This window comes from Bactrocera tryoni, chromosome 3 (genome assembly GCF_016617805.1).
Source record: "Bactrocera tryoni isolate S06 chromosome 3, CSIRO_BtryS06_freeze2, whole genome shotgun sequence".
In the NCBI taxonomy this organism is placed as follows: domain Eukaryota; kingdom Metazoa; phylum Arthropoda; class Insecta; order Diptera; family Tephritidae; genus Bactrocera; species Bactrocera tryoni.
Genome location: NC_052501.1, coordinates 39181466 through 39253554, shown reverse-complemented (window position 1 = coordinate 39253554; position 72089 = coordinate 39181466). Strand labels below are relative to the sequence as shown.

Below are 72089 nucleotides of genomic sequence, written 5' to 3'. Positions count from 1 at the left end.
TGACCGGAAATCATTTTTTGTTTGTTATACAAATAATGCATTTTTTATTACATTACCTACTCGTACACAGTACCGTTACCAATACAATAAGCTTAATGTTGCATAAGCGAAGTACTGCAGGAAATGCAACGAAAAAGTTGCGTGCGAGGGCGCCGTTCTGCGCCGATATGAAACGGGAAATGAAATAAAAATAAAGTAAAGCCGCTTTAAGCCACAGAAATGTTGAATTAATTTTATAATAAAGTAAGTGAGCGAGCAACAAAAACAAAGCACGCGCTCCTGTATGCTACTCACATCCCGGCCACTTCATTGTGGGGCAACAGTTGTCGGCGGTTGCCGATGGTTTGCTGCCATATGCTCCATTTAAATATTGCTAGGCAACTACTATGGCTTTGTGGGCGCTTTTACGGTATTTATTTTTTAAGTTCTACTTTTTATGTTCGCTTTTTTTGATTTGGTTTTGCAAATTCTCATCTCGTTCATTTGTACAGCGTTCGGTTTAAGCAAATTTTTTCGAGAGTCGTCAAAAATTTGGAATGTAAATTGGCAATGTTGGCAATGAATGCAGCTTTACGCTCTTCGTTTTTATTACGATTGTGTAAACAAAGGGAATTAAGTAAATTAAAAAATGCACTCAGCCGTTTGCTGGACTTAACTACGACGCTTCCCAGAACATAAATATGTGCCAAGAGCATATACTAGGTACATTAATACATGCTACGTTCTTCCTCTCTGTGCTACGGTTGCGACTAGCAAATTTATGCAATGTTTGACCTTGAGATTTCAAATGGATAGGTCTGAACTACTCACTTCCGTTGCAAAACTTCAAGCATCGTTCGCTCATAGAAATGATTCGTGCATAACGGTGTAGAATGTTTGTCGAATCTAGAATCTAGAAGATTAAATCATAGTTTTCGGTGGGGGTAGATTAAAGACGTGAAGTTCTAAACTGTTGATGTAATTTAGTTTAAATTTGTTTTATTAGTTGAATACAAGTATTGATTTGGTTATAAGAGTTCTAGGGACGTTTCAAAGGTATCTCCTTCTTTCTTCATTATTGACGTAAGCAGCGGTAACGCGATTATAGCCGAGTTGACAACAGCAAGCGAGCCGTTCTTCCTGTTTGCTTTTTGGCGCCAATTGGAGTTTTCAAATGTAGTCAGGTCCTTTTCGACCTGTTCTTTCCAACGGAGTGGAGTTTTCCTTCTTCTTCCTCTGCAGCAGAACCTTTCTCTCGAAAAGTCGTAACATCGACTCATCAGATATTGTCGTCGTCCATGACTCAGCACCATCTAGCAGAACGGGAATTATGAGAGACTTGTTCGGTCTTTGTTCGTCGGGAGAGGAGTTTACTTCTCTATTGCCTACTCAGTTCGAAGTAGCGCCTGTTGGCAAGAGTTATTCTGTGTTGGATTTCTAGGCTGACATTGTTGTTTGTGATAATATTGGTTCTAAGATAAACAGAATTATCTACGACTTCAAAGTTATGACTGTCAACAGTATCTGAAGTGTAGGTCAAGCAATATCAAAGTTACATACTCTCACTGTTCTAAAACGGATCAGTACCCAATATATCCACAAAGTCCACTGTTTATGTAGAATCATAAAATATCTCTTATAGGAACTTGGTTTGATAGGTTAGTTTGTGCGGCAGGGACATGCTATAATGACACGATATAAACAATTCTTGTGGAGATTGCCTTGCAAAATAACCTATACAAAGTTTTTTTCGGAGATTTGACTTATGCCTTAGACAAACCATAACAAATTTCTTGAAGAAATCTCGTCAAAAGAGAAAGTTTTTTTACACGCACTTGTTTCAGATCGTTCGCTTTGTATGACAGCCATATGCTACAGCGGTCCAATATCTGCGACTCTCTTTCTAAAATAACTCAACTCGTCATACTGATCATGTATACTTCGGAGCGACGAAGCAGTCGAGGCACGTTTAATTTCGAAACATAACCTCACAATTGATTTTGCTTAAACCAACGCAAAGACACTAGGTATTCTAGAAAAATGTTCGATTTTTCGTTCAGCGAACCGCAGCTTAGAGAAAATTTATTGGAGTTGTTAAATTTTTAAGGCGCATTGTTGGAACAGTTATTTAAAAAACACCGGTTTAAACTTTTGAGTCTACTTGACAAAAGTTCACAAACTCGCATCTATAGATCATTGAAGATCCGCGAGATAGCTGAGATATCAGATGTCTGCTAAAACCGCGTCTGTCATACCCCTTCATATATTATGTGACAAAGCTTTCGACTCAATATGTGGAACACCTATTCCCTCCATTCAACAAGTGAAGATCTCTTCACAGGAGTGTTTGATGTATATTAAGGGCAATGAGTAGGAATTTATGAATCGTTTTTAGACTGTCGCAGAAGCTAAGATCCACTGGCACTGGTACCAAAGTCCAGGGAACAGGCTTTCAACCAGCGATCCTACTTCAAAGAGAGCAAAGAATATCCTAACGGACTCTTGCGCAACGAATGAGCGTATTGCTATGTGAAGAAGTGCGTAAAACAGCTTAATAGCATATCTATCAGTAACCGAGCTTACCCCATTTAAATACCGGGGCACAAAGCTGTAACTGGAAATGTAACGAATGATAAGCTTGCCCGTTATACCGAATGGCCTCTCCACCATCACATTGCAACGACTTACCTATTCAAATTGACTTACATACAAATTGGTCGAACAAAGTTGAGTCGAGAATCCGCTCTCTATACTTCCTTTTGTTTCAAATCTTGGTAAAGGCGCTCGTCGAGCTGAAATTTGAGTTGAATATGTAGACGCCACGAAGCCATTTATACTAAGGACTAAGTACTAAGACCAGATCATGTGACATCGCTGGAGCAGTGGTATTGAGCTACAAAGATTTTAAGAAATAAATGCCATTTTCCAAAACAACCGTCACCTTTCATATAGTAATATTATATTGAGTAATTATTACATGGCACCGCCCTTGTTTATAAACATATACTATATAAGTTAAGAATTTTTGAAAATTTATATTCAAAATTATAGACTCCCACCCCATTAAGCTTTTAATTACACATGCAGATGCCGGATAATACGATTATGGTTGACTCAACTCTGTATGATTATCCTCATCCCTCAGTTATCCTGACTCAAACAAACCTCGTTCGTTTCGCTTCGAAACCGGCACCCAAAACAGACACTCGTAATCGCAAAAAACGTCAGAAAAAGCTCCATCTAGCACATCGTAAATACTAAGTGCGTAAATTTGCTCGCTCGCATGCATCCATAAATTTAATGGAAATGCATTTACAGAATTTATGCTATTTAATTACTGCAGCCCACCCTTAAAATCAACAACAGTAACAACAATAATAACGGCATTGAGCAACATGTGCTCACGCATAAATTTTCTTCGACCGATCAGCAAACACAATCTAATCGATAGCAACACACATCGAACGCCCATTTAAAGGACTCGAAAAATGCAGCTTGGACACCTCGATGACGGTTGGCGGTTTTTGCGCACCGACCAGCTACTGTGCACCTTTTTACGATGCACTTGAATGCGCGCCATGCATCGGCCCAGCCCTGGCATAATGTATGGCCAGAGAACTGTTCGGTGAGTGGTCACGAATTGGCAATAACTGTCTGTTGCACTATCAGTCGGGGTACAGATACTGCTTACACAGACATGCGTATATGTTTGCGGGTAGATATAGATGCCTGATAGTTGTTGCTGCAGCCTGATAGCTGTTACACGCGAGCTGACTCCTTCTGACCGGCTGTACTAGCTTCGCAGGATATTAACTAATTTCCAGTTGTAGTCTCATTAGCGGCAAAACAGCCATTCTCCCCAATACAAACATGTGCGTGCCTGTGTGTGTGTATGCGCTTCGATGAAGCCGTTTAATTGCAGCTGCCTGCCAAACTCTCCGGACACACACGTCTGCACAGTCAAAGGGTTAAGTCATAGTCGAAACGCACCGAAGCGAAGTCAAGTCAATGAAATGACGGGCCGAGGCTCCGCGGCTATAAACAATTGCAAATGGCTGAAGATGATTAGCCGTCCGTTTTTGATGAGGGGTTCGATATCGTGCGTGTAAATTATGCAAATTTGCATGTATAAAAATTAAATGTTGCAAGGCGTGGCGCAGCGTCATTAGTTTAGCGTGCTGAGGAGGGAAATTTGGTGGCATAAACACATAGGTCTCCATACAATGTCTTTGCGGTGTGGCATGCAAATTCATATGGGCTCACGAAAAAGGGATGCAACTGGCCACAAAGTGCACCTGTTTGTCACGAAAGGGGCACAACGCTCTATTGACTGCTAATGAAATAATGAAATGCAAATTAATTCTGGAATAAGAGTTGAGTTTGAAGAAAACACTATTTGCATACCACATATTTATAAGGTTGCCTATTTATTTTGTAACGTATTTTCTTAGAAAATAATAAATATAATACCATAAAAGTTATAAAAGCCCGGCTTGTGTGTACGAGTACAATAGGAACCTATATGAATAGAGGGATATAACGGGTGATTCAAGTAGAGGTACTTTTTAATTAGCGTTTTTTTTTTGACAGATCACACGTGAGCCGTGTCAAGATGTCATGTTATTTTGTTCTACTTGTTGTCTGGAATTGAAGCTCGTGATCTCGGTAACATTTAGTTTCAAAAAGAAGGCGCCACTTCAAACACATCGCATCAACCAAAGGCTTTATTGAGAGACATTTCGGTGAGTAGATAATATCACGATTGGGGCCGGTCGATTGGCAAACAAGATCTTGTCACACCGTTAGACTTTTTGCGGTAGGGATATGTAAAGCCTATACGAACAAACCCGCTTTTATTCAAGTCTTGAAGCAAAACATCACGTGTATCATTCGCTTGTTATCAGTCGAAATGCTCGAACGATTCATCGAAAATTGGACTCAACGATTGGACTATCTGAGTCTTAGCGGCGGCCAACATTTGAAAGATATAATCTTCAAAAAATAAATGCCAAAAAATGTTCTTTCTAATAATAATATTCATTCCTCACTAAGATGGAAGTTTCTATGTTGTTTCTTTAGAAAAGTAGGGAACCTCGAAATGGATCACCCTTTGCAAAGTGCATAAGGCTTATTGAGAATGTCGCTTCAGGCGCAATGTTCGCATTGTTTAGCATATTACCGTATACCAGTTAGAGCAGTTGTTTGGAAGAAGAAGAAATATTATTCTCAAGTTTTTTTCTTGACCGCCCCGTGTTTGCAACATGAATGCGAAAACATGGCGGATCTCGTATCTTCAGGCATTCACTACCTTGGGAATATAAATAAAATGCCTTATCATGAGTCTAATGACAGGAGGTTTCTGGTTTCTCAAAGGTTAGTCTTTAGCAGATCCAGTGTGGTCCCTGCCTTTTGGGTAAACTATGTATATATAACAATTAATAGAAAGATTAAATATTTGCGGGTAGCGCAGCGAACAACTTTCGTAGAATTGAGAAGTAATTTCTTTCTTATAATTTAGACCGGAGTTTTGGAAGAAAAGTATACTGTTTGCTATAGCAACGTACACAACAATCCGACTTGCAAGATGGAGATTGAAAGCAGTTGAAAATGTAGAGCAGGAGCGCCAAACCGCAAGTGGCTGCACTTAGACCATAATCGGGCCTATCGAGCCACAGAGTGGTAATCAAATAAGTCTTATCTAGCAAATAAATGCATAAGATAAAACAGTTTTTCCACCACAGTTATCTTAAGTTGCAGAATTGGGAGCATTGGAACAGATCCCGTCTCATTCGACTGAAGCCTATGCATTCGGAATAATAATGTTCCAGGGTTTCATGATCTCCACGAATGCTCATCATTCCACCGAATCCACTTTTCCAATTTTGTGAAACTAGGATCTTAAGGGGGGTGCCCTGTTATGACCCCTACAATATTAAAAAGTTTCATATTGCCAAGAAGTAGAAGCTTGATACTATCTGTTATCTGTCATTGTAATTATGTAGTTTGAAGCTACGTTCTGCGATGAATTATTACAGGTGAAGTCCGCTCCAATCTATGTTTTACTATTTGATTCGTCTGTAGATTTTGCCGTTAGAACTGTCGGTTACAGAACTATTGGTCCATTCTTCCCCACTGGAGAATGATACTTCAAATTAAACGTTGTGTTTAATTCCTCTTGGATTTAATTTTCTCGGCCTCATTGCAAATTTAGCCCGAGTCCATTAAGAAGATCGAGTGTACGAAGTGACACCAAGTCTGGTTCCAAAGGTCTAAAATCATAAGCAATGTATCATGCTTCACTTCAATAAGCAATGGCCGGATATCGAGGAAAACCTATAGAGCTTGTGTTGATTATTTTCATTGCGCTTGTAATACCGTTGTTTCAGATAACTAATGCCGCACTTTTACGATAATGCTATCCACCATACCATATGTTAGAATGGAATGGATGAGACTTGTATAGAGCCAATAAGCCGGGCGGGGTCGTAAAGTCCAATTTTGCGAAGTTTTCTCCTGCAAAAGTTCCAGATTCGAAAGGCTTTGGAAGCCCTGCTATCGAAGTATTCACTTTAGCTCAGTTTTTTGATCTAAGTTAGTTTCGAAATATTTGACAGAGCTCGAGAGCACAATAGTTCTTGTCCTTCTTGTGAAAAGACAGTTGGTCTCCGTGTTGGCGGAGATGTCAAGGGCCTTCCTATGAGCCGAGATGGACGATGAATAAGACTAAGTAAAAAATGGTACAAACAACGTGACTCAATATATAACAATATTTCAAAAATAGTGAAAAATTGGCGGCCGCAGTTCGAAAATGAATGAGCCATAGTTAACCACCGTTCTGTGGAAGTGCGGGAAACTTACCATCTATACCGGTTGCTTGTAAAGGTTTGAAACTACTCAAATCTACAAGGTGTGTTCAAAAAGTATCGCGACAGTTTGCTGACAGTTTTCTTCGATTGCAGGGGCGTGGTACATCATGAGTTCTTGCCACAGGGAAGAACGGTCAATAAGGAATATTACCTGCAAGTAATGCGCAATTTGCGCGAAGTAATCCGCCAGAAACGCCCGGATATGTGGAAGAACAAAAATTGGCTTTTGCACCACGATAACGCCCCTGCTCACACAGTTGCTTGTGCGCGACTTTTTGGCCAAAAAAAAACACACTAATGATGCCGCAGCCACCGTACTCCCCAGATCTGGCCCCCTGTGACTTCTTCTTGTTCCGTAAACTGAAGAGGCCCATGAAAGGACGACGTTACGCTTCTCTTAACGAAATAAAGACGGCATCGAAGGAGGAGCTGAAGAAGATAAAAAAAAATGATTTTTTGAAGTTCTTCGAAGATTGGAAAAACCGTTGGCAGAAGTGTATAATATCTCATGGGGATTACTTTGAAGGGGACGAAATAGATATTCATCAGTAAATAAATAATTTTTGAAAAAACACAAAATTCGCGATACTTTTTGAACACACTTCGTATATAAACTACCGCTTTTTCTCAAACACACACTTTTTTAAACTGGCGGACATGATTCCGGTCGAACTACTCTAACGATTTGCTTAATTTTTTTTTAATGTTCGCAAAACGCCTGGCTATCGTCCCTACTAGATTCAAAATTTTTTTATAATTTATTGACAATGTTCTGACAAAATTTATGCAAAAAATATGGGGAAAAATTTAAAAAAAAAGTTAATTACTTTTATATTCATTAACAATTTTTCATGATTCTAGTAGGGACAATAACCATTCACGTACGTTTTAAGAATAAATTGGGTTTTTGTGTTTCAGATGATCCAAACATGAGAAATCGTGTCCGCCAGTGAAACAACGCATCTCATTCACCCAGCCATTTCTCCAACAGATGTCATCAAAAAATTCCGAAAAAAACTTGTTTACACACTCCACGATATACCTCATGATATACATATGAAAAAAGTTATATTGCAGATTAAAAATTTTTATGAAAAAAATGTCAAAAACCAGGCCAGATTACCGGGTTCAGTAAAGGGTTATATGCAGTTAGAAGCACGAAAAAGAAGAATTTTCTAGATTTTTTCTCGAAAAACGTTTAAATTTATTGATCAAAAATGTATACACATATTATGGTATCTTTTAACTGTATTTTAAGAGCAAAACAATTTATTTGGAAAGGAACTACAGCTGATCTCCGGGAGCACCTATGAAAAAAGACGTTTTGCGGTGATATATATATCTCTGAACTGAATCCTCAGAAATTAAAATCCAAATATATTTCGTTAAAATAATGTTAAATCTACTAATTAATGGAAGGAATAAGCAAAACAAAATTTTTTGACAAAATAGCGGTTTCTCAAGAAATAATGGATTTTTGATCAAACTTTCGGCCTTAAATTGTTTATAAAAAAAATACTTATTTGAAAAAATCTTCGTTTAATTACTAAAAAATATATTTAGGAAGCTCTTGTTAAAATGTGGTACTAATCGGTTTAGCCAATATTGAGTAATGGTGCTCACCAACTTTGAAAAAACCATTTTGAGAAAAAAGCGTTTAAAGTTTTACCTTGCTAAAATTTGAGTGTAACTTCGAAAATGTTCACCTGAACGATATTAAATTTTCTGTGTGTTAAGAAAATACAATAAAAAAATCGGTTGTTTTAAAATTTTAACTGTATATAACTGCTTAAGCGTTTACAAGATATTAATCGTTAAACATCAATGCCCATCAAAATGGGAGGACCTCCCCGTTACAATTTAGAGCTCACACTTGAAGAGTGCCTTCTTTGCAGGCGTCTGTCAACCAATTTTTCAGTGTACTAAGCAAAAAAAATTCGATTTTTAAGACCCATCCTAATATATTGTATACTATATATACATAGATGGGCTAATATTTCCCCTAACTTATTTCTGCATCCTATCAAGAGTAGTCTGTGGGCTTATGTGCCACACACTTCATACAAAATTCCGTCCAATAAATATAACACACCGTTGTACAAGAACTGGGCGGTCGCCATACTCAAAACAAAATAAATTACATATATTTTAATATACATATGTATATGTATTCATGTAAAACTGTCACAGTGAAAGTTCTCAGAAAGGCATATTTGTTTTCATCACACGCTAATTGAGCCAGATTTTTTCGCATAATAATGCTTACAACAATGCAACTTGATACTCGTTGCAAATTCAGGTGTGTAATTGAGCGTGAGAGTTTTAAAAACTGGAATGTCGCAGTGATTTTTACAACATGGTGAAATATGAGATCCGTTACAATAAAAAAGGCACATAATTTTGGCTGCGTTGAAAGAATTTTCACATGCTTCACTGTGAATGCTACGCACGCTCATATTACATTCACATATATGTATGTATGTATATGTACTCTATATTGATGAGTATTTTATTCTCCTGCTGGGCGAATCAACTCAACTTAGCTACAATAATTTATTAAATTGTATTTGTTACTGATATTCATATAAAATTGATACTTGCTCTTAATTACTTTCTATGTAAATCTTGCAATATTCAAAACTGGCGATTGCATTGAAGTTTTAGAATTAAAAGCCATTTAAAATAATTAGTTATTCTATTACTGGAAAATTGGAATATAGGTCATCATAAAAAAATAATATATGTACTTTTTTTTATTTTTTTATTATTTTGTTTCTCCAAAATCGCGTATGCGTGAAATGTTCGACGGATCATTCTGAACAAACTTGCCTAAGAGACTATAGATATAAAACCGGTTTTGAGCCAGCAAATTTTAAGGCGAAGTTTTAAAAAACCTGAAAAATCGGTTGTATGGAGGGTATGTGATATAGTTGTGCGATCTGTCTGATTCCGGCTAATGATCAATAGAACATTAGAATACCCCAACGTATTACATTTTATTCGATATCTCAAAAACTGACGAAAAAATTTTTATAATCCCTAAAAAATTCGCCTTGAAAACCGCTGAGCATTCAAGTAGGGGCTTCAACGAGTGTGACCGATGATAACGTTGAAAGAGATTGCCGATAAATTGTAGATGGCACACGAGAGCGTACGTACGATTATGCATGAAAAATTGGGCATGCAACGCGTTGCTGCAAGACTTGGTCCTATAGAGCTGAATTTCCTTCAAAAAAGGTATCGAGAGCAGGTAGTTGCAGATATGCTGGATTGAGCCAACTTCATGGAACGCATAATTACTGGTGACGAGACATGGGTCTATGAATGTGACACACTTAAGAACCAGCAATCATCCGAATGGCGGCCCAAAAGAGCGCCAAAGGCGAAAACACCACGCCAAAGCCGATCGAAAATGAAGGTAATTCTCATTGTTTTCTTCGATATTCGTGGTGTCGTCCACTATGAACTCCAACTGGTTCCGACTGGAGTATTATCTTGGTGCTATGAAGCGCTTAACTGAAATATCTACTACGGAACACACTTCGACTCAATTGAAGATATCAAAACAAATTCGACGCGAGAGCTGAAAGCCATCCCGGAAAGTGTTTATAAAAAATGTTTTGACGATTGAAAGAAGCGTTGGCATCGCTTCAAATGGATATTACTTTGAAGGCGATAAAATATACTTGGATGATGATTGAAAAATTTTCGTTTTATTTATAAATTCCCGATACTTTCTTAATAGGGTGTATTAACTTTGTCTAGAAATGTGTAGCAGCCAGAAGAAAACGTCGGATACCCCAGCGTGACCAGCTGAGTTGGTTTAGCTATGTCTGTTGGTCTGTACGTTAGTATATATTCTAACTAGTCCCTTAGTTTTCGAGATATCAGTCTAAACTTTTGCACATGCCCTTTCCTTTTCAAGAAACTGATAACTTGTCAGAACCTCTGATATCGAAAATCTGTAGCTTATAGCTATCATCCTAAAGGATAACTTCTCCTCATGGGCTAAGAACCAGACTGACATAACCTAGCCTTCAACGGGTAACAGCCATTCAACAGAACAACCATTGAACTCTGGATTTTTCATTTGTAAAGACTCGTCTTACTTCTTTCATTGAGAAGACAATGATTTTGAATAACTCCCCAATTCTTTTTTATGATTATTATCTGACACATTGATTATCTTTGGAATATCCTCAAGAAAATGTCATAAAAATTATCTTAAGAAGTATAAAATAGAAATTTAACATCGTCTTACCTAAAGGAGTTGAGTTAACTATTAAGAAGCGTACCAAGTATATGGGAATAATTGTGGATGTGTGGCAAAGTGATGTCAACAACCAATGGGGAGATGCTTCATATAATAGTTTTTAAGACTATCAGTAAATTTGTTGGAACTGGACCAATTTCAATGGTTTAATAGGGGAACCTCGTTAAAATGTGATGAGGTTTTCAACGAAGTCGGTAAATAAGATACTGAAATTAGTGTTTGATTACCCGACTAGAAGATAGTTGAACTGAGTACGGATGCCAAGAAGCGATAAAAGGAAGAAGTAAAGACTTTGCGCATCGAACCAAAACTAAAGCTGACTGAGGATATCACTGAGATTCTCCCAAAACCAGTAGAAATATTTGTTCCAGTACAAATTCTGGATGCCTGCCTAGATAGCTTTCAAAGCTTTGGCATAGTTTGCTTGGTCATGTCGTGGAATCGGTTCCACATTGTTGAGACCAGGAACTTATGGTACCGGTAGTAAGTTGAGAATGGACTTGCGCTTACTCATGATTCGATGCCAACTCTCGAAACGAAGAGATGACGGATGTTAAATGGTAGTTCAACCGTGAAGAATTTGTTTCTAAAGAACCTCCCTAACATTACAGATACTCCATATAAAAATACATATTCAGGTATCCTCTTGCTTTCATCTACATATACGTTCCACCTTTGTGACGATGTCTGTGCTGATTTGCGGCTTTGCCGTCATTTGGCGTTCCACTTACCAGTTTCATATGACTGTGTTCGGGGAAAGTGGCGAAGCGTTACAACGCTGATGTTTTTCTCTTTGTACGCTCTCCGCCGCCCAACAACACTTTGCCACACTTGGTTCGCTGGCATAGTTGCTGTGTTGATCTGGTTATTTGCTTGGTTTGCTCTCGGTTAACCGGTTGGTTAGTTAACTTATTGGCGGGACGTCTGGTTTACCGGTTCTCTAGGGCACCCTTTCTTGTCTCAGATGTTTATTCGTGGTATTTTATGCCTTTTCTGTCTCTGCAACAACTGGCGTCAGCTGCCGTAAAGTGTGCCGCCTTAATTCATATGCGAATTGGTGTTAAATAACCTGGGAAACTATCAAATAACCTCATATTGCAAGCTCAATACTTGACATTTTTCCTTAAATAAGTAAGCTCGTAAGTGCGTGTGTTTGTAAGGCCTGCAATAAATAGTTAATAAATGCGACACAATCATTGAAACTTTAATGCGCACAAATACCCGAAGTCAATTAAAGCGGTCGCCAATAAAAATGTAATGTCCTAAGCGATAACAGTTAAACGCGTCTGGTGTCCTAGTCCGTTATATTTTATCCGATAATAAGCTTTAATTATTTGAGCAAGCATAATTACATAGCAACGCATCGGCATGCGGCATGCGGCAGGGCGCAGGAATTCCAATATTTCAATTAAAACAACACGAAATCCGCCATAATTATTGAATGATTAATATTCGCCCGAAACGGGGTCATTTGCGTGCGATTTATTCAATAATGTTTGTTATTGCATTTCAGCGACATGAAATATTCATTAATATTTCAGTCAGCGCGCACAACCGAACATCTGGGTCGTGAAATTAAAGCGAATACGCGGAAATTAGAAAATTAAATTTTATATGGGGATAGAAAATTTCACAGAAGTCAGTAGGCTAATATGAGCTCTATTTTAATAACGTGATATGAAGATAAAAATGCAAAAATAAAAGCTAAAGAGCGTATAAATAAAAATAAATTCCTAAATGTGCTGTAAAAGATAACTCAATAATAATAAAAATAATTAGTAAAACAAAAAATTCGGATTATCTTATCAATACGATTGAAATAAAGTTTTTAAAGAGTTAGTAATCCCCTGCCCGCTGACACTGCTATCAGGACCAGGAGAAATATAACATCGCTTGTCCTCGTTAGAGATCTCATGTTCATGGCAAAATTTCTACCGTATTGAACTGGTACTTTGATTTGACCGCGTGTGCCCTGGAATTGAGAAACTTGGAAAATAGTAATATCTATCAATGATTCGATTCATGATTTTGGAAGGGGACTCGCGCAGTAAATCAAAGAGCGCTTACATGTAAATTATATGTATGAGGATTCTTCTCCTTCGATGGCATTCAAGAATAAACAGTTTAAAAAGTTTTAATGTGGTTGCATGTCGGTTTTTTATGAGCCATGCTTATGTACTGCCAAAACGGATCTAAACATGAGGAAACTGTCAGCACGTTTGTTGCCGGTTTTGCACAATCCGGACAACCAGCACAACCGTGATACGTATTTGACCCGGTTAAAATGCAATCCGAAGGAGTTTTTACGGAGCTTCGATCACTTAGTTGACACCAAATACCAAGAAACAGTCAAAACAGTTTCGAATAAGGCGATGATTATATTTTCGGCCAGAAATTTGAAATCTGCTGACAAGTTGTGACAACATGGAAAATAAATTCGCAAGGCTCCACCAATTAATATGAACATCGATGCCGAATTTTAAGTGTCTGGAGCTTTATTAGTATTTTTTCACAAGCCATATTTCCATGTAATCTCGTTAGTTTTTTGGTACTACTTTATACGGATAGTAGGTCCTAGTTTTAGTTAGGATTGATTATGGGATCGCAAGCATGTTACTTTCACAACTGTGACTCTACTGACTTTTTGAATTTCGCTGGTTCGGCATATTATGGTAATTGATAATAGGTTAGTTTATCTGGCAGACTTTTAGACAGTTCAAAACGTCTGTGCATTGCGATGATCAGAACTACAACTACAAATCGACAAAACACATTAAGGATATCGAGTTATTGAGATAGTCAATATAAATAACTTCGTAGAAGATATGACAACTGAGATGCTTCACTATACTAATAAATTCTAAGTGGTTTAACTGTGAAGTTATAGTTATCTGCCATGTTGCTTATTGTTAGTGAGGACAAAAGCTTGGAGGAAATTTTCGAGGTTTTAAATATTATAATTTTTGTGCAATATTGATCAGTCAGTCAGTTCTTTCTGAACTTGAAAAATTTTATTTATTATAACCAAGTACTAGTTCACTTATGGATATAATATCCACATCTGATAAAGTCGTAAATATTATATGACTTTATATATGTATGTACGTTGGTTGCCTTTTATATTTCGGAATTTGGCAAAATTAGTATTGCATTTTGGAAATTCACCATTTTATCATAAAGTTTGACATTTTTCATGATATGCATACTCAGAAAGTTTTGACATACTAGCGCTATTTGTTAGTTTACAGTAACTTAAAATATTTTTCTCGACCAAAAAATGGAATTTAATCGTCAACATTTTCATGCGAATATTCCTTGCAACTTTTGACGTGGATAACTCATCAATAGTGCATAGATGAACTTAATTCTATTCTTGAAGCTCCATTAAGAACCAGTGTTTATCGATGGTATGGTTTAATGGGCATAATTGAGACTAGCATGCATTCAATATGCCATGAACATTTGACTGTAAACGTGTTTAAGTTTGTGATTCCAATAATATTAATATTGCCCGATTGTAATATATGATATAAGTAAGAAAGGTTTGATGTTAAATCTGCTCTCATAAAAGATCTTCAGCTGAACCGTCTAATTCTTATAAGCACTATAAATTCCCTTTGCCCGACTAAGCTGTGAACAAATAACATTATTTGAGCGTTATGCATCGTTTGAGAGCGACTTCTGGCTACTCAGCAAATTCAAAAAAGGATATAAAACCAAACAGTATAGGCCTTGAAGACCACTTCTGTATCAAATAATAATGCTAATGCTTTTTACACAATTTGACCATCTTTCTGACAATTTGTGAATGATTCGTCTTTTGAAACAAACTAATCAGACCCAGTTTTGGAATTCTGCATAGGAATCAAAGTGCTCCTCAGCCAATGCGTGTCCCATAGCTGAAAACAAATGATAAAGTCTGCTGAAAACAGCGTGTGGGGTAGCAGCACCCAGCTAATTACTTCGATTGTAACCTAAACTGATTTTGCTTTGTGTGCAGGTGCATTGTCGTGTAACAAAATTACTTTAGCGTGTCTTCTGGCCCATTCTGGTCGTTTATCGATCAAAACATTATACACATTTATCACTTTCAGTCTATAGCGGTTAATTTTAATAGTTTCATCAGGTTCTGGAAGCTCACGATATACCACACAGGCCTGATCCCACCAAACACAGCATTGCCTTCTTACCGAATCGATCGGTTTTTGTACATCAATTTTCCCGTATTAATCCATGGTTTTCACCGTCAAAAATTCTTAAATTAAATCCATTTTTTATTTAAAATTCGACATTAGTTGAGGTTTAACTCAAGCTTTTATTTCTCTTATGCCCTGTTTATGTTCTACATAGCACTTTAGAGACAGCAAGATACCATTATAGCTGGAGATAGCGGGAGCATGAGTGTAATAATAATAGACATTGTAAAGGATACAGCAATGTTATCAAGTGGCGCGGACTGCATTGAGCAAATATTTTGGCAACCAATTAACGCAAACACATCTAGACGCGTCAATGGCAGCCAACCAGTCAACTGCACACAAACAGTGTCAATAAGCAAACAAGGTGGCTAACCAAAGCAATCAAACAGACTGCTTACGGCGGCTGTCCGACAGACAGGTCGAAAATCGTTCAGATGTGGTTGAGCAAGCTGAAATTTGGTTCGCATTCACCTTTTTGGTCAGCATTTATTTTTAATAATTTGATCTTTTCCATTCATTTATCAAAACATAAAAGACTAAGGCCACAGCTGAGGCGAGTTGTGGTTGTTGCCATCAACGTTACGCATTGTTGGGTCTTTCGACGTCTGTTTTTCGGCAGCTTTTTGAATAACCAGCTTTTTTGTTGAACTTGTCTCTTTAGTTTGGCTTTTTCATTCTTTTTCGCGCTTGTTGCTTTTGAGGCAAATAATTTCCAAAACAGCAGCTGTTTTAGCTGTATAATATCTGCAGTACAAAAATGAATTGACGCGTCTCGAGCTTATAATAATACGCACAAAAATAATGAAGAACTTATAAATATTGCCATTTATAAAGGTCTGACCTTCTTATTCAAAGAAGGTGTCGTACTGCCTTTTTTCAAAGTTATTTCAAATAATTCAAAAACGTATAGGCTAAGAATGAAATTTGGCTTTATGCCGTCAATATCCTCGAGTGCTATGTGTAGAGTGGCATACAGTGCTTTTGCAGTGCACCGCAGTTGTCGAAGAGAGCTTTTTGACACGTTCAAGCTTCTTAGCGAGTGTAGTTTTTGCGATTCTCCTCCACCAGACAAATACACCAATGAACGTTGTTTACTAGAACTAACCTCTAACCACTACTTTTCGTCTATACCAGTATAAGACAGCCGATGCCTTCTTATTAAATTATAAGTCATACTGGCTTTTTAAATATACAAACAGTAATGACTCTCATTGTCGACTTTATCTGATCGTTTTCTCTCACTTAGTCTTTGACTATAAGCCTTACTGGCATATTTCAGGTAATTTTTAAGGTCATCTTGCCGGTTGGCCTCTCAAAGGCTTAGTATACGAATCGTTATTATTGTAGAGGTTATCCAAACATTGTCTGCGAGAATTGTAGGTGTTCTGTTTCGACGTCGTCTGACCAAAGGATTTTGGATGAGTAGGCTAGGGGGCTCATTGTCAAAGCACCTTTCTTGCCAAGGAACCGTCGACCGATAGTTGCGATTCTTTTCTTAAATAAAGCCTTTCATTATCTATCCATAATCTACTTCACAGTGGAGAAGAATGTTATTATGTCTTATCACTTTATCGTGAAATGAGATGTTAAAACCACTAAGAGATCAATGCACTCTTTCATTATCTTCGGTGAAACACTAAGGTACTTTAATGCTTTCAAAGTCGTTTGCCTATCTGAATATTTAAATATACTTTCACAATACTTCAGAACAAGAATGTTTTCTTTAATTTCTGTAATCTTCGTTATTAGACACTGAAGTGGTCTGATAGTCGGAAGTTGATTCTGGTACCTAGTTTTGCAGAAAAGATGCCATCCTCCTTTCGATTATATAGCTTGCACCCAACTGTATATATACTTATCTCTGTGTTCCTTTCTAGCTCATCCTATTCCGCTCGTTTCTGGAAGCGAAGGCGAAATTGGTACTCAATTCCAACTTTATTTCTAAATGATTCCGAAAATCTGTGTTATTAGGTAGAAATAGGAACTTTATGAGTATCTATGAATGCCCTTTATTATAGACGAAAAATATGGTGGAGTCCCTCAATGTATGAGCCGATTTCACTGCCAGTTACATACTTACAGCACAAGTATGCGAGAGTAAATACAAAATAGTGAGAGGTGTTATCAGTTTATACGTTGCAGACATTCGATCGCAGCAACTGATTTGAAGTGTTCCATAAATCTTCGTAAAAAAAGAAATAATTTCACCGTTAATCATCGCTGAGCCACAGCGCCTGCTGTATCTCGCATGAGATTGTATGAAAGCTGCAATTAACATTTGTTAATTATTCATTCTTCCAACGACCAGCCCGCTTTGCTTCACTACACTTAAGTCTCTTACTTAGTTGCACATTTTCCATTCATGGCCGCTTATCACGACAACTGCATTAAAATTGTGCCCACATAAAATCAATCATACCGATCTACAAGTGGACGTGCCTGCCCAGACACACTCACGAAGGGGCACACACATGCAGACAGACATGCGTGGACAAATGAATATTCCATCTGCTTTTGCTCGCTCTGGCATTTATATAACTCTTTATATCCTGTGGATTTTTCGTGTGTGTAAATGCCACTAGCATCTGCCCGCCGCACATTTATATCGGCTTTAATCGCCAGTCCAATGTGCGGTGCACTGAGGAGGCGGTGAGTGCGGAGAGCAAGGCAAAAATTGTTAAGGATATTTGTAGGGATTCTTTGCGCAGCAATTTTATTACATTTTTTTATTTATTTGTTCCACTCAATTTGGGCTGTTGTGATACACCTTTCGCCGGCAGACAGCTGTTGCGGTTTTATGCATCCTTTCATTTCCTGGCTCTTCCGTTTGCTTATTAGTTATTTCTTTGAAAACAAAAACACAGCTGCTTTCACAAGAGCTTTGACTCACGCACGCACACACACACAGGCACATGAGAGTACATGCATGTTCTTGATGAAAGCGCTTCTATCAGACAGCTGCGTAGCCAAGCAACTGCGGGAGCGCTCGCACGCATATACACACCTATATGCATACCTATATGTATGTAGAGCGGTATTTGGGCGTGCGTGCCAAATAAAAGCTGTTGTTGTTTTCATGTTAACACGACTTTCTTAAGTAATTAAGCATGATGTATTGGCATGCAGCTTAAAAGTTAAAATAAATTTAAGAGAATAAATGGCTTTTGCCGATTGCCTGAAAATACCTCCTGCGGTCCTGCAGCTAAGTGGAACAAAAGATATCTAATTAGCTGAAAAAATGTTCTGAAAGCAAGCTGCTTTGCGGAATTGTTTTAATAACCGCTAATTATTGCCAAATTTCGTAAGACAAATAATTTGAGCTTTTGTTAGTAGAAGTTATTTTTCAAGTCGCTGAATGCAAAAATTTCTCTGAAAGTTGTATAAATCTCATTGAAAGTAAAGAAGGATTTACGTTATAGTCAAGATGCGTCTAAGTATTCATGAATGAGTTAAGGTGTAGTCTACTACACTAGACAAGGAATGCCAGAAGGTGGCAAAAGTCAACCCTCAAACCGTTCTGAACCGTTCTTGTTCTTGTTTTCACCTAATTTTAGATCGTAAATACCACAAATACCACTTTTGTCATAATTTCTTATCGATGTGTCCAAGGTTTTATCTATCTATCAGTGAGATCCCTAATTATCAGTCAACAAATCTTTAATTTTTTTGTCGTATCCCTCGTCAGAGGTTGACAACAGCCTAGGGCGCGGTTCGTATTTAACGGGTTTACAGCCCACTTTGAACTCATTGTACCACTTATAAATCTTTTTTATCTCCGAGATTTTATGAGAGGGCTTTATGGGAGCCATCTTTTTTCATAAGCAATTGATATAACGGGATAAACGGGATCCAAATTTTAAAGCGCTTAGGTGCCAAATATGTGGACCCCAGTATCGATAGCTGATTTTTGACCGAGAATATCGGTCAATGTGCGAGATGTATAATTGAAATTCAGAGATAATATTTTCCTGATAATAATATCCCTGTGAATCAAAAATGGATTGAATCGGATGAACACTTCCCTGAGCCCCCGTATGACTATTATCAGGATTTTCGAGCATCCGGCTGACTTTACTCCATGTGATTGGGATTGTATGTTAGGTACCTTAATAAAACCCAGGAAACATTTTTTTAGTGTGTGAATGAATAGTTAATGATATTCCTTTTTCTAATAAATCTTTTGCCAAATAAGTCGGTCAGTGTATGAGTTATATATGCAAGGTGCGTTCCAAAGTAAACAAGAGTTTTTGAATCTATATGTCGACTGATGCATTAGAATCTGCTACCTTTTTCGATTGTCCAGTGAGAATTTCATAACATTTCATTGATTGGAAGTGAAGTTATTGCGTTTTAAGTGTCAGTATGTATGTGTTATCGGTGCGAATGAGCTTCGAACAAAGAGCCAACATTAAACTTTGTTTTAAAATTGGTAAAAGTTTTACCGAAGCGTTTCAATTAATGAAACAAATTTATGGCGATGATTGCCTATCCCGTAGCAGAGTGCACGAGTGGTTTCAACGTTTTCAAAGTCGTCGTGAGGACATAAATGACGATCAACATGTGGGCTAATAAACTCCGTGATCACCGGAAATTCCATCGAAATTGACGGGCGACCACAAATTGCTCAGAATCCAGCATTCGAAGAACGATTATTTGACCAAAAATCACATTTTAACCATTAATCACCCCCCGTATTCACCTGATGTGGCACCGTGCTACTTCTTCCTTATTGGAAAAACGCATTTGCCCTTGAAGGAAAGCGTAATGCAGACATAGAGACCATTCAAAAGGCTTGTAACGGCATACTGTCGGCCATACCGGCCATACCGGCCAGCTAAAACACTCTTTCGACATGCTTTTGCACCGTGCAAAAAGCTGTATTGAAGCATAGGGAGACTATTTTGAATAAAATAAATTAATATAACCGAAAAAAACCCCTTGTTCTGTTTTATTTTTTTTTAAGTCCTGTTTACTTTGGAAGGCACCTTGTAGTATATGCTTATATAAAATTGTTTCAATTCCGATCCCCTGGTTGACTTTTTAAACTTTGAGAAAATTTCCAGGTTTAAATTCCTGCAAGTTGCAAGGGTATAAAATGTTCGGTTGTCCCGAATATAGCAATTTCTTACTTGTTTTTCTACTAAACTCATTGCAAAAACTGAGCATTAATATGTTCGCAATAATAAATTCAATAACTTCGAAAATGTACTTGTTATATGTAGAAATAATAAGTTTATAAACATACATATATACATATATGTTTGTAAGTGAATTCGAACTCACGTAACACAGTGACCTGAATATTGACTTGTGATCCTACAACAATATTACCTTTTGTAATTAATTACAAATATTTTCATTGCTGTGAATTGCGACTAGTCAAGGAAGGGAAACGGTTATTGATTTATCACCCCAATCGGGCGTTGAACACGCGGCAATAATTTACGCCTGAATAATTACAACAAAACTGTAATAATTTGACGACAAAAAAACGAACTGATTCTATGTTTACTTTGTTCCTTTGCCAGAAAAAACTGCAAAGAAATTAATAATTTGTGTATCGCGATATTAATTTCAATATTATAGCAGGTGTTACAAAAGGTTCAAAAGGCAGACAGTTCTTGGTTGCGATTTGTTTGGGTAGAATACACCGTTGCTATCGGCATGACATTTAATAGCACATAAGCACTGTAGACTATACCTGTACCTAACGGCTTCTATTTCTACATACATACATAGGTACAAAAAGTGTCCAAAAAATAAACAGAAAAGCTTAAAGCTTTGCGGCGAAGCAGTTGTACTGCACTTTCATATTAAAACGTCGCCAAGCACGTGTAGGTCATTCTCCACTGCTATTAAGTCCTACAATTGCCATGATTACGAGTATGTTTGAGTGAGTTTATGATCAGATATGGCGCGACGGCTAAATGGCTTTGGCTCTACTAATTATTACCCTCATAACTTCGCTTCTTACTGCCAAAAGTAAGCAAGTAAAGTAGAAAATATAATAAATTCGTGGGTCACGTCACACTTGTGTTGCTGAGTGGTCGAAGAGCTTAAAATGGTTTTCACAAAAGCAATGTGATTCTTCTTTTGTTTTGTTGTTTATGTTCAAAGTAATGCTCTCTTCTTCTTAATTGGCGTAGGCAACACTTATGCGGTTACAGCCGAGTTTATAACAGCACGCCAGTCGTTCTTCCTTCGTCTGGTGGCAACCATTTGCTTCGTTTCCTTATCCACTTTGGAGAAAGCAGAACTAACGGCGCGGTTTTTGAGGCAAAGTGATATCAATATAATCGGCGTACCCAGCAGCTGTACACTCTTATAGAAGATTGCACAGTCAGCTCTACAGCTCGAACTTTTTTCTCCAGCAATATATTGAAGAAATCGCAAGCAGTGAGGACGACTTTTTTAAAACCTAGTTGGTATCGAATGCGGAGAAGCCCTTCCCGATATTGATCGAGGCTTTTTGTTTTGCTCAACGTCAGTTTACACAGCCGTATTAGTTTTGCGGTTAGTAAACGCAACTCCTCTTCGTGCTTTCAAAAGCACATTTTAAAGTGACGAAGATGCGTGTCGATTCTCTTTTCACAGGTATTTTCCAAGATTTGGCGCATGGTGAATATCCGATCAGTTGTTGATTTCCAGGCCTAAAGCCACACTGATAAGGTCCAATCAGATTTTTGACTGTGGGCTTTAATCTTTTTGATGTTGATGAGGCTTATCCCATTGTAGTTGGAGCAGATTGTGGATTGCTTGACAGCAGTGTTTGCATAGCTCGGCTGGCAATCTCGGAATCGGCTTGACCATCTCTTGGCGTTATGCTTTCACTGTCATTCAGCAGGTTGGAAAAGAGTTTCCTTCATAATTTCAGTATGCTCTGGGCATCAGTCACTAGATCACCTCTGCAGTTCTACTGGAGTATTCTCTGGTCTTGAAACCTTCTGTTAGTCGTGGCATATTTTTGTAGAAATTTCTATCATTACACCTGTCGGCCAGCTTGTCAATACTCACGTATTTTGGCCTCTATTTTCTTTTTGTTTGCAAATCTGGCTTCCCTTTTCAACTCTCGGTATCTATCCCATCTCGCACGTGTTGTAGTCGATTGTAACGTGGCTAGGTAGATGGTGTGTTTTCTCTCTACTGCAACACGGTACTCCTCATTGTACCTGCTTCTCTTTTGCCTTTTCCGAAAACCAATGGTTTCGTTTGGAGCTGTACGTAAGGACTGCAATGCAGTTCCACAGTTCCCTTATACCCAGTTGCTGATGAGTGTTCTAGAAGAGCAGTGCAAGTCAAGTAGAAAATCTTTCGGTTGTCTGGTGTGATTGCAGCTTTTCGACGTCGAACCTTCCTTGTGTTTGTTGACGTGCGTTTTTTGCTGGACAGAGGCGGGTGCGAATCTTGGCTGCAACAAGATAGTGGTCCAAGTCAATGTTACGACCTCGGAACGGCATCCTTGCTTCCGTCGTCTACCCATTCATTCCCATCTACGAGCGCATTTGTTGAATTTTTGTGCACTCAACCATAACCATGTCATCGCAGAGCTCATAAAGTTCATAGTTTCATTTCCTTCGATATTCAAAAATTTTCGTGGACGGCTCCAAATACCTTACGAAGAACAGTTCTCTCGAATTCTCGAAGTGCTTCCTCATCTCGGTTTAGCGGACGAGAATGATAAGAGATACGAGTATATAGAGTGTAATTTTTATTCGAGAGAGGGATCTAGTCTCGAAGATGCGAGGAATCTGTTTGTGTGTGGTGTCCAGGTACTTTTTCTTCTTTTCTGCTAACTTCAGTATGCCACTATAATTTTGGAGTAGTCAATGCCGCTTCGGTTCAGATTAGCGGCGCGTATCACATTTTTCAGCATTATATTCATGACAACGCGCGAGAGATAATCACCCTGTCAAAAACCTGGTCCGATGGTTCGGAGAGTAGATGCCCAACATCGTTTTGTATTTGACTTTCTTAGAGATATTAAATTTAGATTTTGAATAGGGGGCTCCTGTGAGTGCTATCAAAACCGGCTTTGAAAACGATAAAAAGGTAACGGGTGTCGAGGATATCCTACTGTATTTGATGTTTTGTGAAACTCCGGTCTATGACGGATTTTTTCTGGTATAAAACCGTACTCTTAAGTTCCAGTCAGTTATTTTACTAAGGGTTTAAGTCTGAGGGTCAAGTTCGCGTATTAACAGATACACTGTTAGAGGGACATGGCTTCCTTTTGTGTATTGCAAACATCGTGGCAAACTTAATATACACTTTTCAGGGCATAAAAAGGACAGAAATCTTTACACCAACCATATGGATATACAACGAGTTTGCCATTGAATCAGTAAAAAAAAATTAGGCAATATCTCACATTCAGTCGTCTTATCTTATCTCAGGACATTCTGAGGGCAATCGTATGAATTCGGATATAATATATTTATATATCAATAAAGTTGTCGGAGTAAAAGTTAAGTATATTGAATAAGTGTGGCATCTTTCATCTAAAAATTGTAGAATAGTTCTACATATATAAAATTTTTCAAGCACCCGGATACCGTCTGGCTGCTAGATGTTTTAATCTAATTCAGATGTAAATAGTGTGTCCTGGTTCAAAAAACGATTAAAATCGGTTTTTAACTTCCGCTTGTCGCGGCTACATAATATCCTGATTTTCGAAGTTCCAGTTGACCTTATACCATACTATTATATATTCACTATATGATTATATTGATATGTGCGATTTCTTTGAAATTGTGTGAGTGTATTGTGACTACTTTGCTATTCTGATTTGGTATTTACAGTTGCTGAACAAACGCACTTCAAAAGTAATAAACAGTTACTGGGACTCGCTTTGCATTCACTTTTCCTTTGTCTAAGCAAACCATTTCGCAGTGACATTATTGTAATCCTTTCATCTGCCATCTGTCAGATCGTTTTGCATTAGTTGCGCACTGCATTTGGCAAACCGCCAGAGCCAATATTGCTTTTGTTCCTTATGCTGACGGAAATCGTAAATATTGCACAAATCAGACGCGAAGCTGGACGCCAGCTGTGCATCAACGCGAGCATCTCTTAATCAAATCCAATAAGTGCTGCACTCACACAAGCCTTTCAGCAGCAGTTTTTCTCTATTTTCCGCCTTCATCTATGTTATAGAGCGCCTTGCGCCACCCCAGCAATTTATTCCCATTAATTCTAATTTTATTTGCGCCCGCTGCATCAAAGCAGATTGTATTTGTCGGATTATTATGCTGTTATTTTCACAGCGTCAGCGTCATTGCGAAACAGACACAGCGCTAACTCGAACTATTGCTCTTCTGCTGGTAGCTCTTCTGCTGGTAGCTCATCTTTTGCGGCCCCATTCCCAGCCTTGTTGTTATTTACCATTGTTTTTGGTCTTCGCTTCCTTGCGGTCGCTCGGTTACGTTGGCACGATTCGGTGGGGCTGGTTACTCGGCCACCGCAATCGCTTGCGCAGCTCTCGGTAATAACGGGATAAACTATTTGCTCTGCTGAAATAATTGTGGCTGGTTGTTTTTACTGCATTTGTTGTTGTTGTTGTTGCTCTGGTTGAAATGTTGAAGTGGCGTAAAAGTAAATTAAATACTTTCACTTTGTCGGCCATCAGCTGCAAAGAGAATTCGTTCGTATTTACAAATTTCAGCTTTGTTTGCGAATGTTTTGAATTGGCACGAAGCTTTGGCAACCGCAAAGAGGCGGGACGCACGCTGCAGCAGTGTAAATAGATATTGGACTATTCCGTGAGGAATTCTCAAACAAATTGTGGTGATTATTTAGCAAAGGTGAGTGTAATGATTTAATTTTGTTACAACTTTATCGCAGCGAAATTCCCAAAGGAGATGGGGAAGGGTGAAGATGAGAATATTCATGGAGTGATCATTTTAAAGAACATTAATCATTTTGTGAAGTATGTTTGTGAAGATTCATTTAAATAGGGATATCTGAGCGGCTGTATGAAAGCGTTCTGAGTAAAGCTTGATAAGACGTATTCCATGAAACTCGTAGAAGCTCCGCATTGCAAATAGCTGGATTATTTGACCATTGCTAGGCCCGCAGCACTTAAATTGTGCTTTTTAATAGGTTTTATAACGCTAATAATTTTTATAAATTTAATGAAAATTAACATCTTAAGCTCGATAAGAATTCCAGTCTTCCATATGTCCTTTTATTTTAAACTACTAAGAAAAACCTATGTATATGATAAAATATGATGATGAAGACGTGTAGAGTTTAGGGTTTGATCGTCGAGAGAGGACTTTACTTCTCAAATGCCTATTCAGTCCGAAGTAGCACCTGTTGGCAAGAGTTATTCTGTGTTGGATTGCGAGGATGACGTTGTTGTTGTTGATTCTGGTTCCAAAAAAGACGAAATTATCTACGACTTCGAAGTTATGACTGTCAACAGTGACGTGGGAGCCAAGTCGCGAGTGCGACGACTGTTTGTTTGATAACAGGAGATATTTCGTCTTGCCCTCGTTCACTGCCAGACCCATTTGCTTCGCTTCCTTGTCCAGTTTGAAACAAAACTAATGGCGCAGTTGTTGAGACAAATGTTATCAATATAATCGCCATACGCCAGCAGCTGTACTCTCTTATAGAAGATCATACCTTCTCTATTTAATTCTGCAGCTCGAATTATTTTCTCCAAAAGCCGCACGATAGGGAGTCGCCTTTTCTGATTCGAACAGTTCGGAGAGGTCATTCCCGATCGATCCGAGCTTTTGGTATTGCTCAACGTCAGTTTACACAGCCGTATTAGTTTTGCATGGATAACCTATTTTAACCATCGCGCCTTAAAATCAAATCTTTTTCGTGCTGTCAAGAGCAGCTTTGAAATCGACGAAGATGTGGTGTATATCGATTCTCTTTTCACGCGTCTTTTCCAAGATTTGGCGCCTGGTGAATATCCGGTCAATTACTGATTTTCCAGGCCTAAAGCTACGCTGGTAAGGTCCAATCAGTTTGTTGACGGTGGGTTTCAGTCTTTCGCACAGTATGTTCGATAGAACCTTTTAAGCGATGTTGAGGAGGCTTATCTCACGATAGTTGGTGCAGACTTTCCCTTTTTTGTGCATTGGGTAAAGCGCACTTAAATTCCAATCGTTGTGCATGCTTTCGTTCGACAAAGAAGCGGATGCATGCTCCTTATCTGTTCTTCGCCGTCGTGCTTGAATAGCTCGCCCGCAATCCATCTTCTCCCGCCGCTTTGTTGTTCTTTAGACGGATAATTGCTATTCGAACTTCTTCATTGCCGAGCAATGGAATGTCCGCTTCATCGTCATCGATTTTTGCAACTTAGCTTTAAATGAAAAATATTAAAACAAGCAAGGAAGCGCTAAGTTCGGACATAACCGAGCATTTTATACTCGCTCAATTCACCGGTCGAAATATCTTTAGGTGTCGAAAAAAACTGTATAATATCTGTTGCCTAATGAACTTTGAAAATCCGTGCATTAAATACTTATATGGGAGCTTTGAAAATAATTGTCCCGATTTTACTTATTACCAAAAAAAGGTGTTCCCTAAGTTTCATTGTTATGTTTGTCATTTTCGTTATAAAGTTCACATATGGTATCTGTGTTCTTGATAAATTACAATCCGATTTCGACCAATTTTAGCCCTTTGCATTTTCCTTTTATTATTGTTGCCTCAATGACGTTATTCATCAGTTTTTTCACAGCCAATGTGTTCCATTGCACAGTCGACGTTGAGTAATGTTTCGCAGCATGTTGACAACTGATCCTACTTTTAACTGCGAAATGTGAGGTGATAATCTAGGCAAATTTAAAAATTACGTGGGATAGTTGACTACGTCATCCTGGTTCATGACGGTGTCGACTCATTTGAAAGAAACCAACTGTCCTGGAAGAAAATTCTGAATGGAAATATGTAGTTATTAGATGACAGCACTTTTATTAATTTTTAACAAAACAATTATATGGGAATTGGGTCCGATTTTATCTATTTTTACACTATCAGAGAGCTATCTAAAATATATTTATGTTATATGCAGTTAGAAGGCCGAGTAAATGAGTTTTCTAAAACTTTTTATGAAAAAACTTTTAAATTTATTGATCCAAATATTATGGTATTTTTTAACTGTATTTTAAGACTTAGTATTAATAAAAATATTTGTTTGTAAAGGAAGTACAGCTGATTTCCGAAAGATTCTCTCAAAAAAGATGCTTTGCGGTGATCACTATATCTCTTAGCTGAATCCTCTGATATTAAAAAAACCATATATTTTGTTAAAGTAATGTTAAATATAGTAATTAGTTGGAGGAATAAACAAAATATTTTTTGTTTTGACAAAATAGCGATTTAAAAAAAAATTGAAAAAGAATTGACCAAACAAAACAAAAAAATATTTATTGACTAAAACAAAATGATATTAAATACTTAAAAATATACTTAAGGAGCTCGTGTTAAAATTTGAGTCTAATCGGCTTAGCCGTTTTCGAGTAATGCTGGTCATCGACTTTGGAAACACTATTTTGAGAAAAACGCGTTTAAAGTTTAGAATGCACTTCCAAGCACTCTGTGTGTAACTTTGAAAATATTCACCGAAACGATAATAAATTTTCTGTATTCTTAAATATACATATTTGCATTAAGAAAATAGAATAAAAAAATCGATTTTTTGAAAACCCTTTAAGCCTGTTAGACAGCGAGACCACGCCCATTTTTTAAATATTTTCAAACCACAGGTGCCCCTTAATGCGATTCGTTGTACCAAATTAAAGCTTTATACAAATCTTAATTTACGGCATTGTTATAATACCGTTAGAATACTGAGCTTTTTATGGTGCCAAGGAACATGTACAACAAGTTTTATGACGGTTTCTTAGTTTTTACTCTAAGTCCAGCTTGCATAGATGGACAAACAGACAGACTCCACTCTGAGTAGAACTTTTCAATTGGTCAAATTAATGTGATTCATAAAAGAACTTAAACACGCTAACGCCTGTAGATATTTGACATACGTCAACTAAATCGTACAGAACTTTTAGAGAAAACATAACTTGAATACCACTCTCGACAATAAGTAAATGTTTAACAATTCGTTTCTTGGCTTATTTTGATATCTTTTTATTTGAGTTTGTTCTTATTTTGTCAGTACCAGAACTATAAGGAGCACCCGCCTTAAAAACCCAAATTATCAAAAAGATAAGCTGACATGGCTATAGCAAAACCTGTCAAAACTCATTTTCAGGACGTATAAATAGTTTTTCTATGTATATTAGCAAATACGTTCACTTAAACTTATGGACTACAGTTTAATTATTATCACAACTAATTGCGGATGATCTTTTTCCTTACATTTGATTATGGGACTTATTTCTGTTTTCATTCGAAAACAAGAAAAAACGCTAACTTTGGCTGCACCCTTCATAGGTGCATTTCTTCTTTATATGTTCAATTTGTATGGAAGCTATATGCAATAGTAATCCGATCTGAACAATTTTTTTGGAGATTATATTATTATCTTAAGCAATAATCAATGTCAAATTTCGTGAAGATACCACGTCAAATGCGAAAGTTTTCAATACAAGACCTTGATTCCGATCGTTCAGTTTGTATGGCGGCTATATGTTATAGTGGACCGATATCGGCAGTTCCGACAAATGAGCAGCTGCATGAAGAGAAAACGACGTTTGCAATTTCAAAACGTTATCTTAAAAACTGGGGGACTATTGTCACATTACATCATTCCCAACCAATCACAACAGCACAAATCACATCGTACTAAATTAAGTCACATCACCTGCTATCATGTGATATGTTTCAGTTCCATCATTTCACACCACTTTAAAGCAAAATAAAGTCACATCACAGTGTAGCATACCTAGCAAAAAGCAAGGCAAGTGTGCTGCGGTCGCTGCCTGTTGCCTCCACAGGTGGTGTTCTGTTTCTTAGTCATTTCATGTGTGCATACTCTCCGCTCGTGTGAATTTTTCACAGAGAGCGATTGGCAGCATACATATTGAACGCGTATAACAGTTAAGCGATAGGAAATATTCTTCAGATATTAAAGGCGGCATTATTATTCACCTGAATTAAGTATCTTGTCTAATAGAATAAAGTCCATATTTTGGTTGTTTGCCAGCAACCACTGGCTTTATACAAATACTCATAAATTTGGTGTTGTAAATGAGTACATTTTCCATTTACACTTAATATTGTTCCTCTGTTTAGGTTTTTTCAACATTTTTTATATTGAAATCAGAAAACTTAGAGCCTCCAAATTTTTGCTAAATTTTATTTAAGTTTTCAACTGTAATTAAGAATTTTTCTTAAAAACATTTTGCTAATTGCAAGATTTATCGCTTTAATGGCACCCATGAAGAAAAAAGGTAGAGTGGCTAACCTAAAATCAAACCGACATCCAATGTGTCCGGTAGATGGCTATAAGGCTCTAAAGACCTTACTTTCTCACCCTTGTAATTTTCGAACTACATTCAATTTCGGAAAATTACTTAATCATCACATTCCTTGAATGCTCTAGATTGAATTTATGCAAAAAATAAAATAAATTTTTTGAAAGCGTCACACCCGATGGGCACGTTCTGTAGGACGTGCTTATACGAGGCATTGCTGTTAAATTTGGATTACGATTAGTTATTAATTAGATTAAATTTGAAAAGGAATGGTACTGATTACATAATTCTCTTTTTAACAATTCCTGGTTATTAATTAATTATGATTACAAATAATCCAAAAATAATTTAGATTAGTTAGGATTACGAGAAAATAATCAAAAATAATCAAAAGTAATCAAAAAAGTAATTGGTTACTTTCAAGGATTATTTTTGATTATTTTCGATTATTTTTAAAAAAAATTTGAAAGCTCATCATTTTATACTTACATTTCGTTTTGAAAAATTTGCATTGAAGTTATTCTGAACAAATAAAACAAAATTAGATAGTTTTTGTATACAAAATAAAGGTGTAATCACTTCAATAACAAAACAACCAATAACATTTTAGTACTTCCTAAATCAAAAAAAAAGGAAAAAATACATGGAAAAATAATAAAGAAAACAAATACATTCAATTCACAAAAAAACAGTTTTATAATTTATGTACATATGTATATTTACGATTGGCCTTCATTACAACTAATTTTTCGAAAGAAAAATCAGACAATGATTGCCGCCTTGGACTGTTGACGATCCCGGCAAATGCCTCCCTTAATAAATCACATTTTTGGTAAATCTCGTCAGCACTTGCATTGTCATTTAAATAGCTGAAGAACTGCTGTTTTATTACGGATCGTTTGTCAACTTTAATCTGTTCTTATGGAGAAGAACTTACTTCAATTGCATCATCTGCAAAGTCAAATCTTTAAAATGAAAAACAAAATAAATGTACGCATAAGCTTCGGGCATAGTCCACACATTATTAATTTTCCTTTCAAAATTAAAAGTTTTACAATTTTTGGCGTAAAACCTGTAAAGTGTTTCTAAAACTCTGCTGGTTATATTTTCGACAGTTAATTCTGGCAATTCCGGATTTGATCTCAGCGACACCTTGACCCATTTCATTTTGATGCTTTGAGTTAGCACTGTTGCTGCAATTGCAATATTTGCCTCAGGCTTCAACATGAAATATGGTTGGAACCTTTCTCTTAACCTCTGTTCCATTTTTAAAATAAGAGATGATAACTGTTGCAATTCCTGAGATCTGCATAGCTTATGCAGCCTATTGCTCAGTGTCACAAGAGTTGGTATTAAAAATCCTGTAATAATATTATTATAAATTTATATTTTAAAGAACCAAAATATGAAAATGCCATAGATAATGTTGCTTTCTCCTTGAAGAAAGTCCAGGGCCTTTGCAATTGGTTCCATTAGCAAATTGTACATTTACAGGTACTGTGTGTATCTTGCAGAAAACTGTGGTAAAGTCAACTTATCACACAGATTATTTAATTTTTCTTTGTAGCAAAGTAGTTTTTTAACTGCGTCATGCAATGAGTTCCAACGAGTAACAACGCGCGAAACCAACGATGATCCCAGGTGCCCTTCAATTATTTCCGACGACTTTGGCCACTTGCACTTCTTCCACAAGTTGTAGCATTTATCGAATGTCTAAAAAAATTAACATTAAACACATTTTCACAATTACAAACCGTTTTCATTGCATTAAAAAAATATGTTTCGTTACATTTTTTCAATTTCAACGATTATTTTTTTAATGCAAAATAATACCACGAGGTAACCTTTCGTGCTCTTTTTCGGACTAGCTGATTTTTTTTTATCGATTTGAGGACTTTTAGGACTTTTGAAAGATGATATCTCTCTTATTGTTTAAGTTGTCCATCTTATGAGAAATGGTATTGACTGTTCTCACTTATTTGTAAACTGTGGTGCAATGATAATGGGATTTGCATATTCAATATATGTTATCTGATATAAAATCCGTTTTATGAATTAATCCAAATAAAGACGATAAAATATCATTATATATTATTATGAAGGAACATGAGTGCCATGTTTCGCCATGGAATTTCAAACTTTACTTCAGTTAACGGCAGCACAGCTGAAAGAATATTTGTATTGAGAACTCACCTCTATACACATATAGTGCCACTTACTCCTAGCTGAAATTGTTCTGACATTTTTTTGATATAAGCACTATTCGAAAAATTTTTCCAATAAAGTAGGCGGAATTCATTGAATCATCTGAATGAAATTAATTACAAAAGCAAGTGCAGCAGTTCTACAAGGTGCTTTCCAAAGTAAACAGGACGTAAAAAAATATTAAACAGAACAAATGGTTTTTCGGCAAGATCAATTTATTTTATTCAAAATAGTCTCCTTCTGCTTCAATACAGTTTTTTGCACGGTCCAAAAGCATGTCGAATGAGTGTTTTAGCTCATTGGCCGGTATGGCTGGAAGTTGCAAGCCTTTTGAATGGCCTCTACGTCTGTATAACGCTTTCCTTTCATGGGCAAATGCATTTTTCCGAAAAGGAAGAGTCGCACGGTGCCATATCAGGTGAATACGGTGAATAGTTAATGAATTAAATATGATTTTTGGTCAAAGAATCGTACATTGTTGGGTCAAAATACGATAAATCGATGTTGTGGAGATGTGCAATTCCATTTCCATGAATTTCAATGATGATTTCGGCTGGTCTTCGATGAGTTCACGCACAGTTCCGATGGAATTTCCGGTGATCACGGATTTTGATTGGCCCACATGTTGATCGTCATTTATGTCCTCACGACCACTTTGAAAACGTTGAAACCACTCGTGCACTCTGCTATGGAATAGACAATCATCGCCATAAACTTGTTTCATCAATTGAAATGTTTCGGTAAAAGTTTTACCAATTTTAAAACAAAATTTAATGTTGAGTATTTGTTCGAAGCTCATTTTCGCACCGATAACACAAACATACTGACACTTAAAACTTCCAATCAATGAAATGTCATGAAATTCTCACTGGACAATCGATAAAGATAGCAGATTCTAAGTTCACTAGTCGACATATAGATGGCTCCACCTGGGAACGACAGATTCAAAAACTTACTTTGGAACGCACCTTGTATCCGCTATATTGTATTCATTGTGAAAACTGACTGACCAAACCAAAGTCCTTGTATGGAATTTTTTTTAATTTGACAGGGTTTCTACGCGAAGATCGGCATAGGTTAATGTCGAATTCAAGATAAATGTCTTCAGGAACGAACTTTTTACTCTACACTTTTGAAAATTGAAAATTTTATCTAATTAAAAATTTAACTTTTTATTCAATGTATCTAATTTACTGGCGTTAAAAATTAAATTTTCAATAAAAATGAAATTATCAATTTTTGATCGCAGACAACGGAATTAAGAATTGAAAATATTTTTTGTACATACGGGGCTCGGCACTCGAAGTATAACCAATTAAAAAAGCCATAAATTCGGTTTGGAAAATTATTTTTATTTATTTTAAAGTACAAGATGTGTGAAAATAATCATTAATTCAGGACCAAGTCACTGCTCGATATGACCACCTTTTGCCTTAACTATGACCTTGATAGAGTAAAAAAAGGAATCGCAAGCTGAACGAATGTGACTTGCCGGTATTTTGGCTCACTCACGGACAATGGCTTTCTTCAGCATCTCGAGACTGGTGTACTTTTTACTTCGGACCTTGCCTCCAAAATGGTTCAGAGAGAATAATCCATTGGATTCGCATCTGGTGAATTCGAGAGCCATTGTGTGGTCGTTCTGAAGTTCGGAACGTTGTTTTTCAACCATTCTTGGTTCACTCGCGCTTTGTGAGACGGTGCTGAGTCTAGTTGAAACGTCCATGGTTTGCGACCGATATGGTTGCTTGCCCACGGCTTCAAAGCAGCCTCCAGAACACTTTCCCGATAATACGTCGCATTTACTTTGACGCCAGGCTCGATGAAAACAATTGGAGAGCGCGCCTCTGCGGTGACAGAGGCCCAAACCATTACTTGTGGCGGGGGCTGCCTCCTGGTGGCCAACCGATGACTTAGATTCTGGTATGAACGGTCGGTCAAGTAAACACTGTCGTTTTGAGAGTTTACGAATTGCTCAATTGGAAAAATTTTTTCGTCAGAAAACGCAATCTTCGGAATTGGACCACTTTCGGCCAAGCGAAGCAGCTGCTTCGCTCTCTCAAGTCTTACTTGTTGCTACTCCGGTGTGAGATCATGGGCCTTTTGGAACTTGTAAGGCTTGTCCTTGAGCTCATTTTTCAGTATGCGTCGGATGCTGCGGTCGGATATTTTCAGTTCTTTAGACATTTGATTGGCATTTCGTCGTGGATTTCGCTCAAGTCGCTTCTTCACTTTCCGAACCATCTCACGTGACATTGCAGTCTTTTGATGACCAACTCCATGGCGTTTTACTATGCTACCAGTAACACTGTAACGAGTTATGGTGCGATAAACAAAAACTTTATTCACATTAAGGTGTTTGAGCTCACGAACAATTGCTGGTTGTGATTTTCCAGCTAAATATAAAGCAATCACACTATTACGTTTGAATTCCATCGCTGATCACTTTTTTTTTTTGCGTTCACTTTTGGCAAAACGCTTTTGTGAACAATACTCCGAACTGTCATTCAGCAAATTTATAAACAGCTGATTCCAGTGCGATAGCTGCGCGAACGGTCTGAAATTGGTTACACTTCGAGTGCAGGATCCTGTGTATGTAAATATGCACAAGTGGGCACTCCGAGCTACAGTGGAATACCGCAAGGCTTGGTCTTAGGACCTATGCAATTTGATTTACGACGGGGTGCTAAGAATTCATCAACCAAAAAATGTTGAATCAATCGCATATCCGGATGATGGTAATGGTAGCTAAACATTTACAGGACCTCCGGCTCAAATGCAATGACTGCATAAATGGTCTGCGTCTGCGAGATTGCTTCAAAGCCACAGCTGAAGTATTTGGGAGTAATATTGGACTCCAAGTTAAAATTTAAATAACACATGGCGTACACTTTCGGCAAAGCAAACGAAATGTAAATTTTTTTTCGAGAATGACACCAATACCAGGCTGCGTGAGTTCCAGCCGGTGATTTTTAATAGAAAAGCAATGACTTCCGTGATATTGTATGCAGGACCAACATGTATACAGGCGTTGGACATAAAATCATAGGCAAGACCAATAAAATCAGTGCATAGGCTTTCTGCAATACGAGCAATATGAGCGCTTTCCGAAAGATGTCAAGCGGTACTGCTGACGTACCTGCCAACATGCCGCCCGATGACAACCAAGTTGACGAACTTGCGCAACTATACCAACTATCAGAGCCGTCTACAAGGTGAAAAGAAACGAAGATAACCAATAGCCTCCCCATATGGTAGCAGCGGTCGCAAACCTCATTCAAAGAACCCACAGACAGATCCCAGACATTCATTCGTGGATAGACAGACACATGGAGACCTGAATTTCAACCTAACCCAAATACAGAGTTGCCATGGATGTTGCAGAAAGTATTTGTTTGAAATTAATAATGACGTTAGTCCGTATTTTCCGACGTGTACAGAGTGCAAAAAAGACTCTGAACCCGTATGATTCCAGTGCCCCCCTTTGTCAAACATAAGGAGAAGATAAATTCTACACTCGGCGGTGGTGTAACGGTGGAACATTTTCAACATATATGTGTCCGTCTTTTGATAAATGGAAAGCTGTCAGCTCTAATTATGACAAAACTAAGAAACTTACAATACATTACGGATCAGTCAGTCCGTACAACTTATTTTTCTCTCCCATGAAATCATACCTAATCCGGTGGTTCCGTGGAAGAGACATCCGTTGAGGTTTAGCGGATTAAAGTACCGCTCTCCGGCTTTTGATGTTTACCTCTACTTTAAAAAAAAAGATCCTATTAGAAAAGCGCCTGTGAGAGGTATTATAGCTCCGATGCAGCCGAAGTGATCACATTGTCGCGAATTTGAATGATATACAAATCTAAGAGCATTCAACGATACATCGTTTTATTGCAAATAAGGCACCATTTTTTTATTAGGACCAGTCATCAGACAACAAAAACTTGATGACGTATGTCCTTAAATGCGGTAAAATGTAATTTATGTAACCTAATATGATTTGTAAATATTTCCTGGTAAACTCACTCACCATTGAGCAATTAAAGCCTCCAAAACATATTTCAATTTCACTTAATTTGTTTTCTGCACTTTAGTAATTCTTTTGTGACGAATTTATTATTGTTTTTGCTGTTATTTACACACATGGCTATAAGAATAAACATTTCCCTTTGTATTTACACAAATTTCTACGCCAATTTTGTACATATTTAATAACTGCATTTAAGTGCATGCGAGTATGTATGTATATATGTATGTATGTCTATATGTCCATGCATTTGTATGTAAGTTTAAGCGCTTTGTATCAAACTTCAAAAAAATGCCTAAGCTTCGCTACACAACAGCGCACATATCGGCCTACAAGCGTAAACTGTGCATATGTATGTATGTAAATATGTCTGCTGGCATTCACGTTCAAACATACATATGTATGTATGTGCGTTTGCCAACAACAATCACCACTACAACACTTTTGCAATTTTCCTTTTACACTCTCATTCACAGACGCCACAACGCTTCGCATGCCCTTCCAATTCACCTCAACCACCAACACGAAATTGCAAACTGTTGGCAGCTCTATGCCGAGCAACCAACAGCCGACCATTATGTATCCATTGGCTGCGCAGAGCCACTTGCTGCGCAGCACAAGACCAAAAGCGAAACACAACAGCGACGACGAGTGAACGTGTGTCTGTATGTATGAACGCCAGCAGCAGGAGCGAGAAGCGCCTGTGCAAAAGGCTGTCACCAACACCAACGCACAAAGCCCGTACTCACTCACACTCTGCATTGTGTGCTATTATATGTTTGTATGTATGCTGCATGGGATGTTGCTTGTTTAACAGCAAAGCTGGCTGGCTGGCTAACTGGCGGGCAGGCAGCAGGTGGCATGTTAGTAAGCTTCGTATGAAAGCGAAAAAGTATACGAGGCATCAGTGCGCGCGCACACAAACAAATATATGCGAGGTGTGGTGTGGTTGGCAGGGGGTGGTGTGTGTGGTATTGGGCGCTGGGCTGAGGTAGGTCGGCTTGGGTTGCGTGCTTTTTATTGTTGTGCACACATACACATACATATACATATGTATAGATATTTATGTAGATATGTTTATTTGTTTGCGTTGTTGTTGAATTTTAGTTGCTGTACACGCAGACACTCTCAAACACACACACACATGCGCGTTACTATGCGCTTATATACATACATATACATATTTCCGTATACATATAAGGGGAAGCCAGGGTGTAGCGGCGTGTTGGCGGCAGTGCGGCAGCAATCGATAAGTCGCACTGAAGTTGCCAGTAGTATTTTGGCTTTCGCACGGTGCATGTTGGCTTTTTAGTGATGAATAGAAGTGTTTAGACTGAATTTTTCGCGCTTGCAGCAAAGCAAACGGCTAGTGGTGTATTGATTTTTCGCATAACTGCTTGTTGCTGCAGTGTTTCAGCACATTTGCATTGGTGAAATGATGGATACGCCTGAGATTGTGGTTAAAACTGAGATGGACTTCGACTTCATTGCCAATTACACGGGCGAAGGCGACACGCAGAACTCGCACAACTCACAGGCCGATGCGTGCAACACAAAGGCAGCGTGCTTCAGTGCCGGCGTGCAACATATTGGCGCACGGTTGGACACAGTGCATGGTGAACAAGCAGCTTCGGGTGCGGCAAACGTTGGTGAGAGTGATGACGTTAGTTTAATGAAGCTGCTGAAGCAGTTCGATTTGGAGATACTTTATACAACGCTTAAATGTAAGTGGTTCACAGAAATATAGTACTTATACAAATATAAGAGACAGATATAAGAGACAATATTATTATCTATACATATCTTTACATGTGTTTATATGTATGTGTTCATATTTTTTTGCATAAACAGTTTAAAGAAACCCTGTATATGTACATATGTTAGAGCAAAAAATAGTAAGACTTTGCTCACAATTTTAAAATTCTTAATTTATTCTTCAAAAACTATGTCGTTCCTCAAAGTAATCCCACTTGAACCCAATACATTTGCGCCAACTTTTTTTCCAATCCTCGAAACAGTTTTTAAGTCAATTTCCGGAATAGACTCCAATGTGTGTAGCGATTCACATTTAATATCTTCAATTGACCCTAAACGGTTTCCCGTGAGGCGTCGTTTGAGTTTGCTGAGCCAGAAGCCACACGGAGCTAAATCAAGCGAATACAATGGTTGTGGCACGATATTGGTTGAAAATTTGGTGAACAACTCACAAAGAATCAAAACAGTATGCAACGGTGCATAATCGTGGTGCAAAAACCAAAAGCTGTCGGCCCATAATTCCGTCCATTTTCTAAGAATAGTTCTCGCAAACGTCGCATAACACTCAAATAGTATTCCGTGTTGACAGCTTGGCCAGTCGGGAGGAGTTCCGACTGCACCACAGCTCAATAATCAAAGAAAACTGTCAACATAACGTGTTTTTTCGGCTTGGCTCACCTTTGCCACGAAATTCAGACAATTGATCGTCTGTTTCTGGGTCGTAAGCATAGTAATAATACATTTCATGACATTCTGGTAGTCGGAAAGTATTGCACAAACGTTAACGCGACGCTGTTTTTCGAAAAAAATAGTCATTTTGGAACCAATTCGTGCTTTCACTTTTCTTAGGGTCCAATTATTATTCAAAATGGTCTTCAGTGAACCATCCCATATTCCAACTATGACTCTTAATCGTCGATTTTCAAGCACAAATTCCTTAATTATACCTTGAACAGGGTATATTAAGTTTGTCACGAAGTTTGTAATACCCAGAAGGAAGTGTCGGACACCCTATAAAGTCTATATATAAATGATCAGTATGTTGAGCTGAGTCGATTTAGCCATTTCCGTCAGTCTGTCTGTCTGTCTGTCAGTCCGTCTCTCTGTCTGCCTGTCTGTATATATACGAACTAGTCCCTCAGTTTTTAAGATATCGTTTTGAAACTTTGCAAACGTCATTTTCTCTTCAAGAAGCTGCACATTTGTCGGAACTGCCGATATCGGACCACTATAACATATAGCAGCCATACAAACTGCACGGTCGGAATCAAGTTCCTGTATGGAAAACTTTTGCATTTGACAACGTATCTACACAAAATTTGGTGTGAGATATTGATCATAGAAATAATGTAATATCGGAAGAAATTGTTCAGATCGGCTTACTATAGCATATAGCTGCCATATAAACTGAATGATCGGAATCTAGTTCTGGTATGGAAAACTTTTGCATTTGACAAGATATATTCATGAAATTTGGTATAGATTATTTTCTAAGGCAACAATGTAATCTCCGAAAAAATGTTTAAGATCGGATTACTATAGCATACAGCTTGCATACAAACTTAATGATCGGATTTAAATGCTTAAATGTAAAATTTTGGCATTTGACATGGATTATTGCTTAAGGTAATAATGTAATATCGGAAGAAATTGTTCAGAGCGGCTCACTATAGACAAAGAAATGCACCTGTGAATGGTATATTAGCTTCGGTGCAGTTGAAGTTAACGTTTTTTCTTGCTTTATTTATGTGTTGATGTGGATGGCCGTCCTGGACGTGGATCGTCGTCAACGTGTTCTCGACCTCTTTAAATAATTTGTGTCATTGAAAAGCACTTATTCATGACATACAATAATAACCGAAGGTCTTTTTCAACATTCTGAACGTTTTGGCACCAGAAATTTTTTTTCGCACACAAAAGCACTTTATGTTCTTCAGAAAGACAAGCGTATACTAAACACTAATTATTACTATTATTCTCTGACATTTGACACAGATGTTATTTACAGTAATACCAATCTAAAAAAATATTTGCTCGAATGGGGTTTGTCGTGAAATTTAAATTAAAAATATTACTATTTTTTGCCCACAGTAGTATGTTCGCACATACTTGCATCAACAATAGCATGCTAAGCACTGTCATACTTCATTTATATCGCTTAGGAATTTGAGAACATATTTACAACATATGTATATATATGCAATTTGAATATATGAATATGTATGTACATAGTATGTATACCCATACCCCTGAAAGTATGCATAAAAGTAAGAAAAAGCCAACTTCGCTTGCATCGAAGCTATTACAAACGAAGCTCACAAATACAAAAGATTGATTCTGATCGTTCAGTATGTATGACAGCTATATGCTATAGGGGTCCATTAAATGAGCAGCTTCTTGGGAAAAAGAAGGTGGTAGCAGAGATCGATATATCAAAAGCTGAGAGACTAGTTCGCATATCTGCAGTCAGACGGACATTGCTAAATCGACTCAGTTGGCCATGCTGATCATTTATTTATATACTAGTGGAGCCTCCCACGCGTTGCTGTGGTATACATTTTATACCATTATTCATATAATTAAATATTCAATACAGTGAAAGTTTTATTTACGAATAAAGGCGAAAACGTTTTTTCGGTACCTGCTTTCTCAATGTCTGGTTACCAGCCTTTCTGTCCAGTTAATAGAGTTGCTCACTTAATAGATTGTACATCATTCACAAATTGTGGAACCGGCCAATGTGCATAGTTAATGGAGAAGACCGCTTAATAGAGCTTTAATAGAGCTTTCACTGTATTATTTATTTATGAATTATTCTATCCTATCCTATCTTCTAAGTTCGTTCGAACTGGACACAGTGTGCTAAATTTTGCTAAGATTGGTTCAGTAGTTTAAGAGTCCATCGCGCACAAACAACGTGACACGCATTTTTTATATACTTATAAAGATATACATATGTTTAGTCTATAGGATCCCCAGTGTTTGCTTCTGGGTGTTACAAAGTTCGTGGCAAGCGACGTATACCCTGTTCAGGGTATAAAATTATCTTATATGCAGTCACATATGTATAAAATGTATACACAATTACAGCATGCTGCTTATAAATATGTACATACATACATATGTATGTATATGTCTAAAAAAATGTCTACAGATTTCTGCCCCAACTTAGGTATAAGCCTGAAAAAAACTCAAATATGCACATAAGTACATTCTTTTCCGTATCCTTTCGCCTATATACATATGTATACCCAACGCTAACTTCATCTACTCACTCGCCTAAACACCGCCTTTTCGTCATAGAAGCGAGTGGAAGAAATAAAGGAATCAAAAAGCCCAACAATAACTAAAAAAAATGCACATAAAAACCATAACAACACAACAGGCTTAAATACATACATACTCACACGCCCATAAACATGCACACATACTTACCTGCAAAAAAATGCTGCTAAATACTATGCGCGCATGTATGTATGTGTTTGCATTTTTTATTGAAGTCTAAATATGCGCACAAACAGACAAACATAGACTAATTCATATACATACATACATGCATGTGCGTGTGTTTGTTTGCTTGTCTGTTTGCAAAAGCATAAAAAAAATTCGCTCATGCCAATATTTGCTATTTTTGCCTTTGCTCTTATCATGCCTTTGCATTTCGTTTTGCCTTTGGCATGCGCCAGCCAACCACCGCCCCAACATACATACAGACAGTGCCATGCTCAGGCTTGCCAATGCACGCCACCATTGTGTGCGTGTGTTTATGTGGCGCATTACTTGGGGGAGAGTGTAGTGGTGACTCTGTTATTGTTTGCGCCGGCGTTGTTGTGCTGCGTCGCTCACTTACTTGCTGTTGTGTGGTGTGGTGGGTGTGTTGGTGCGCTCCTTGGCCGCTTAGCATTCAAGCGATTTCGCTTAATTCCTGCTATACGAGCGCTGTTACGAGATGCCAGTTCTCTGCGTGTGTGTGTGTGGCACTCTACGGCACATAGCTGTAACTGTTATACATACACTCCAAAAGAGAGAAAGAGAGTGGTAATGCAGTGCGCGCTTGTGAGAGTCTTTCGTTTACAATCGAAAACTGGTTGTCGTTTGCTCGTTTCGTGGTTTGTTGTGTTCCAGCGCGTGCAACAGGGCAACGGAATGCGTTGGAAATGTGAACAGTCGTACATAACGGTATGCCTGTTGAGTAGGTTAGGACGACATTGAGTAGGCTGTTAGTGAAGCGATTATTGTTGGTACTTAACGGTACATGTGTATGATATATTATGTAAGTGATGCTATTAACCCCTCTGTTATGTTAATAAAAAGTTGCACATGTGATGTTAAGGTCACGGAATGACCTAGTCGGAGTTTTGTAAGGGTATCCTATAAAAACCTTATGATTTTAGTTTTTTGTCTAATATTTCTTAATTTTGCTGACTACAAATTAAGTTTAAATTTAACATTTCATAGTTGTATTGATTATAATTTTATTTTGTTCTTAACATTTCTTAGATTTTTTTTGAAAATAAATGAATGCGGAGCCACCTGAATTGTTTTTCTCTTTTTTAGAGCGTTTTCTAAGAGTTATTTCACCCTGAACAAGGTATAGGCCAAGTTTTCGAGAATATCTTGCGCTTATATGTTTTTGACGCATTCCAATTAGAGTGAATTTCTGTCCATAAAACCTAGGCTTTTAGCGCCGAGAAGACAGCTAAGGGCCAATGATTAGTTTGCCTCTTGCACGTATAAGTTTTTACTAATTGGTCAATTGTGTCTACTCCAGATTTTGTAGAATTATAAAAATCTTTTATTTCCGGCAACTTCTTGGGATGGTTTTCAATAAGATTTTTGTTATGATGAAGAGTGCTCAATTCACTAACCATTTTACAAGTATACTTTATAGCAATGCATCGAACAATGATGATATCCAAAGAAGAAACAACTGTTTAGTAGTGGTAATTGTCTTATTATTCCTCATAGTGCCCATCAATGTTATGTTATTATTCAGTAAAAGTAATGCCAAATCTCGAGTTGTAAAAAAGTTATCTGTTTGTTATGTTCCGTCATCCCTACCCACTTATCACATCCAACCCTACCCGTGGTTTTTGGTTTCGTCCAAGTTCTGCTGAATCTTTTCCCAAAAATATTTCAAAATCTAAGCAAAACTCTGTTCGCATATCCGCAGCTATCCATACCTTTATACCGTATTTACTTGGCTTGCTTGGCATGTAAGGTAAGAATGGGCATCTGCCTCTAAAAGAAATTAAACGCACATCGACTGTTACGTTTTCATAGGGAACAAACAGTAGTGGTACGTTAGCTACCCTTTTCCCGTAAAAATCCCGAATTGGAGCAAGTTTATCATATACTCTCGCTCTGCGATTATCTCTGTTAACGAACCTCAGCACACAAGTTAGTTCTAAAAACCTTGTAAGTGACATTACAAAGCAAAATATTAGTCGACCGATAAACGCCTGTTCTAAATTATATGTATTTTAGCAATTACATATTGTATAAATACGCAATTTGAAGAACCTCCTAATATCAAAATACCCAAATATCCATTAAATTCTATTTCATCAATTGGTTTATATTTCTCTCCAATTTTTCATCGCCCTTGATGTTGGTCAACTGCAACACAGGTCAAATTTTTCTTTTATATTTCATATTCGGCCAACTGAATATACTGTTACCGGGGTGTTGTCGAATTATATTTTCTGTTCTGCCTCTAGTGCTGTTGATGTCGGTGAAAAGTACACGGGAATGTTACTTATATCAGCTTCAGCAATACTGTCTTCTTCTTCACTAGCAATGTACCATACTTTCCAGAAGATTCGTCATCTGGCAATTCTTCCAATACATTCTCATCGACCTCAAAATCACTATACTTATCAATATCCACAATGTCTTCCATTATTGTCTGTATTTAGGTTACTGTCAGACAACAAATTTGCTGAAACAGATAATACTCCATCGAAATCAATCAAAACACTCACCGATGCTCGGTTACGTTTCATTTTATAAAATATCTACAATGTCTGCCATTTTACACAAAAATTAATTCGCAAAAATGACGCGAAACTTCCTCTTGCCACTTTGAACAGTAGATGGTCACTGAATGACCTTATGCTGCCCACACGTTAGTTTTGATTCTGCCATGTTTTTTTATCAAATCATAAAAAATACTTTGCAATTTTTCAAAGCGATTTCACTCAATGCAGGCATTCGTAAAAGGAAATCCCAAAATTGTGTATCTTTAATGAAATACATCATAAGCAAAAATAACATAAAAAGGTCACGAGAAGACCTTAAGGTAACAGAAGGGTTAAAGAATAAACAATTTTTTGCGATATTATGGTTTTTAACTCCACATAGTTGAATTGACGTTAAACTTAACTTCAAATCAACTAAACTCTTTTTTTGGTATTACGAACTTCAACTATTCTCTGTCGAAGTTCCATTGGTGTTTCAAAACTGAAAAGTGAAGATTTGACAGCTAAGACTTAACCGAAAAATCGAAATAATTGAAATCTGTTATTGCTCACAAACAGGTGAAAAAAAGCTATTAAAAGGGACATTACTTTTGATTTATATTACGATGACAAAAATGTTGGGGCCAAAACAGATGTGCAGCACAAACGAAAAAGCCTTAGTCATCACTAAAATCTTTTGGGACTTCCTAGAACCAAGTATAGTAAATAAAGTAAAAAATGGCTTTTAAAAGTTGCTTGCACGTCCCCTTTAATTAATGTCTAGGTCCTGTTTCGGGTTGGTTTTTCACGAGCTCGACAAAATGTTTACCTTATTATGCATTTTTATCTTAATTATTATATAAAATAGTTTATTTTCCCGTTTTCCATTTTCTACTAATATTTTTCCTAAATAAACTCAGTAATATTTAGCTACAAATGCTTTGTAGCAGTTGCAACTTTCTTATATTCTAGTCAACCCCACTGACACGGGATTAAAACCATTATGTCAAAAAAAAGTTGAAGTTTGCCTACGCCTCAAACGAAAGTTGTTTTTTTGTGTTGATGTCAACAATACCGCATTTGAAAACTCTAACCAAAATCCATTCGAAAAACGATATAGTGTCAGAAAATCTGCGGTTCCGGAAGAGTCTGATAGCATTTTTCGCGACCATACCCCTTCGTGCTGTATCTATGGTCAGTATAAGCCATAGTTGGATTGAACTTTAGTGCAATACTTATGTTGATGAGCGCCGCTCGTTGGACGTTTTCAAGCTTCCTTGAAAGTGACTCCATATATACTTAAGATGTTTTAGGTTCGATTCAGCGCCAAACCCGTCCAAAGCTGCTATGACTTCTGGCGTTGAAGGCACCCTCAATATCTAGGAAGGCCATGATTCAGTTGCTTGACAACATAACAGCATATTCCAGCTGCGCTGGTTCGGTCCCGAGATAGGTTTGAACAATTTTTTCGTCTAACTCATATTGCGTACGCCCAAGGTCGTTAAAGGCTGTGCAAACTTCTTTCAGCACACCGAAAGGTACCTCTCCATATTGCTTGGGAAGTGAGCATCAAAGACTATCTTCAGCGTATCTTCCCTAATCAAGACTCACCTTACATCTCCAACGTGGATGGCGAGGACACGCCTGAACCTAGAGGATTCTTTATAGGCCACTCAAGTGGGCTCTGTTGAATAACCTGTGCAAGATGTACTAATTTTCGCGAGTTCTATGGTCCACTATATGGGTTTGTCTTGAGTCTGGTAAAGTCTCAGTTTGTATTTATAAGATATTGACAAGAGTTTCTAGAACATTTTACATCTTAACTGAACCCGTTGTGCTTGTAGTGAGAGAAGAAGTGATCATCAAGAATCCTCCAGTCAGAGATCAGATATACAATTGCCTCCGATTTTAGCGGGAGGTCAAGAACCTCTTCTCTGCCACATACAAATAAAACAAATTTGCGACTACAATGAATTCAAAGAACGACTCACCTCTATGATTAATATCCCAATTACCCCAAAATGATTGTTGTTAATTCGCCCGGCACCAATTATTGCAATGGTTCCTATTCACAATGCTTCAGCCAAGCAATTTCTCAGTAATAAGAGAGTGGTTCCACTTCCTCCTTTCCTATGGCATATATGCTGAGATTAGCCAGAATTCTCCGGCGACGCAGTTCAGTCTTGCCGTGAACACCTCAGCATTGCCGGAATTATGAAATAATGCTAATTAATTTCGGCGCAGCGACTGATTTCGGTAGGGTCAGTCGGGTCCGACAAGACATCGCAGCCGATTGGAAGTTGCATCACGACAACGCCCCGGCCCACACCGCCTTTCTTGTGAACAGCTACCTAATCAAGGCATCCCTGCGCTTCCGGAGCATCCCTAAAGCCCTGATGAGGCCGCTGGAACCTTTGTTTGTTTCCTTGGGTTAAAAGACCGATAAAAGGGGATCCGAGCAGCATGCACTTCGGCTCTCAAGGCTATTCCATAGAATGCCTTGCGTGACGCCTTCAATGCTTGGAAATCGCGCTGGCAGCGCTGTATTCGGCCACGATTCCTGGATCAGGACGACATCGGTTCCGTCTTGTTCCGAACGTAACAGTTAATAGGCGGAGGCCACACTTGCATATTTCGTTTTTTTTGTTTTAAAGGAACCATCGCCCATCCTGGGATCACATTTGCATAACTTTAAGGTGGCGTTGCATCATATTGAGAGATTACATCTGCGCACCTGTGTCCAGGTTGTGTAAAAATCTACTCTCCCGAATTTACGGCTTGTCCATAAGTCTAGATCTTTTATTAGCTTGGCCATCCATCTGCCACGACTTTCATTCTCCCATCGTCGTTGCCATGTTGTTATTGTATCTTTTCTTATTTGTTGTATTGCGTTCTTGTTATTATCGGATGATTTCTTTAGTTCCCACACCTTATTCATTTCATATGCTAGAAGGTCAATTGGGGCAAAACTGCTTACAACTAATATTGCATCGCCTGATACTGTTCGTCTTATGCCTAGGTAGTTTACTGCTTTTTGTGTCCTAGGATTATCCGTAGTGGTGTGTATGCTTATCTCGAGGGGTATGTGCTTTTTTATTAGTAATGGTAGCTCTGTTTTCTGCGTAGCGAACGGGAGGTTGTGTGAGTGGAGCCATGTTGCGTTCGTATCATGACCTGTTTCAGCTTTCTTCGCACTTCTTCTGTGTATCTTGCTGTAATGACTGCTGTAATATCGTCCGCGTAGCAAATTAAGTTTGATTCATCTGGCATTTCTGGTTTTTATATAGCGTCGTAGCTGATGTTCCACAGGTCTGTGTCTAGAATGGATCATTGTGCTGCCCCTGACGTAACCGCTATTTGTCGTGAACCCTCTCTAGTTTCGTACAGCAGTTTTCTGTTGCTAAGGTAGCTCCGCACCACAGCTCTGAGGTAGTCGGGGATTTAAAGCTTTTTTCGAGAGCGTCGAACATGTAGACCCATCTAGCGCTGTTGAAGGCGTTTCGGACATCTAAAGTCGCCAGCAATACTATTCTATTGTATTGCTTTCAATGACTCATCTTCCGGATCTAAAGCCGTGTTTGGATAGTCCTGAAGCTTCGTTGATAGCCACATCGAGTCTGGGTGTAAGTAGTCTTTCATAGAGCTTTCTCGCTGTGTCAAGCATGCATAGTGGACGGTATGCTGATGGCAAGTTGTGGTCTCCTTTTCCCTTACTCATTAGCACAAACCGTTGTTTTTTTCCAGGATTCAGGGAATATTCAAGCAGGTGTTGTTCATGTTCAGTAGTACTGCCGGCCGCTCTGCAGCGATTATTTTGAGCATTTCTGCTGGGATCTCGTCCGAACAGGGTGGATCAGTACTCCTTTTTTCGTGTGTGGGGAATAGTGCGTTAACGATGTGATCCATTGTGGCAGCAGTTAAGTCAGGTGGCTTTGCTCGAGCACCGAATGTCTTCACTACTATTTTATACCCGAGTCCCTAGACGTTTCTGTTAATACCCTCGCGTAGTTCCTTCCATTTTTCCTTTTTGCTATTGTCGATGGCGTGCTTCAGCTCCTTTTTTTGCTGCTTTGTATTGGAATTAATTTCGAAGTATTCGGTTTCGAAATGTTCCACTTTCGTGTTCCAGTGTTTTTCCTGTGCTGGTTAGCGTTTGTTCCGGTATCGATCGTGAAGGAAATGTACTGATGATCGCTGCTAGTGTAATCCTCCAGGACTTTCCATTTCTTTATTTACCTGCCATGCGTTCTGATGATAGGATAATGTCTGGTGTAGTTTCCTCGCATCCCGGTCTTATAAACCTGGTTGCATTTCCCGTATTGAGCACTATTAGACCTAGCCGCACAGCTATTTCTAAAATGTTTCTGGCGATAATTAGTTGACCCTCTATAAACCTGGCTATGCCCTCAATATTGCCGAGCTTTTCTTGGAATCACTGTATGCTATCGCTTGGCGTCAAGTAGCAGCTTATTACTGTAAAAAGGTCACTTTTGGCCGAGAATAAACCGTTGCCGTTCCCTTTGTTTACGGTGATGACACTACTCCTTGGTGGTAAACATATAGCAGCGGTCGAGCTGCTATCTTCTAGCCAGATACCTCTCCCTTTTTTTTATACTGCTCGCTTATGATGATTAACTCGTAGTCGTTCTCCATCACCATTTGCGAGAGTAGTGCATCAGCAGCCTTGCATCTATGCATATTGGCCTGAAGAATATTAATTTGTTTTGGTATTTCCTACATATATACCATACATTTTGCGGAGCCCGGGATATGGTTGACTTTTTCGTGTTTAGCCTCTACCCAAAGGCAGCATGAAGAGGCTTTGTGCACTCTTTGAATTTTTGGCCTGGCTCTCCTATCGGGCCCTTTGCATCCCAGGTGATGTGCCCTGGTCGAGAGCAGCGAAAGTTCCTTTTGCGGGTTTCTTTCAGTCGAAGCTTGCAGTTAACTCAGCCAATTTTAATGCGTGCCTGTCGCATCAGTACGTCAGTCTTATCCTCATCGAGCGTTATATATGCCTTGACCTGCTCTCTTGTGTAAGATGCTGTTATATTTATGGTGGAGTCTTCGACTATTCTGTGCGGTGGTCTTGAGTGCCTAGCGGAAACTGGTTTTTGTGTGCCTCTTTAAGATTTACCTTGTTACGGATATTCTTAAGGACCTCGGAATAGCTATTTCCTTCTACTGGCTTTATGATCACGGTCTCTGATTTGCTCTCTGATTTACCGCCATATTCCTCCATTGTTGTTTCTCTTTTGCGTTTTTGTGTTTTGTTCCTTGTTTTGCGGGGGTCTTGTCTTTGCTTTTTTAGGCAAGACTTTTTGCCACTGGCCATCCATTTTATTTCGTAGTCGCACTGTTTGTCGAGGCTCTACCGGGCTTATCGCCCGCCGTTTCAAGGTTATTGGCTCTGGGGTTGTGATGCGTCTGCTTAGATGTCCGCGTCTTTTCTCATTTTCTGTGATGAGCCAGTTTCTGCGGTAACTCTTGATTACGTCGAAGAGTTCATCTAGCTGTGCCGCACCGTTCTTGACATCCATGCTGATGTTCTTTTGCTTTGCCATCGCCGCCATCATAATTTGCACGATACCCGTGGATTTTTCCAAGGATTGCTATTCCTCCCGTCTCAGTTGAGTAATGTACTCCTGCTTCGGTAAGTTTTGATGTCCTTCTTTGGTGAAAACGGTTCTTCCCTTCTCTTTGTTTTGCTGGTGATGCTTGTGTGGCCGGAGTTTCCTTTGAGGCTATCTTTTATCCAGTTTTGTAGGGTTGTTTAGGAAGTGAGTGTAAACTTTACAAAATATGATCGATTTATCTCTAGAAGTTTATGAGAAAAAAATTTTACAATTTTATCATGCTCTAAATTCCAACCTTCAATAATTTTAACAAAATCGGTGATAACCACTTGACGTGGTTTGACCCACGTGTCTTTTTTCTAATATTCCTATGTTACAGTGTGAAAATAGGCGAAATGGGACTACAACCAAGCCTACTTCTCATAGAACACAATTTAAGATTCCATTTGATTCTTTCCCTTTTCAATACACAACAATATAACGGAATAAAATTTTGAAGTAATAATCCCTTAAAGTACCAAAAATTGTCCAAATCCAACCAAACTGTTCAAGACCCTGCGTACCGAATATGTGAGCCCCAGTATCTGTAGTTGACTTTTGACAGAAATTCAGGTATAACTTGACCTATCCTCCTTATAACGATTACCAGGATTTTCGAATATCTGGCTGACTTTGCTCCATATGATTGGTGATTGTTTGTGAGGTACCTCATTAATAATAGTTAATGGATAATATCGGGTGGATACTTACCCTACTCTCATATATTACATATAATGACTTTCGTTTTTCTAACAAATCTTATGCCGAATTTGTCGGCCAGTATATGAGTTATATAGTGTATATGTACTTTTATATATATGTATTGTTACATTCCTATTCTCTGGCTTTTTTTTACATCTTAAGGTATTTCCCCGCCTTTAACTCTTACTAGTTGCAAGAGTATAAAATGTACGGTTGCACTCGAACTTAGCCCTTCCTTACTTGTTTGACTATAGTTTTTCTGTTTTTCCAATAAATTAGATACGAAGTCAGAGAAAAAGTGTTTTAGATTTGGCTAGCACTAATATCATCATTGACTTGTATATCTTCGAACCATTTCATCCTTACTATAAACGACAGTTCTATATATTTTTTTTATATTGCATATCTTTATTTACAATCTGTCGTAAAACAATAAGTAAATGTAATTGACTGATATATGTAATTCACATTGATGCATTAAGTGCAATTTGGCCTTAAAGTAAGGGTGTTCAGTAAATGTATCGTATGATTATTTTTGCATTAACTACTTAATTAGTTCTTACGATCTAAAGGGCAGGTCTAGAGGATGCAGTCTTTGAAGTCGTCGTGTGTCTTCACTGTTATCTAATAAGTTTATGGCGTGTGTGTTGGGATGGGAATTTAGTCTTGTGATGCATTTAGAGCTGTATCTTTTTATTTCGTCGATCACCGTAGATGTGTTCAGATCCTTGTGGAGATGGATATTTTTGATATACCACGGAGCCTTAGCAATCAGTCTAAGAGTTTTTGACTGGTATCTTTGAATAATATTTATATTGGATTTACTTGCAGTACCCCAAATTTGAATGCCATAAGACCATACAGGTTTTAACACAGCTTTGTAGAGAAGCATTTTGTTTTTCAGACTAAGTTTAGACTTGGGGCCAAGCAACCAATACATTTTTCTTGTTTTAATTTTGAGCTGTGTTCTCTTGGCTCTGATATGTTCACGCCAAGTAAGTCTTTTATCTAAATGTAATCCGAGGTATCTTACACTATTGGATTTATGAATTATGACTCCATTAAGATTTACGCTGGGGCACTCTTCTTTTCTCAATGTGAAGGTGATTTGAGCAGATTTTGAGGCGTTTACCGAGATATTCCAGTTTCTTAGCCAGGATTGCAATTGATATAGCTGTGCTTGTGCGGTTTCAGCAGCTTCACTAGCCGAGTAGGAGGATGAAAGTATAGCAGTGTCGTCTGCGTAGGTGGCAACTATTAATTTATCGTCTTCTAAGTATTGGCATGTCTGCGGTAAAAACTGTGTAGAGCGTTGGTCCCAGAACACTACCTTGGGGACTCCTGCTTTTATCTCGTTTATGTCCGAGATTTCGTCTTGAATTTTAACGTAGAAATGCCTGAAACTCAGATAGGATCTGAGGAAGAGATAGAGCGGGGTAGGTAGTATCTTTTTAATTTTGTCCAGTAGGCCTGAGTGCCAGACTCTGTCAAATGCCTGCTGAATGTCTAGGAAAATCGCACAACAATACTTCTTCTCTTCCAGGCTACAAAGTATAGATTTCACAATACGATGGCATTGTTCCGGTGTGCCGTGCATTTGTCTGAAACCAAATTGGCGATCTGGGATGATCGATTGCCTTTCCAGCTCTGGCAGTAATCTTCGAAGAAATATTCTTCCGAGTATTTTCGAGAATATTGTCAGTAGGCTTATTGGTCTATATGAACATAACTAATTTTCCGGCTTGTTTGGCTTAGGTATCATAGTTATTTCAGCACATTTCCACTGCGTAGGGAAATGACTTAGTCTGAAGCTACAGTTAAAAAGCAACACTAAACATAACAGGCATTTCTTGGGAAGATTTTTGATTGTCCATGCGTCGATATTGTCGTGACCTGGAGACTTTGAATTTTTTATCCGCGAAATTTCCGACTGAACTTCTGAGAGTCTTACGCTTGGGCATGGACTGTCGATGTATTCTTCAACGTCCCGACGTTGGCTGGTACTGTTGAAGTTAAATGGCTCAAATGAAGCTTTAAGATGGTTGGCAAAAGCATGAGCTTTGCTTGTGTTTGATCTACACCAAGAATTGTTGGCATCTTTTATTTCAGCATCATCTAAATCTCTTGTTGAGTTAATCTCCATGTTGAGATTAATATTGGACTCAAGTCGGGCTTGAAAAAGTTGTATGTCAGATCTCTTATTTAATATAAGCTGCTTCTGAGCAGTGACGAAAACAGGCGAATTAAAATTAATAATGAGAGTGGAATGATCTGAGCTAACAGCAAAAATCGATTAAATCAGGTATCTTGTTAGGATCAGTGGGCCAGTAAGTGGGCCTGCCGGTAGAAAGAACATTAAGATTTTTTTCTGTTATACATTTGTATAGTTCGCGACCTTTCGGATTAGTAAGACGAGATCCCCACCATGTATGTTTGGCATTGAAATCACCACCAGCCAGAAATCGACTGCCCAGTGAAAAACGTAATAAATGACTTTTTATCTATTTTGAAACGCGGAGGTAGATAAAGTGCGGTTATGGCGACTCCTCCATTAACGCTTGTGATTTCAATAGAGGCTGCTTGAACTGAAGGCAACGAGATTGGTTTTAGTAACTTATATTTTAAAGCGGACTTAACAATAATAGCAGATCCGCCATGTACTTTACCATCAGGATGGTTGCAAATAATAAGGTCGTAACCATTAATTTATAAAAAAGACTTGATAGTGAAATGAGTTTCGGATATCATAAGTATATCTATGTTTTTTGTTACAATGAAATGTTCGACTTCCGAATTACTTAGTCCATTGGCGTTCCAGATAGCCATCTTTAGACTTAATTGCATAATTTTGAAACAAGGGAAGACATCATGGTTAATAGCGCTGAGGTCAGCTCAATTTGTTTAGAGATCAGAGCTTCTAGCTTTTCTTAATTATTGTGACTGCATGCAGCAGTGCTTTGTTGTCCTCTTGTGATATCTGCGTAGTTTAAGTTGTTGTAAAGTGGTTGCTCGGTACTTAAACTAGTACCGACTTTAGGCCTTGGATTATTATTAGTCGACTTAGTTGGATCTCTTTTGCATACAAGTGCCTGATAGACTTGATAACCCTTGTAATTGGCAGTATGATTTTGCAAGCATGGAATGGTCTAGACCGCACTTCACACACCTGAATGGCTTTTTATACTCTCGCAACAATGTTGCTAAGGAGAGTATTATAGTTTTGTTCACATAACGGTTGTTTGTAAGTCCTAAAACTAAAAGAGTCAGATATAGGGTTATATATACCAAAGTGATCAGGGTGACGAGTAGAGTCGAAATCCGGATGTCTGTCTGTCCGTACGTCCGTCTGTCCGTCCGTCTGTCCGTCCGTCCGTCCGTGCAAGCTGTAACTTGAGTAAAAATTGAGATATCATAATGAAACTTGGTACACGTATTTCTTGGTTCCATAAGAAGGTTAAATTCGAAGATGGGCAAAATCGGCCCACTGCCACGCCCATAAAATGGCGGAAACCGAAAACCTATAAAGTGTCATAACTAAGCCATAAATAAATATATTAAAGTAAAATTTGGCAGAAAGGATCGCATTAGGGAGGGCCATATTTGGACGCAATTGTTTTGGAGAAGTGGGCGTGGCCCCGCCTTCTACTAAGTTTTTTGTACATATCTTGGAAACTATTATAGCTATGTCAACCAAACTCTACAGAGTCGTTTTCTTCAGGTATTTCCATATACAGTTCAAAAATGGAAGAAATCGGATAATAACCACGCCCACCTCCCATACAAAGGTTATGTTGAAAATCACTAAAAGTGCGTTAACCGACTAACAAAAAACGTCAGGAACACTAAATTTTACGGAAGAAATGGCAGAAGGAAGCTGCACCCAGGCTTTTTTTAAAAATTGAAAATGGGCGTGGCGTCGCCCCCTTATGAACCAAAAACCATATCTCAGGAACTACTACACCGATTTCAATGAAATTCGGTATATAATATTTTCTTAACACCCTGATGACATGTACGAAATATGGGTGAAATCGGTTCACAACCACGCCTTCTTCCAATATAACGCTATTTTGAATTCCATCTGATGCCTTCTCTGTATAATATACGTATATATTAGGAACCAATGATGATAGTGGAATAAAACTTTACACAAATACGGTATTTGAAAAATATTTAAATGACGGATAATGAAATCTCGATTATCACTTTATCGTGCGAGAGTATAAAATGTTCGGTGACACCCGAACTTAGCGCTTCCTTACTTGTTGATACGTAACTTCAGCTTTTGTGGTAGTAACTCTCGCGCTTCTCTACAAAATTTCTACATAACGATGATGCCTACTTCACTCATGTGAAACATTATGCGAGAACATAAAAACGTCTATTTTCACCGAAAACTGTCAACATACCAAGAAAAAATGGTCGCTTCGTGTGCGGTGATAGAAAAGAATGAAGCCATGCTGACCTTTCTCACTCAAGTGGCAGCTATTCTAAAAATGGGTTGGGTTGTCCTAAACTAACTGCAGAATTTTTAAAATCTCTTTTGTCTCAAAACGACCAATAACTATTTATATTTAAAAAAATATTCAAAATTGTCAATTTTAGGGTCCCTGAGCTCCGGTAACCGCTAGCTAAAAGATGTCGATAAAGTTGACTATTAACATAAGGCTTAAGTAGGCATTCTTAGACACTATGTGGTTCAGCATGCTCCGTTGACTTACTTACCGAAATATGGCTAATAAGATATGTTTTTCACGAATTGAATTGAGTTCGAATTACAATCATACAAGCATAAATTGAGATTTATTTAGTATAACAAATATAGAATCCGATTATGAACTGTCCTGAATCTTAAATGCAATAAAATTGTTCAGTCTGAAAATACAAATAAAATACCTAATTAATATTGTGATATCGTAAATACCGAGTTGGACTTCATTTATAAATGAACGAAATTACACAAAAACATAGATTCTGAAATTTTTATTTTTCTGTTTTTACCTTTGCCCAGTGAATGACATCACTTTTCGCAGCTTAAAATATCTCACAGCGGATGACATAAACACTGCCATACGCCACATCGGCTATCGTGCTGAGTTCCGGGAAAAACTCTTCGCATGGTGCAAAGAAAAGGTGAATCAAGGTTTCATAAGACTTTGAGCAATGAAATATTCCCTTTGTTTATCTTCTTCACATAACAGTTTCCGACAGCAGACAAAAGCAGCACACCGCGGGAAGTCTCCCCACGGCACACGGCTGCAACCATTAATGGGACAGTCAAAAAACCACCCACATCCATTGTCGTGCCTGCGATTTCCATGCAGCCACTGCAACAACTACAAACTGCGGCGAGCGGCTTGCAAACAATCCCAGCTAATATGGCGACCAATAATGCCATAGCAACACTCACCGTTATACCGAGCTACACAGCCACTACAACCACCGCCACCACCGCTGCCGCAATATCCACCACAGCAACAACCGGCTCTGCCACCATTATCAAACGCAACAGGGCACCAGCTGAGGATTTTCTAAGCCTGCTGCCGGGTGTCAGCAGCGCTACAGCGCACATGGGCCATAATATGCCAGCTGTTGTGCTGGAGCCGACATTAGATTTGCGCGGCGCGTTCAGCTTCATGCCACAAAATGCCAAATCACCTAAACGACACGCAATGGCAACGATAACTGCTGCGGCGGCGGGGGCAGTGACAACAACAACGACCGCATCGACAGCAGCCGCAATGACGACCAGAGCCGCGATGATAAAGACCATAAATGCCGAGGAGCAGTTTATGATGGCGAGTGGCAGCGGCAGTGGTGGCACCGGTGGTGGCGATTCAAATGGCAACAGAGGGGCGAACGCAGAGATTGTTATAGGTGTGGGTGGAGGCGGAAGTTGCAGCGGCGGCGATGGCTATGCGCCTAAGGGACCATTGATTATGCAATGCCCCAAAGTGGTAGGTAGACATGCGTGGGAAGGGAGAGAGGTGGGTCTTTAAAGGGTTAGACTGTTATTTTCATGAAATTTTATGACATTTGCTTTATATTCGTCCATTTTTGTGTAAAATTTTTTTTTCCAGGATACCGGCAAGGTACTGCAAAGCTCGCACATCGGACAGCGCATTAAGCAGTTTTACAATAAAAACGGCTACCTGGAAAACAGCCAACGTAACGAAATCGTGCGCCTCATTGTTTCTGATGTAATGCGCCAGGGGGAGTCTCTGAGCCCGAAGGATCTGCGTGCGATTTTAAGTGACATCATAACACTATTCCCCAATGAACAAGCCGCAGCGGTAAGTACATACACACATATATGCCTTCTTGAGTGCGAGTGTGTGGCTGCTCTTGAAAAATACGCTAACACATGCTGAAGAATTTACGATCTCCATTTTATCTCGCTGTGATTGCAGGATTACTACTTTATTTATCGCGGCGGTAAAGGCAACCCGCTGGGTCGGCTCTATCAGCGCTACTCCAATGAGAATGTCAAGCGTCGCCGCATGATACGTCTCAGCGATGACGAAGATTGTATGTTTGACGTTGATATGACACAGCCGATGAGCACCGGCAGCAGTTTAATGGACGATGATGACACCATGTCCACGTATCCACACGACTTGCCCGGCCATGTGCCACGTGTGGACGAGATGACGGCGCTGGCCCTGAAGCAACTGCTGACTACGGACCATTTTAGCTGGGAGGAAGTGTGTGATAAATGGATTCAGACCTGGGCGCTGCGGCAGAAGGAATTACAACAGAGTGGTTTGGCTGAACTGCTCACCAACTGGTCAAAGCTGGCCGATCCACGTGCCGCCGAGTTGGTATGTGCGACCGTCGCGTGCAGTTGTTTGTTTGAGTGCGTTTTGTAAAGTAATTTGTTTGCAGTATAAAATCGATTTTCGTCACGTCTTTCCGGATAAGGAAAATCTGCTGGTGTCCAAGTGGGATGACTACATGAAAAAGGTCACACCGCAATTTGATAAGAAGCTCCATCATGACGACATCAAAAAGTTATACAAGTACTGCAAAATGGGCATGGCAAGTAAAGGTATGTAAAGAAGAGATGTAGAGACAGTTATGGGAAGGTATCAATGAAAATATTGAACGGGGCTTTTGCGTAGAGAAGGGCGAAAGTTGATCCGTTGTTCACGTCTTTATTCGATATGATTCAGGTTGAATCAAAAAATATATGTATTTAGTGAAGTAAGTGCAACGAAATTGCGTTATGCAACAAATTATCATCACGTTTAAAGTATACATGGTATTACCACAGTAAATGCCGAATCGATAGAATAATAAAAATTTTTTGATTCCTTGATTTTCCTAAAAATTTTGATTCCTACTCTGTAGTCTTATCGAAAAAAACTGTAGTCTCATCGAAAAAAACTGAACTGCCACCTTTACTAAACATTTTAGTTGAAAAAATTTGATAAGTATACTCCATTATAATTGAAAATTTGATAGAAATAGAAATAATAAAAATGATTTTCAGAAAGGTTGCCACCTGACTAAAATCTTTGAAATACAAAAAATTAATAAGAGCGATTCGATTTGAATGAAACTGAAAAAAAGTTTAAATATTTTTTTATTAAGCGTTGCCACCTGACTAAAATTTTTTAAATAAGAAAAATTTGTAAGCAGAATTCGATTAAATTGAAAGTGGAAAGAAAAATTAAAAAATGTTTAAATAATTTTTTTTAAGCGTTGCCACCTGATTAAAATAGTTTAAATACGAAAAATTTACAGTTCGATAAAATTAAAGGGAAAAGAAATATAGCTTTAAATATTTTTGTGTTAAAGGTTACCACCTGTTTAAAAATTGATATAAATAATTCAATATTCCTATATCATTGCCATATAAGAAACAATTGAAAAATTATTGACAGACATGGAAATATTGTTAATAGAGACGTCATATTCCTTATAATAATTTCTCTCCTTATGGATCTCATTAACACATCAATCTTTTAACACTTCCATTTCAACTCTCTCACACATTTCAGACGAAAAGGACTTCATTTACGCCGTTGGCTTGACTGCGCTGCTGCCCTGTACGAGCCGCTTCAAGGATCACTATGGCAAGTTGAGCATACGCGCCAATCTGACTGACAGCATTGATGCATTTGTGATGCGTCTCAATACGCTCGAATCATACGAATCACGCTTGGATCTGTATAATCGCAAATATGGCCCGGTCAATCGCACCACACACCCTTTTCTGGTCGTAATTATGCCCAATGAATGCACAATTTCGAAAATCTACGTTGCTTTGGAGAATCACTTCTATTGCATGCAATCATTCCTGCAAGCGCTCGACTTGTGCTTCAAGATTTACCACACATGCAATCTGAAGTATCCAACGATGTGTGAAAATGTGTGGACTTTCATACAACGGTACTTTTACGATATGACCGTACCGTGGGAGGCACGAAATGCGAACTTAGTTTCATTGATGGTGTCGCTGACCATGCAGAATTAAGGACGAGGAAGGAGAATTAAATTTTACGCTCATTTTATGTGATTTTATGTGATTTTTTAAGTAACTAAATATAATTTAATTAAAGTAAACTTCATTTGAGACGGCTCTGTGATTCATTTACAATGGATAATAGGGTTTTTAGATGTGTGGTTTCCAATGAGGAAATAGTTTTTCGGAATTGGTCTTTCTGACAGTTGTCAACTGAACCACACTCAGTTTTGTTTGCCCGCAGGGCTGGGATTTGCACATAAGTTGAAGAGATTTAAATTGCGATGAAAGTTTCAGGTTGAGATAGAGATTGAAGCTGCAATTGAGGTTGATATTGAGATTGAGATTGAGATTGGTAATGAAAATGAGATTCATATTATTATATTATTATATTCAGTAGGTTAGGTTTAGAGGATTAAAGTCCCGCACTCCGGCTTTCGATGCTTCCTCTCACTACAAAAAAAAAGAAATAAAAATACTGTAACTGCAGAACTGCATAATTTAATAATTTCCTTGAATATTACTAAACTGGTTCCCATTTGTTTGAAATATCCACTAATAACTGGTTAGGTCATTGGGTTGATTCAAAATTGAGGTATCTACCGATATATTTCAAAATCAGTTCCTCGAAAGCCAGGATTATTAGCTTGACATTGAGGTTAAGAGAAAGACTCGGATGTAGATGAGAATTGGGACTGATATATTGAGACTACAATTAGGGATTGGATTTGAGATGCAGATTGAGATTGAAAATGAAATATTAATCTCAATATAAGTGCGCTTGAGGGTAAGACTGGGATTAAAGTTTTGTGATTAAGATTGATATTGATATTGATATATATATATATATATATTAGGGTGTATCATTCTGAGGCAACCTTTTTTTTCAACTGAAAAACAGGCTGAATGTCTAGAATCGATTCTTAATCGACTTCGACTACTGAAGATCGATTCGATTAGAATTAAGTTTACCATCCCTACTGGCAGCCATCGCATGCACATATAATAACCTCCGCACAATAACCACCTCAAAAAAAAAGAGTTTTTTCCATGTAATTTATATGGAAAACAGAAAATTTGAAATATGCACCTCTTAATATTAATATTAAGAGCTCATCTTTTGAGTGACTTTCTTTTTCACATTTTCGAAAGTTTGTAGCCTGTTTTTCAGTTGAAAAAAAGGTTGCCTCAGAATGACACACCCTAATATATTTATATTATTAAAAATATTATATATTAAAAATTTATTTCTACCGAAAAGACAATTCAAGGAAGTTGACTTTTCCAGATATCCATTACAATTTCAGGTCAATAAATGATATCTAAATATATAACTTAATTCTATGTCATGAAATACTTATATTTGCAATAAAAGTAGTTTTGCAAAAAAGGAATGCATATATTTTTGCAAGTCTCTTTCGGAAAAATAACAAATATTTGTGAACTGAGAAGAGGAAAAACTTAAAAGTTTATATTTTACTAAGTGACATCTGCCTTCGTTTGAACTCTCGAACATTGTTTCAAACTAGTGACTACTCACCTTTCGGCTGCTACAACAGCATTGATATAAAAATGGAAGCAAACACACACACAGGCATGCACTTATAAATTCACATATTGCATTTCAATAGCAAACACTTGACTGAAAAGCGCAGCTAAATGAAAGAGCAAAGTAACCAAAGACAATGGCAATATAAGGGCGGGGGGGTAATGTGTCAAGAATACTTGCTGCCTGCAATTCAATTGAAAGTTTCTAAGTGCAGAGCAAACAAAGCGAATCATCTTTGCAGTTTTAACGCTACAAGCTCACACACACACACAGTCATACTAACACAAACAACACAATGGCAAAGTTCAACAAAGTGCAACAGGCAACAACAAACAGCTAAACAACAGCAGCAACAACAAAACCAAAACAATAAAGTGAAAGAGCGAGCAAATATGCGAAAAGTTAAGTAAGTAAGTAAAAGAAAAATTGTAAACTCGCACAAAAGTTCAGAAAAAATGAGAGAAACATAAAATAAAATGGAAAATATGAATTAAAAATACGGCAAAAGCAAACAGCCCAAGTGAAAAATCAAGCAAAAGTAAACGTGAGTATATCACTGTGTAATCAAACAAGGCAAGCAGCCGGCGGAGAGAGAGGAGGTGGGGGAAACAAGGGAAAGTTCGCTCTTGAAGAAGCTGTCGTCGAAGAAATTTATAGCAGGTGCACGGCGCTGCTTTCAGCGAGCGCGGCACAACTTCTGCTTGCCACCAAAAAGTGCAACAAAACAACAACAAGGCAAACAACGAGAGGCGCAGGATTAAATAAAGAAAATATAAAAACTTCGCCTTTCTGTGTATGTCGGTGTGTCTGTTTTGTAATAAAGAAAAGCTACTGATGCATTTGCATTTTATATGAACGAGCTGCAGCTGTTGAAAGTGGCAAGTAGTAAGTGGCAGGCGGCTTTTCATGCCATATTTGCCACACAGCCACAAGGCAAACAGGAAACATGCAAGCATATGCGCCGCCAAGTTGCACAACAAATGCAAAATGCATACGAATTCAAATAAAAGTTATGGCTGGAACTCAGCCTCAGCCTCAGCCTCATCCTCAGACCTTCTTGCCACGCTTGTGGCGGCGAAGAAAAATCTGTGGCGAAAGCAGCAAATGTGTAAAAGTAAATGTCTAAAAGCTAATGTGAGCACAAGTCAAACAGAAATCTTACAAAAAATACACAAACACACACGCACATACACATACCGCCACGTAACGGAGCCATGTGGCAGTGTCTGTGTTGTAAATATAAACACTTTATCTTCAGTTTGTTGATTGTGTGCGCACAATGAAATGAGATTAGAATGCTCGGTATTGAGGTCAGACGAAAAGTTCCGTAATAAAGCAAAAGCCGAAGTTGGCTAAAATTCACTTTCAGCATCAACATTCATATGTGTTTGGCCAAATAAGTGTGTGTTTGCGTTGCTTAGACTTAAGAGTGGCGTCTTGCCCTGTAAGAAAGTGAAAATTATGAAGAAGAAGCACAGAAAGTGCAAATATTTTCAACTCATTAGAGACAACCCTGACAATTTAAGTTGAATTTTATTAATTTATTTAGAAATGTTTGTGAAATCTTTCAAATGCAACGAGATTGAGTGACATAACAAATCTCAAAGTATAAATACTGCAGCGAAGCAGCTGAAGTACTAGCTAGTAAGCCGCCATAGACATCCAGGGTGACGAGTTCACGGGATTATATGAGCTATCAGCGCCAATTACAGAAATCCAAAAGAGAGAAGAGAGAAAGAAGACCATAACTATAAGGTAGCAACGATGGCAAACCTCAACTAAAGGACGATGGACCCACAGACTTATACCTGACATCCATACGTGGATAAGTAGACAACATGGGGACCTGGATTTCCACCTGATCCAAATATGAAGCCGGCATGGATGCTTTAGAGGCTATTTATACAAATTTCAAAATGACGTCAGTCCGTATTGTTCGATGTGTACGGAGGCAATAGAAGACTCTGAACACGTGTTTTTCCATTGTCCTCAGTTTCTAAATATAAGGGAGAAGATGGAAAAAGCACTAGGTGATAGTTCAACGATGGAAAGTTTGACTACACTTATGTGTCAGTCCTCTGGGAAGTGGAAAGCTGTTCGCGAAGTGGCAATTTCTATCACGACAATACTAAGACAGCTACAGCAGAATAGGCGTCAATCCGTCCGTGAAGTAATACCATATCTAGTGGTTCCGTGGGAGAGAATTGAGTTGCGGATTAAAGTTCCGCACTTCGGCTTTCGATGCTTCCTCCAACTACAAAAACAAAAAAAAAATAAAAATACTGTAACGGCAGAACTGCATAATAGAATTATTTCCTTGAGTATTACTAAACTGGTTTCCACTTGTTTGAAATATCCACTAATAACTGGTAAAGTCGCTGGGTTGGTTCAAAATTGAGGTATCTATTTCAATTCATTCTTATTTCAAAATAAGTTCGTTGAAAGCCAGGTTATAGAGAAGAAAGGGACAACGTGTTTTAGCCTCGCCTTCCTCCATACAGCTTTAGCCGTGGGAACACCTAAAAGTGTGGCGAGATTTGCTGAATAAAAGTAGTTCGGAGAATCGGTGCACTCTGGGCCAGAAAAATTTCGAAGTCGTACCAGTTCTGGTTGTTCACCAGCGCTTGCTGAGCTGACTGGAGGTCCATAGGTCCAGCGCTTGAACACAAGAGAACATCGGAAAACCGACTTGCTTTCAATCGGTTGAAAAAAGCCATTGCACCTCTTCTTCAACGTATTAGCCCCGCCCACAAATCCCCAAGCAGATGTGTGAGCAAAGAAAGACGCAAGACGATTCCGCGATGCAGTGATCTAGATTGTTAGACATATAATCGAAGTCGTTGAGGACTTCAGTGTTTCCGTGCCCGGGAGCCTAACAAAGGATAAGTTAAAGAAAGACTAAAATGTAGTGAAAACTTAAATATGGATAAAAAACCCAATGACTGTTAAAATGCTGTAAAAAATATTTTTTTATGGCGAGCTACTAATCAAAAAGGGCATTCAATAAAACTACTAGTAATATGAAACAAGATACACGATGAGTGAAATGGGCGAGCAGTCATCCACAAAAATAATGTAATGAAATATAATAAAATTAATTCAAAATAAGATTAAGATAAATTAGTGAGTGAAATATATCCGGTGACAGCTTTTAAGTCCAAATGGCACACATACTGACAGTTATAAGACGTTAACAATTAGTCACCTAATTTTAATATCAGGAAATAGCAAACGGACGTTTGATAAAAGCTATCCGAAACGTCAGCAACTCTGCCCTGTGTCGCTTGTTTATAATTACTGCGATTTGATTATTTTGGTCAAGCCAGGTTTTTTAAAGTGACAACGAGATTTTCTGAAAAATGCCACTGAACTTGATGGCATTCTTTTTCTTATTTCTTCTTCTTCTTAATTAGCGTAGACACCGCTTACGCGATTATAGCCGAGTTAACAACAGCGCGCCAGTCGTTTCTTCTTTTCGCTACGTGGTGCCAGTTGGATATTCCAAGCGAAGCCAGGTCCTTTTCCACCTGGTCCTTCCAACGGAGTGAAGGTCTTCCTCTTCATCTGCTTCCCCCGGAGGTTACTGCCTTGAATACTTTCAGAGGTTGAGTGTTTTCGTCCATCCGGACAACATGACCTAGCCAGCGTAGCCGCTATCTTTTAATTGGCTGAACTATGTCGATTGCGTCGTATATCTCATAAAGCTCATCGTTTCATCGAATGCGAAATTCGCCGTGGCCAATGCGCAAAGGACCATAAATCTTTCGCAGAACCCTTCTCTCGAAAACTCTTAACGTCGAGTCATCAGATGTCATAGTCCATGCCTCTACACCATTTGCAGAACGGGAATAATGAGTGATTTATAGAAATTGGTCTTTGTTCGTCGAGAGACAAGTTGACTTCTCAATTGCCTACTCAGTCCGAAGTACCTGTTGGAAAAAGTTATTCGGCATTCGATATCGATGCTGACATTGTTGATACTGTTAATGCTGGTTCCAAGAAGGACGAAATTATCTACAACTTTAAAGTTATGACTATGACGTGAGAGCCAAGTCGTGAATGCGACGACAGTTTGTTTGATGACAGGAGATATTTCGTCTTGCCCTCGTTTTCTGTGCTTCCCTGTTCAGTCTGGAGAAAGCAGAACTAACGGCGCGGATGTTGAGGCCGATGATATCAATATCATCGGAATACGCCAGCAGCTGAACATCTTATAGAAGATTTCTCCAGCTCGATCAAGTTCTTAAGCTCGAATTATTTTCCCCAGAAGTAGGTTGAAAAAGTCACACGATAGGAATTCACTTTGTCTGAAACCTCGTTTAGTATCAAACGGCTTGGAGAGGTCCTTCCCGATCCTGACGGAGCTGGTGTTGCTCAACGTCAGTTTACAGCCGTATTAGTTTTGCGGGGATACCAAATTCAGACATCGCGGCATAAAGGCAGCTCCTTTTCGTGCTGTCGAAAGCAGCTTTGGAATCCACGAACAGGTGGTGTGTGTCGATTGGTAGGTAGTTGGCGCAGATTGTGGGGTCTCTTTTTTTGTGGATTAGGCAGAGCGCACTAAAATTTCAATCGTTGGGTATGCTTTCGTTCGACCATACAAGTTCTGTCACAAAAGAAACAGAACTTTTTAAGTATAACTGTTTCTGGTGGCGCCACCTACTAGTGGGTATATGAAATAAAAAGTTTGATCTCTTGTTCACATTTCGTAAAAATTTTAAGACAATTGGATAACTACAATGGATGTTATCGATCAAAAAGTGACAGCAGCTTTTGGTCATCGGTCGTAAAATGCAAAGAGCAAATATTAAATTTTGTTTTAAACTTGGGAAAACGTTTACTGAAACATTTCAAATGATGAAAAAAGTTAATGGTGATCAGTGCCTATCCCGTAGTAATATGCATGAGTGGTTTACGCGATTCCAAGAAGGTCGTGAGGACCTCTTTGACGATCAGAAGTCGGTCGTCTTCAGAAGTCAAAAATAAAGACAATGCTGATTTGTTTTTACGATTCCGAGGGTATTGTACACCGAGAGTTCGTCCCACCTTGCCAAACAATTAATGCTGTGTTTTACCTTGGTGTTATGAAGCGTCCTTTGTCACGCATTCGTCGTGCTCGACCACAATACCGTGAGGCAGGGTCCTGGCGCCTGTTGCACGATAATGCGCCGTGTTATCGGTCGACGCTTGTCACTGATTTTCAGATTTTTTGACAAAAAACTCCATATTAACCATTAATCACTCACCCTACTCACCTGATCTGGCACCCTGTGATTTTTACCTATTTGGAAAACTTCATTTGGCCATGAAAAGACACTGGTTTCAGGACATTTCACCTATCCAAAGGGCGACGACCGATATTCTCAAGAGCATTCCGAACAAGTAAGGAAGGGCTAAGTTCGGGTGTCACCGAACATTTTATACTCTCGCATGGTAAAGTGATAATCGAGATTTCATTATTCGTCATTTAAATATTTTTCAAATACCGTATTTTTGTAAAGTTTTATTCCGCTATCATCATTGGTTCCTAATGTTTATACTCGTATTATACAGAGAAGGCATCAGATGGAATTCAAGATAGCTTTATATTGGAAGAAGGCGTGATGTGATGTGATGTGAACCGATTTCACCCATATTTCGTACATGTCATCAGGGTGTTAAGAAAATATTATATACTGAATTTCATTGAAATCGGTCTAGTAGCTCCTGAGATATGGTTCTTGGTCCATAAGTGGGCGGCGCCACTCCCATTTTCAATTTTTAAAAAAGACTGGGTGCAGCTTCCTTCTGCCACTTCTTCCGTAAAATTTAGTGTTTCTGACGTTTTTTGTTAGTCGGTTATCGCACTTTTAGTGATTTTGAACATAACCTTTGTATGGGAGGCGGGCGTGGTTATTATCCGATTTCTTCCATTTTTGAACTGTACATGGAAATGCCTGAAGGAAACGACTCTGTAGACTTTGGTTGACATAGCTATAGTAGTTTCCGAGATATGTACAAAAAACTTAGTAGGGGGCGGGGCCACGCCCACTTTTCCAAAACAATTGCGTCCAAATATGCCCCTCCCTAATGCGATCCTTTGTGCCAAAATTCACTTTAATATCTTTATTTATGGCTTAGTTATGACACTTTATAGGTTTTCGGTTTCCGCCATTTTGTGGGCGTGGCAGTGGGCCGATTTTGCCCATCTTCGAACTTAACCTTCTTATGGAGCCAAGGAATACGTGTACCAAGTTTCATCATGATATCTCAATTTTTACTCAAGTTACAGCTTGCACGGACGGACGGACAGACGGACGGACGGACGGACGGACAGACGGACGGACAGACAGACATCCGGATTTCGACTCTACTCGTCGCCCTGATCACTTTGGTATATATAACCCTATATCTGACTCTTTTAGTTTTAGGATTTACAAACAACCGTTATGTGAACAAAACTATAATACTCTCGTTAGCAACATTGTTGCGAGAGTATAAAAATGATCTTAAACACTAATTTGAAATGCTAATTGACCGGGCTAAACGCTGTATCGAAGCACAAGGAAAATACTTTGAATAAAAAAATATAACTTTTGAAAAATATTAGTTTTTTGTTGTTTTTTTATAACCAGTCCTGTTTCTTTTGCGACAGACCTTGTATTTTACAAAGAAGCTGATGCATGCTCCTTATCAGTTCTTCGCCGCCGTATTTGAAAAGCTCGACCGGCAATCCATCGTTTCCTCCGCTTTGTTGCTCTTCAGATTGGTAATTGCTATTCAAACTTCTTTATGGTCGGGCTGCTCCGTCATTATCGATTGGGATTATCACTTCATAATTTTGGTATGTTCTGTGCATCAGTCACTAGACCACCATCGGGGGTTCTACAAGAGTAAGCTCCGGTCTTGGAACTTTCTTTTAGCCGCCACATTTTTTCGTAGAATTTTCGAGCATTACTTCTGTCGGCCAGCTTGTCAAGCGCTTCATACTCACGCATTTCGGCCTCAATATTTTTCTGTCTGCAAAGGCGTCTCGCACCTCAAACAAAAAGTTACGTTTTTGCTTTAGAATGCTTATACCATCAAAACCTCATAAAATTTAATGCACCGATAAGTTAATGCTCTCGAAGTGACGCTATTTCTGTTATATTTTGCTTATATTGGAAATCAAACCAAAAAGCGCTGAAATGAAAAAGATGAGACGAGAACAATCGCAAATTTTGGAAGGCCACGAAGCTTCAATTGAATCAACAGGTGCCGAAATGTTGGAAGCTCGTTATAACGACAATGAATCTAGTTAAAGATTATGTCAAAGAATAATCTTATATTCCCGCAAAAAAAAATTCTTTCAGTGATCAAAGGTTTTTCCGCCATATACCGGTGATATACTGTGTTGCTACAAGCAACCGTTCGATGCATTTGATGGTACAAAAAAATTGCATGATAAGATCTGTCATTGAAAATGAATGTTTTGATTTATGATTTAAATATGATTTCATTGAAAATTCCTAGTTCTGCAACGCATGTTCAACCCTCCGATTACAAGAAATGGTTCTAATCTGTTGTTAGAAATATTTTTTCAATCATTTCTAAAATAAATTTCAAATTAATTTTCAACGTTTCATGCAATGGCATACAAATTAAAATCACAGCAATTCTGCGAATTGCACATTGACCGCTTCATATGCGTTGGCTGCGTCAAAAGTTACTCATACGCCATGTATCCGCTATATGCAATTATAGAATTTATAAATTTATAGGCTCTAAATTTGTTTATTTTTGTACAAATTATTTGATTATTAATTCCCAATAAAAACATGTTATTTTATCTTAACTTTTATTTATTTTTAGCTTTTGAATATTGATTGCTCAGAGCAAATTTCAACAATGAATTGTTAACGCCATTTAAAGGTAATATTTAACGCAGATAATTCCCTTTAAAAATTATGGCTTACATCGAACGGAGGCAAATATTTAAATGCGATGGTGATGTTTAATTAATGAGGATTATTTTTCAACGTTTTGCAAAAATATTTGGTTGCTGAAATCAAAGCTTCTGTTTGCAATGGAATGTGATTTATGCTGAGTTAACAAAAAAGTCAGAAAATTATTAATAACATTTATTTTTATAACAATACAAATAAGTCAAAAAAAGTGTGTGTATGTGTGCTGGAGCAAATAAAAAAAGTTTTATAAAAAAATATGAAAATAAATATAGCTTTTTGTGTGCGCTTTTAGGGCTCATTCATGTTACCAACAAAAAAACAACGAAATTTATTAAAAGCTTGTGTAATCATGTTCTTTGTTATAGAAAATATTAAATTTAATATAAATTAAGCAGTTCACTGCTGCATATTAATTAAATAACTTCTTTATGCTCTGTTATATCGTAACTTTTGATTTCATTTATATACATTTAATTTACATCTGTCAGTTTTTTGTTTATTTGTGAAAAAATTAATTTTGTTTGAGGTTCAACGAGCAGAAAATATTAATTAGAGAACTTTGAAATTTTACTAATGGTAAATTGGTTAGTATTATAACTTACCAACAACAAAAGACAATATCTATTTGGAGGATTAGAGGATTTATGAGATTTAAATCGCAAGTATACATCAAATAGTACAAAATTACTGTCAAACTCACAAAGGGCGAATTACAAGGGGACTAAAATAACTCCGTCTCCGCCTCAACTTCTCAATTTCGCCACGATCGTTCTAAACCTACTCTACCTTCGCGATGAACACAATCCTAACCTGCCTCCAGACCAACGAATATATAATAATCAAATGCAGCTCGCATAGATGAGTACAAAACAGCTGCACGAAAGCATGACTGCACTGGCATCCTGACCAGTGGACTCAAATGATTGAATAAGTTGATCGCCCACGGTAGGTGAGGCTCTTTAGGAAAGCTTTACAAACCGTGCCGAAGAATTTGACGACTTATTCACCACGTAAGGAGAGAGCATGGAATTTTATCCTGTTGCATCTGGAAAAGAAACCCTGGGCTACCTGAAGTATAGGTACAGTTCGTTTTTCTGATGTCGCAAGGGGAAAAAACGTATAGTTCGTTATGGCAAGCTATCAATCAAGCACTCATTTTACCTGTGTCACTGGTTTGTTGCAGCTTATGACTTTTCGTCCCCAATCCAGAAATTTCATAGCTGCTCAGCCACCCCTCTTGGATGAGGTTGAGATTGAATTCGTCTCGTTTCAAACGAGCAGTAAGTTTGCGAATACCGCTATTGCATGTTGAAGGTTAACCTGAAGAAACTTCTGCAACAGCGCTAGTTCAGCGCCTGCTCCGTAACATGTTATTCCTCCTCGAAAAGCCATTCCAAACTGATGACGGATTCCCTAACTACCAATCCGCCCCCATTTCTGGATAGGTATAATAGGACCGGCTCTACCTGCATAGTCCCTAGGTCGTCTCCTTCCTTTTCTCTGCCATACTAGGCGGTTGAGGGCCATCCGCCCAGGCTTCCGTAGGGATGGTCCATAGAGTACCCTCTTAAATGCATAGCTTATGGCTTCGGTTGACTCCATGAAAGGACTACGCATTGAGCAATAAAGTCTTGTCTATATAGTCCTTCGTTTCTCTCGAGCAATATATAAACCGCCAGGCGCATGTGGGCAGCGATCGATTATAATATCTAATAATCATCGAAATTTTTCCTGCGGAGGAATGTTCGGCAAGGAGTCAGGCCCACAACCAAAGGCAAAGAAGAAGACCCACTTTGTCCAGCCTCTCAATCTTATCCTTTCCATACTAGAAATCTTTTAGTCCTATCTTTAAGTTAGCATGGTTTCGATTCGCTAGGAGCTAACCAACTTAAAATGATTAGGAACTCGATGAGGAATCAACTACTATGGGCAACTCCCATACGTCAGAGCACACACATCGATAGCGACTCGTCAAAAGCACCGGAAGCTTGACTGGGAGGTTTTTATGCATCAACCTAATAGACCTAACCTAGAATCAAGTTATTACCACCGATTTCTTTCTATGGCGAAAGGTTTTGCTGGTGACAAATTTCACTCAACAGAAGCTTGTGAAATTGTACTGCTTTAGTGTTTTTGCAATAGGGATGAGGGTTTATATAAGAGCAGCCTTTTAAAATGATCTTCAAAATGACAACAAGTTATTAAAACAAAAAACAGGGCATATTTTATCTAAATCGGTTTGTTCCAACTATGCTAAATAAAGCCATTAATTGCATGCAAAAAAAACAGCTTTATTTTAATTAGACCTTTATAAGGAATATTTTTCAGGCGCTTGGTTTTTAATGATACAAAACTTTTAACGGGGTTAGTCTTTTTGACACCTGTTACCAGTTTTATATTCAGTTTGGCTTGCCATTTCATAATAAATATATTTATTCTAGAATAACGTTTGCAAATCGTGTAAATTTGTGATCAAACTAATGATTAAATTCGCCCGACGCACCCAAGACTTGGAGGACATAATCACCCAGCAGATGAGTAATTCGCGTAGCACGATTGTAAATGCGGCAGAAATAAGATGGCCACCGATCTTGAATTTCAAAAGGAAGTTTTGTTCAGTCAATAATTGGGCCTGAAATTCATTCGGGCCATCTGCGTCGGTCACTTGTCCGCAGTTATTTTTCAAAGAGATGTCGAACCGTTTTCTTTAAAATAAAGTTAAATTCTTGGCAATAACCATAAATTATATGCTCTAAATTACTGCTTGAATAACTCATACATATCTGAACAAACACCCTGTACAAAGGGTTTAATGATATTGTAAGTTCTAGCGTACTTCAATGTCTTAAAAAAGTCATTTACGAAGCCATCAATTTGCGCTTGTAAACTTTTAATGCGAATATTTGGCGTATTTTTCCACAACATTTCGGCACTAAAATTTATTTGGAGGAAAATTTTTAATGCTCCGTAGACAAAAGCGTTTATCAAACGACCGCAACAAATTTCCGAAATTTTACTAAGTTGCTGGCACACATACTCGTGAGCACCAAACTGTAAGCAGCTGCGCAGCAACTCTGGACTGCCCAATAATTTGCATGCATCGCAATCAAGAGTTATGAACAGCAAAGAGAAAAAAGAAAAAAAGAGTGAAGGAGCAACTGCCACCCTCCAAAGCGGCAAATATCGAGAAGATAAGGAGTTAGTTAAATGCTTGCCAATGCCATGTTAAACAAATTATGGACGGCTTTGAGTTTTACGGACAGCGAGCAATGCACGCTATGCATTGACAAGCAGCAGGAACGTGCAACATGCCAGCAAGCTTTATGTTTAGACAACAATAGCACAACAACAATATATGTACATTAAAATAGCTATTGCCAGTTTAGCAGCATAAATGCAGTCTTAGAATGTTGTAAGGAAAGTTTTATAGCTGCTCATGGGCGGAAAGGGGAGACAGACGGCTTTTGTGGACGCTTCAAAGTTGACTGCTGTTGAAATATGCGTTGCAACATTATTGTTGCGTGGCAGCCACGTCGACAACGATTAAACGATGAACAAGTGTAGCGCATAAAAACGTCTTCTTTACAAGCTGATGTGTGCGTGTGTGTGTGTGTGAGTATGTCCGCTTGTCCAACTAATGGCTGGTGGCAAACTGTATCGGTGACAAAGTTAGTTCTTGGAATGCAGCAGCGTGTCGTTTGCTGCGTGGAATTTGCTGGAAGAAGAACAAGCAGAGCAGAGCACGCTTCAAGTGGGAACTGGTGCAGTTGGTGTAGCCCGAACGTCTATAGTATGTCCACATTAATGTTGCCTGATTGCCACAGTAAAATGTTTAGTGCAGATACAACAAAAAATGGAGGGGAAAACAAGTGAAAAGAGTAAATGACACCGCAGCGTAAAGTTTGTGGCTGCCGTTAAGCATGTGCTGTCGCAAATTGTGGTCAATGCAGTAAAGTAAAACGCTGCCGTAGAATAATGGCACTGGTCGCAACAGCTGCAGCAACATGCGTAAGAATTTCGAGCAACAAAAATGCATGAGGAATGGCGGCAGAACAAGTTTCTGTACTTGTTAGTGCGGTGAAGTGGGAAATGGTGGTGTTCTCTTGTTGTTGCATGGTTGCTCTTTTGTTTTTCGCTGCTGGCGCACAGCCGGCGACAAATAACACCG

At 38.3% G+C, this 72089-nt stretch overlaps 1 protein-coding gene across 2 annotated transcripts; it reads left to right on the top strand.

Annotated features, from left to right (window-relative positions):
* The first annotated feature begins 37248 nt into the window (after window positions 1-37248).
* LOC120772846 lies at window positions 37249-68185 on the top strand. 2 transcript variants are annotated; one of them, XM_040101661.1, is made up of 7 exons: window positions 37249-37672; window positions 54992-55113; window positions 55182-55937; window positions 56061-56273; window positions 56391-56801; window positions 56866-57028; window positions 67827-68185. In XM_040101661.1, exons 1-7 carry the CDS (start codon window positions 37384-37386, stop codon window positions 67838-67840), a joined length of 1968 nt encoding a protein of 655 aa, XP_039957595.1. In that variant the 5' UTR covers window positions 37249-37383; the 3' UTR covers window positions 67841-68185. The 2 variants fall into 2 exon arrangements, with proteins under 2 accessions (XP_039957595.1, XP_039957594.1); XM_040101660.1 differs by lacking the exon at window positions 67827-68185 and adding an exon at window positions 57984-58560.
* Window positions 68186-72089: the final 3904 nt, after the last annotated feature.

Coding starts and splice junctions, on each gene's coding strand:
- LOC120772846 (XM_040101660.1), top strand. CDS start 37,384: ATGATGGATACGCCTGAGATTGTGGTTAAAACTGAGATGGACTTCGAC. Junction 37,673..54,991: donor ACTTTATACAACGCTTAAAT/GTAAGTGGTTCA, acceptor ACCTTTGCCCAG/TGAATGACATCACTTTTCGC. Junction 56,274..56,390: donor CCAATGAACAAGCCGCAGCG/GTAAGTACATAC, acceptor CTGTGATTGCAG/GATTACTACTTTATTTATCG.